This window comes from Lithobates pipiens, unplaced genomic scaffold (assembly GCF_037356315.1).
Source record: "Lithobates pipiens isolate NorthernLeopardFrog02 unplaced genomic scaffold, aLitPip1_a1.2 Scaffold_23, whole genome shotgun sequence".
In the NCBI taxonomy this organism is placed as follows: domain Eukaryota; kingdom Metazoa; phylum Chordata; class Amphibia; order Anura; family Ranidae; genus Lithobates; species Lithobates pipiens.
In genome coordinates this window covers 275,346,057-275,418,145 of record NW_027507785.1, presented here as the reverse complement: position 1 = coordinate 275,418,145, position 72,089 = coordinate 275,346,057, and the positions used below count along the sequence as shown (strand labels likewise).

Here is a 72,089-nt window from a genome sequence, read left to right as displayed (position 1 = left end):
TTGAAGCAGCATGTTGTGCCTCTTTCACCTATGTAGGTGTAATAGGGCCTCTTGGGACCTCAACTGTGGCGAGTTTGGCCCATGTGTGTGGGGAACTTGATGCTTATATTGCTCCAGTTCTTTTAACACAAACTTGTGGGGTTCTGGCTGCAACACTATTGGTCATACCTGCTAGTGGTAGAAAGGGAAGCTGCATATTTCAATTTGAAGCTCTAGCAGACCCTCTGCTATGGCTGCATGAGCTCTATGGCCCTACTACTCCTGCTCAAGTTTCCTCCCAGTCTCCACTGTGTGTGCCCTTTTCACATACATGCACAGACCTTAATGCCACAACAGTTTGACTGGGCTCCCTGCTTCCTTATAGTGACTTGGTCTCAGATGGCAAAAAAATCCTTTCTGCTTGAGTGTCGGTTTGTGAGTACCCCTTGTGGGTGATTCCTCACTTGTATACCTAGATTGACAAGCTGAAATTTCAGTCTCTGCCTCCACCCTGCTTTGTTGTCAAACTTGACAGCATCCCCTCAAAGTTTGTTGTAACAGTTTCGCCGATTTTCAGACAGAACTGCAATATATTATATGCTGGGCATACAAAAACAATGTCTTCCTTCAAAAAAAATTTCCATTTGTTAGTGGGGTCAAATCAACGTTCTTTTTTGACCACAGTGATGGGAAAATTAGGAGGAGCAGAATAGGAAACTTCTTGGTCAAAGGAATTTTCAGACCGTGTATGTGGTTTTCGTTCAGAAGTTACATTCATTTTAAAACTGAATGTTAAAAAGCAAGTGACATTTTAAATGACATAATTTCCTTCATCGAATGTACAAAGATTTTTCATATGAATATTCTCGTCTGAAAATCAATAAGTGTATGGCCAGCATAAGGCGCGGTTCAAACCTATGCAGTCTGCAGATTTTCCTGCAATTTGCATTCTTTGTTTGTTGGGCAGATTAAAAAGCGCTAATTGCTGCAAAAAACACACTACATGCTTTTCTGCGGCTTCTCCATTGAAGTCTATTGAACTAAAAAAAAAGCACAGTTTTGCATTGAAAGTCCTTGACCTTTCCCAAATACGCATGTTAAATTAACTGTAGTGTGTTTCTGCAAAAAGCACCAAAAAATGCTTAGGTGTGAACCAGGCCTAAGATGTTTAGTAGCAGCAGCATGCTTTTTCGTATCACCTGTTAAACTAAAATTAGCCCCTTTATAGTACAAAAAGAGCAGATAATTGCTACTATAAGGGGTTCATTTATACTGTGAAACAGTGAAGGTATATAGGTGTGTGTGTGTGTGTGTATATGTGTGTATGTGTGTGTATATATATATATATATATATATATATATATATATATATATATATATATATATATATATATATAATGAGAGAGAGAGAGAGAGAGATTAATAAATACACCCAGAAGTAGGATAAATGGGCATTTTAACTAGCAGTCAGATGTGAAGCTATATGAAGGGTGGGAGTGAAATATAAGTCTTTAATATTAAAGTAGTACTAAAAGCTGAGAATTTTATTTTAATTTTATGGATATAATAATTTTAAATCTAATGCACAATACTGGTAAACTTTTACTTTAAATGTAACTGTAATGCCTTATATTACCTCCAGTCTGTCAGCCTCCACCTTCTCTGGGTTCAGATGCTGATCTTACCTGCACACAGTTGTTTGTTTTTAAACAACAAACATGTTATATATGCCTGCTCTGTGTAATGGTTTTGCACAGAGCAGCCCTGATTCATTTCTTCTGGGATCTCCCACTGACGCCTCTTGGCTTCTCCTGACTTCAAAGTGCCCCAATAGCATCTGCAGTAGTATAGTATAGCATGCCTCTATAGCAAGGTAAAAAAAAACTTCTGACTTTAGAACCACTCATTTCCTGCCCAGGACTACATGTCCCATGAGGCATTGCTCCTCACACATTCACAAGTTCTCAGGAACTTACTGACATGTATTGATGGTGTACTGAGCTGTATGTGTGCTGCACTGTATTTCCTGATATGTAAACAAATAATGCATTCTGTCTGCTTGTCGATTAATTAACTATTTTCATAATCGATTAGTTGTCGATTAATCAATTAGTTGTTTATAGGCTTGTGCAATTCGTTTCGTAACGAATCGAAATTCGGCCCAATTTTGCATCTTTCGGACATTCGGATGCATCCGAATAAAAAAATAACAAATTACAACGAATACGAAAGAAATATAACGAATGAATTCGACATGATTCGAAATTATTTCAACTGCATTCGACATTATTTCAACCACATTCGAAAATATTTTGTGACCCGAATTTAGGGCCATGTATCTCGGGGTCACTTGGTGCTAGACACTTTAAATTTGGATATGTTGTAGTGCTAGTATTATTGTGTTTGCATACCAAATTTGGGGTTTCTAGCTATAAGTGACCCCGAGATATGTGGCCCCAAAATTGGGTCGCAAAATGTTATTAGAGCAGAGAATGACATTTAGCGACCCGAATTTGGGGCCACATATCTCGGGGTCACTTATAGCTAAAAACCCCAAATTTGGTATGCAAACACAATAGTACTAGCACTACAACATATTCAACTTTGGAGTTTCTAGCACCAAGTGACCCCGAGATACAGGGCCCTAAAGTCGGGTCACAAAATATTTTCGAATGTGGTTGAAATAATGTTGAATCATGTTGAAATCATTTAGAATCCGGTAGAAATATTTTCGAATTTGGTTGAAATATTTTCGAATGTGGCCGATTTTTCGAATTCGATAGAAAACTAAACGAAATCCGAAAACGAATTTAAGGAAGTTAACGAATATAACTAAACGAAATTAATGAATTAACGAATTTAAAAAAACGAAACTAAACAAATTTTTTCCTTTTGCACATGTCTAGTTGTTTCGGCCCTAGAAAGATCTTATCAAGATAACTGGGTGGACCACTTGGTGTTTTCCTGTTGTTGCTCTTCTATGTTTCTGTATAACTTGTCATTTTTTTTCCACACAATTTCGGTACAAAGCTGAATGAGAAGTCTCAACTCTGCTATTACATATTTTTATCATGCAAGGTTCACTTTAATAGGAATTAATGCTATTAGAACAGCCGATCATGCTGCTATCTTACTGTCTTCTTGATTTTTGACTCTCACCAGCTTCTCTTCTCTTAGATATGTATTTTCTACCAGTATTGATGTTGTCCCTGGTGGGTTTGTCTGCCTCCCACACCCAATATCCAGACATCTGTATTGCCAAACCCAAAGACATCCCTTTGAATCCTATGTGCATCTATCGGAAGGAAGTGTCAGAAGGAGAGGAGATGCAGAAGGAGACCTCTCCTCCAGAGAAGATTCCAGAAGGTACCAATCCTCGAGTCTGGGAGCTTTCCAAGGCAAACTCCAGGTTTGCCATAGATTTTTTTAAAGTCCTGGCGGACTCCAAGTCCAACTCTGAGAACCTGTTTATATCACCTCTTAGTATCTCTCAGGCTTTCACCATGGCCAAGCTTGGGGCTTGTGACAACACATTAAAGGAGCTTATGCAGGTGAGTGAAAAATATGTTGCAGTGCACCATCTTAGTATAATGCGTGGAACAGTGTCCAGCTTGTATTCAGAGCTTATAAAGGGTTTGTTCACCTTTGCCAAAAAACTGCAAAAAGAGGGGTCTGTAGATAAAATACAAACTGAAGCTTTGACCAGAAGTTGGATATTTTCTTGCTGAAGGTGCAGGCAATTTATGTACCTCCCGAAGCCTGGCTGAAAAACTTCCAGAGATTGCATTCCCCCTGTCCTATGCTGTTGCAAGGGCATTGTAAAGATTATTCCTGCTTTTTACTGCTCATCCCCACCATTACAGAAACAAGTTCTTTCTCCGAATCGCCACCACTCACACGTGCTTTCTCTCCCCCATCACAGTTAGAATTTAGCTCTAGTGATGTGTGGAGAAAAGCATGAACCACCCACGTGCCATGAAATGCGTTGGGGTTTTAGGATGCATTCTCATGTCCACTGATAGGAACCTACTTAGACTCATTATCTATAATCAAATGATTATACTGTGTTTCTTACCATTGATTACACTGCATAGTGCCATTTATCTGATGTATACATATATGAATTTGCAATAATTCATTTTATCCACATTAAATCTCTTGTCAATTTTATATGCCATCCCTTTATGTATATGTAATGTATTCATGAGGTCAACACCATATGTGTGTATACACATTAAACCTTTTCTACTATGTGCATTATTGTTATGTTTTGTCAGACTCAATATGCCAATTAAATATATTTTCTAATTATCTTGCCCCCACAAATCAATAGCCTCATTTAAAGTCCCACCTTTCCGTTTTCTCATACCTAAACCAGGGATCGAGGCACACACCATGTACTTCATTTAAAGTCCCAAACTCCCCCCCCCCCCCCCATTATTCTACCAACGTGCAGGGGTTTGAGAGCTTGCTGATGATGTGGGTGAGCAGTAACAATGTCCTCACAACAGGCCTTAACCTCTCCTCAGCAGTGATTGACAATGAGATTCTGAATAATAAAAAAAATCTGGACTATAATTTTTAGTTCTGGCATTTTCCTCTTTGCATAGCTATGTAAACATTATTGACGATTATTTTATGTATGCCCTGTTTAGGATCTTATATTGGACATGAACATGAGACTGAACTGATTTTGGCAACCTACTGCTAGGAAATGGAATTTTATTTTTAAAATGAGCATGTTGGTGAGGGCTAAATGTTTTAACTGAAAATGACAAATTCATCCAACAAATGAATATAATGGAATGGATGAATTTGGCTTCTTTTGCAGTAATGCCTGCTATCACAGGTATTTCACAAATACATTGTATTTATTTTTTGGACCAATGGAGGTGCTGAAGTATAGAAGACTATGGCTTGTACCTTCTAATCTTTGTCACTTCTGTTATATTGTACTGTTAATGTATACATTAGACAAAGTGTTCAAAAGATTGTAATAAATATGTATTTAAGAAGTTCCAAGCCATTTTACCAAGGACCTGACATTAAGCCTAAATTCTCTCACCTTGACCCATTATCCACAAAAGTCAGAATTCATTACGCAATATTACATTTTGGTTGTATGTTGTGGTATGGCCTGTTTTTTTTTTTTTTTTTTTATATATATTTTTTTTAATCAAGTAATTTCCTAGAATAGTGTTAAGTCAGCAAATACTATTTTTTATGAAGAAAAGATTGTTTTATACATAGCCAGTTAGCATCCACATGACGACCTCTCTCTGTTGAAGGTCTTCCACTTTGACCAAGTTTCTACCAAGGCATCTGATCAAATCCATTTCTTCTTTGCAAAACTGAATTGTCGATTGTATAGGAAAGCTAACAAATCATCAGAACTGACCTCAACTAACCGTCTCTTTGGAGAGAAGTCACTGATCTTTAATGAAACCTATCAAGAGATTAGTGAGGCAGTATATGGAGCTAAACTGTGGCCTCTAAACTTCAAGGTGAGTTTGTATTCATCTCTTAGAATGTGTTAAATATTTTGGTCTGGGAGACTTATTCCATTCTCACATATTGCTGCATACACCTAAAACACAACTATGGGCTAATGTTACACCACTAAGTAGGAAAGGGACGCTTTCTTAAAAGTTAAGTCTAGTGTATGCATAACACATTCAATGCAAAAGGTTATTTTTTTTTTTTTTTTTTTTTTTTTTTTTACAAATGTAGGAAAATTAGTTGTATGCTTACACTTTGTCCTATCCTGCCCCCGTTTATGCCACATTTACAAGTTTTGTTTCGATTACATCCTGCTACCAATCTGTCCTTTCCTTAGTGAGGTCTCATGTATACGTTGGTTTTAGGCTGTGTGCTAGGGTATTGTATTGTGAGGACTATCTCAACACAAAAGAAGATATAGCATGGTTCTTAGAGGAAGAAATAGGCTTTTGAGTACAAAATAAAGTTATTTAGACACTTATCCTTTAGTATTTATACCAGACAAAGAGAAAGCTAACATAAAAAAAGCTTCTTAATAAGAAGATAAGGTTGCAAGATTAAATTAGTATAAAAATTCCTGGTCCTTGGCATTACACTACCCCATTTTTGTACTAGCTTGGGCCTACTATATATGCCATCATGGTAGTTGAAAAAGGAAAACCGAAACAGGTTAAAAGTATCCAGTTAGATAAAAGTGTTATTGTCAGGGCATGTGTGAAAAGAAAGAAAAAGGTCAGTTATGCCACGTACACATGAGCGGAATGTCCGATAGAAAAAGTCAGACGGAAGCGTTTCATCGTATAGTCCAATCGTGTGTATGCTCATCAGACATTTTTTTTTTTTTAATTCTGACAGACCTAGAAATAGAACATGTTCTAAATATTTCCGACGGAACCAATTGATATTGGAAAAACTGCTCGTCTGTATGCTGTTCCGACGGACCAAAAAGATGCATGCTCTGAAAAAAAGTACAAGACGGAAGCTATTGGCTACTGGCTATTGAACTTCCTTTTTCTAGTCTCATCGTACGTGTTGTGCGTCGCTGCGTTCTTGACGATCGGACTTTGATGTGATCGTCTGTACGCAAGACCGTTTAAGCGTACAGACGCATTATAAGGTGAGACCAGGGCCATGTAGCAGATGGTCCAGTGTAGATTTAGAATGTACTAAGAAGGTAATTTATAAAAAAAGGGCAGAGTAGGTGGAGAAAGTGGAAACACTGTAGATATGTGTGGGAGGAGAGCAGGTGCTAGGGGGTCAGGGCAGTAGTTTAAGAATAAGGAACAGTGTAGGCTAGGGATGGAAGCAGGACCAAGTTAGGAGGTTATGTAGAGGTCTTGGAATCCTCTACAGCTGCCATTTACTACCTTCCTAAACCTGCCTTCTTTTCGGCTGTAACCTAAGCTGTTTGTTCTTACAGAGTCAGAATAGTAGAAGGGAGAGCCAGGGTAGGTGTAGGAAGTAGGAGCACAGCACTATAGGAGAAAGAGACAGAGCAGCCAAAGAATATGGTTAACAGGCCAGGAATGATTGAGTTAGTGTAAAAGGGTTGGAGCATATTACTGTGGACAGAAGAACTCTGTAAAACAAGCTTGGAAAACTAGGTAATATGAAAATGGATACAAAGGATGGTTTGGCCACAAAAACACTATTTGACCACGTCCACTGTCAATGCTATATAAGTTCGGCAATGACAGAAGGCCCTTCTGAAAGAAATATATGTCCTTATGTCACTCCTCAGTTCATAAGAGGCCAAAGCCGTAGCCCAAATAACATATAGACAAAAGAGATTTTTTTCTCCTACTGTTGCACCCCACTAATAAAAGTAGCGCACCAACACCAGGGAAAAGAGAAAGTAGCTACCTATGGCATCGGCGGACACATAAGACATATAACTTATATCAAAAATATTTATTTCTCTCAAAAAATGCATAAAATAGTTGACCCAAATTAAATTATATTACAAAAATCGATCCTAGATGCTTCCACAAAAAGATCCAATATAACAAAGGATCGTCCCTATTTACATAAATAGTACACCCTGACAACAACAAACATAAAAGACACATACATACATGTAACAATAAACGGATGAGGCGCCTCTGTGGCCATACACGTGACGATGTACTGAATAAAGTTTAATTGTAACAAATCATACTTCAAAAATAAAATAAACAGAAAATCGGCATGTGTATGGTCACCTAAGTAGCAGTAATCAACGATGGGGGTAGTTATTTCAAGATGTACAATCTTTATTACTCGTTCACTCCCCTATATAATATGCATAGCTGGCCTCTCTGGATAGAACGGAGATCGTTAAGATACGGCAGGTTTACAACAGATCATGCTCCATTAAAGTCTATCTGGTGAATTCAATTAGTTATTTTTGGTTGTGAATCCCATCCCACATGATCACTTTAAATACGATGTAGGAAATCCCAACAGGATATTTAATCATACAGAGTCCTTTCTTCCTTCTTTGACCTTTTACACAAAGAGAACCGCCTGGCAATCAATGCTGATAATACATCAGTTAGTAGCGATTAATTGATTCATTCCGACCTCAGTCATTCATTCCTTTAGAATACGCTACAACAGTTCAAGCTGATTTTTTCAGCACATATCAAACATTCCAATGGTATAACTGTTGCCAGAGATCTTATATGTTCATAACCTCTGCAAATATTTTACAGTAAAACAGTTTAAAATGAACTACTTTACCATGCCTTAGGATTTTCAAACAGATTTTTTGTGTGTGTATAAAGGTCCCAGGCGGCCGATGATCCGACAGGCAGACTGGATATATATGCAATCCTTCACGGCCAGCGATCCAAATCGGCTGAAAATCCTATAAGCAGATTAGACATATGTGGGATCCTTCACCACTTATACTTTAACATCCGAGCCATACCATTCCTGTCGTATTGGATTCACCCCGGGGTCTTTTCCCTTTGGCTGTGTAAATGCCTTTAACCGGATATTTGTTCAGTCACTCTGTATTTCATACCAGAACTGCCAGCACATTGATTAGTGCCTAAAGAGGGCCTGCTGTCCTCATATACGTCATGGTTTGGCCAGCCTTGTTTAGTCATTTTGCATGGACTTATGTTGGAATATAATATACATGGAGTATTTTTACTGTTAAATGATCCATCCTTCATTCTTGTGTTCTCATTCTTACATATGTCTTCAGGAGAAAGCTGAACAATCCCGGGAAATCATCAATAACTGGGTTTCCAATAAAACAGAGAAGCGAATCACTGATGTAATCCCAGAAGGAGCCATTACAGCAGATACAACCCTAGTGCTGGTGAATGCCATCTATTTCAAAGTGAGAAGATATTATATGGGTTCTAAGGAAGAGGGTAGTTTAGTGTTTTGATTACCTTGCCTAAAAGTTTAGGTTAGGAAAGACCTATTGTTTAATAAAAGAGTTTAAGTCCTACTGAAAAACATAGTATGCTTGTAGGTAACACACTTTTGGGAGAAACAGGGCAAGGTTCTATTAGATCATGACTGCTAAGGTTTTCTTTTCTGAATCCAAATTGCTTAGCTACGACTTGATGAGCAGGAGTAGTGTTCTCTTTTGTAATCCCAGAGGAGCACGGTGCAAGGTTGATAACTTCTTGGTATTTTAGTGCAACAGAAGTAGAATGCAAAGGATGTTAGGTTTTTTAAATTCTGGCAGGATCAATGGACACTATTGTGTACTTGCAGCATTTTTAAAGGGAGAAACACGAGGAATGTGTATGTCTTGCAAAAACATGCTAAAATGTGTTTATTTATTTTTATTTTTTGCCCATAGTTTATAATACAATTCCTGTGTTTTTCAATGTTACATTGATATTTAGCTATTGATAGCAAATTAACTTAAATTGGTAAATAAATGTTCTAGTTAATATTTTAACCCCTTCATGCCGACGTAAATCAAACATGAATTTCCACTTGCAATTTTGCTATTGCCTCCACAGACTCAGAAGACTTTTTATGCACTTTGCTTTTATGCACTTTATTGTATGGACTGGATATTTATACACAGTTGAAAGTATCCATTTTTCACAGGTTTATTAATATTAGCACTTTTTTATTCTGTATGTTTATATATTTTTCTGGTTTTCATTTTGATACAGAGCTTCACTGTATTGCACTTTATTTGTAATTGATGTGATGTGACAACTTTAGTAACTGCTCTTGCATTCATTCAACTGCAATGGGATTATTTTATTTTATTCATATACTGAAAGCTTCAGCTAACCAATCTGATGACCTACAGGGATTGTGGAAGTCAAAGTTTAATTCATTGAGTACGATCATGGAAGAATTTCATGTACCAGAAAGTACAAAGTCCTGTGAAGTCCCAATGATGTATCAAGATGATAAGTTCCGCTATGGTTCCTATGTAAAGGATTCTGTTGAGGTCCTTGAAATGCCCTATAAAGGTGATGACATCACAATGGTGTTAGTGCTGCCCTCAGAAGGAACTCTTCTAGAAACCGTAGAACAAAGTCTTTCCCTGGAGAAGCTAACACAGTGGCTGAACAACATGCGTGAATCTCAATTGAATGTCTATGTTCCCAGATTCCGAATCGAAGATTCAATCAGTTTAAAACAAAATCTGGAAAAAATGGGCCTAAAAGACTTGTTTAACCCACATACTGCAAGGCTTACAGGTTAGTCTTTCTTCATTTTCACTTGTAGCATACAGAAATTAAGACAACAGTTTTGTTAGCTCAGCCATTATTCATGAAGAAAGAGCATACTAAGAACAAGTCATATTATTGTGTCAAACCGTTTGGGGTTGATTTGTGACAACTGATATTAGTACTTAAGTTACAAGTTTTTTTTTACCTTAACCACTTCCCGACCAGCGCACGATGATGTACGTCGACAGAATGGCACGGGCAGGCATATTGGCGTACAGGTACGTCCAATGCTCAATGCCGCCCTGCCATCGGGAGCGCGCCGGCGGCGGCGCGCTCCCGCGCTGGTCGGGACCCCACGTGAGTCCAGCCGCGGGACCCGCGGACTCGATCGCCGCGGGCATCCCCGCGATCGGCTCACGGAGCGGCCGAATGGAGGAAATGCTGTGTAAACAACATTTCTCCATTCTGCCTAGCAACTAGTGACGCTGATCTCTGCTCCATGTGATTGGAGCAGAGATCAGTGTTCACTAAATGAAAGCCCAACCCCCCCACAGTTAGTAACACACCCCTAGGAACACTTAACCCCTACACTGCCACCCACTGGTTAACCCTTTCACTGCCAGTGTCATTTACACAGGAATCACTGCATTTATATAGCAGTGATTGCTGTATAAATGACAATGGTCCCAAAAATGTGTCAAAAATGTCCGATGGGTCCCCCACAATGTCGCAGTCACAATAAAAATCGCTGATCCGCCGCCATTACTAGTAAAAATAAAAATATAATAAAAAATTATTAATAAAAATGCTATAAAACTATCCCTATTTTGTAAACGCTATAACTTTTGCGCAAACCAATCAATAATCGCTTATTGCGGTTTTTTTTTTACCAAAAATATGTAGAAGAATAGGTATCGGCCTAAACTGAGGGAAAAATATGTTTTTTTTATATATTTTTGGGGGATATTTATTATAACAAAAAGTAAAAAATAATGTGTTTTTTTAAAAATTGTCGCTCTATTTTTGTTTATAGCGCAAAAAATAAAAACTGCAGGGGTGATCAAATACCACCAAAAGAAAGCTCTATTTGTGGGAAAAAAAAGGACGTCAATTTTGTTTGGGAGCCACGTTGCACGACCGCGCAATTGTCAGTTAAAGCGACGCAGTGCCGAATCGCAAAAAGTGGTCTGGTCTTTGACCAGCAAAATGGTCCGGTCTGCAAGTGGTTAACCACTTGCCGACCATCTCCTTTAGCTTTACTGCTACAGGACAGATTGGCTGTGCAGAATCACATAAATATACATGATTTTCATTTCTAGGAAGGGGGCGCACGCTCCCACCCGCCCTGACTGTACTGTCATTTGCTATAACACAAGCCAATCAACGGGTTTTGGCCAAAGATTTATAGCTGGAATATGCTGATCAGCTAAGCAAATGAGAGAACACAGCCCTGTGTTGGTAAAATCCAGTGAGGAGGGAGCGGAAAGGCATGCCAGAGCCAAAATGTGTGTGTCTATAGACGTACACAGCTCAGCTCTGAAGTGCCGAACATAAACTTGAAGGTGAAAAACAGCCAAGCAGAGGAAGTGTCTGGGTGCCATGACTGGAATAAGGTTGAGAAACCCTTCCCTACAGTAACCAAAAACTGTTGCCATTGACTTTAACAACAGAGACAATAAATGGACTTGACCTAATCAATGGCAGATCACCTAGCTATCAAATTAAAAAATAAGTCGGTTGCATACATTTGCAAATAAATGTGAAGCCATTCCTTTGTAGTGTGGTCCTGAACTAGGATATACAGTGGGTATGGAAAATAATCACCCCCTCCCTTTAAAATCACATTTTGTTGCTTTGCAGCCTAAAATGAAGTTGGACACAGTTTTTGTTTTATCCAGCTGTATTTACATAAATAGTGCAACTTATAAAATCGAAGTGAAAGATAGAACAGAGTTGGAAAAGGATCACCCACCTCCTAAAAAATGACTTGTAAACTCCAATTAGGTGTAGCTAATCACCTTCCTTAAAAGAGCTTTCCCGGAGTATTTCAGTCCCTAGTAGTGCAGCTGAAGCAATCGACTATGGGTGGCAAGGCACTGTCAAAAGATGTCCAGGAAAAAGTTGTGGACAGGCAAAGGTCAGGAGATGGATAAATAACATTTACAAAGGCTTTATTAATGCCTAGAAGCACAGTAAAGTTTATTACTAAGAAGTGGAAGGTGTTTGGTACAATATAAACATTCCCTGGATCAGGACGTTGCTCCAAACTGGATGAAAGAGCCATGAGTAAACTGGTCATAGAGGCTACCAAGAGGCCTACAACAACTATGAATTTTTGACAGAGTGCTCATTTTGAGCATGTAACAACATCACAAATTCTCCACATATGTGGCTTGTATGGGAGGGTTGCAAGAAAAAAGCCACTCCTCAAGAAAGGCCACATGCAGTCACGACTTAGCTTTGCCAAAATACACCTTGACGATTCTGAGGCCACATAGAAAAAGGCGTTATGGTCAGATGAGACTAAAATTTAACTATTTGGCCTCAACACCAAATGATATGTCTGGCAAAAATCCAATACAGCTCACCATCCAAATAACACCATTCCTACAGTAAAGTATGGAGGTGGTCATATCCTGTTATGGGGGATTTTCTTTGCAGCAGGGACTGGAGCACTTGTCAGGATAGAAGGAAGAATGAATGGGGTAAAATATCATCAGAGTTCATGAGAAAAATCTGCTGCCCTCTGCCAAAAAGTTGTCAATGGAAAGAAGGTTTACCCTCCAAAATGACAATGACCCAGCGCATACAGCAAGAATGACCACACAATGGTTGAGGGAGAAAAAGATGAATGTCCTTGCTTGACCTAGTCAGAGCCCAGACTTAAACCCCATAGAAAATCTGTGGAATGACCTGAAGACTGCAGTCCACAAACAGTCACCATCAAATTTAACTGAACTTGAGCAGTTCTGCAAAGAGTGGGCAAATGTTGCAAAGTCTAGATGTACAAAGTTAGTAGAGACATAGCCCAACATAATGAAAGCTATAATTAAAGCAAAAGGTGGTTCAGCAAAATGCTAACAACAAGGGGGTGATCCTTTTTCCAACTCAGTGATTCTGTTTTTTTCTGACATGTTGGTGTTAATTCTTTCACTTGAATGTTATAAGTTGCACTGAGTAAATACAGCTGGATAAACAAAAAAACATGTCTGAATTTCAGGCTGCAAAGCAACAAAATTTGATTATTTGGGGGTGGGGGGAATGGGGTGTCATTCTTTTCTATACCTACTGTATAGTGACAAATCGCCCCAGAGAGCCCATAGTTGGTCAGGGACAACATGTACTTTTTTTTTTTTTTTTTTATCTTTTAAGTCTCGCCCCCCCAATGGAGCCGCTGATGTTTGGATTCCCCATGTTAAAGGATAAGCTCAATATTTGTAACATGTTCCAGCAGCTACAACCTCTCCCCATCTTCCCATGTTCTTGGACCGCCTGCTATCACTATGACTGGGAAACTACAAGTCCCAACAGGCTGTGCAGCTGTTGGCCTTTTCGTTTCAATCAATGGCACTGTTGAGCACTCTAGTAGTTCATTAATTATTTTTGTCAGTGTGCATCTTCCTGGCTGTACGAGGTATGTGCAGACAGATACACTGAGAAGCCTGCAATGCTTTGCAGGCTCCAAGTTGGAAAAAAAACTTACATAAATGTGCATTTATTTTTTTATTTTTTTTAAAAAGGTAAATTTCTCCTTTAATGACTTGCTAGGCAGTACTGCACTCTGACACACCAAGACTAAAAGAATTGTATTTTTTTGAGGCAACACACCCAGTGGAGTAGGGCAACATCATCTCCAATAGACAGTGGCAATAAACCATGCATACAATAAAACAACTTACAATTGAGAGACTATCACATTGACATGTAATAGGTAACCAACAACCTGGTTCAAGGGCATAGTTTAGACCACCTAGAACCTGACCTATAGGGGGAAATCTAAACCTCTCTGAATGGCCTCCCCCTCCTGTCTTCTTCACCGCCATCCTAAATTCCAGCATGTGCGCATATACACTGCCATGGTCTTCTAGATCTCCATCTAGGACCTGGCAGGGACCGATGGTGGGATTTCTGCGCATGTGCACAATTTCTGCCAGAGTCTAGCAGATTTCCACTATACCGCTCGCTGCGTATACCCTGCACAGTTTCTGCTTGGTAACACAATGGGGTTGATTTACGAAAGGCCAGTTGTCTGCACTACAATTGACTGTAATTGTACCCCAAGTGCAGCTGCCCTAGATCTGAGGGGAAGCTCTGAAATTAGTGAAAACTCAGCTGATTTCTATCATCCAATTATGTGCAAGCAAAAATGCTGTTTTTTTTTCTCCCTTGTTCCCCTCTGATCTAGAGCAACTGCAATTGCAGCGGTGCACAGGCTATTTGCCTTTAATAAATCAACCCCACTGCCTCCTGGTATAGCTGTAATGTAGCTATCCCAGGAAGCTGTGTTCCGGTGTCCTGTCAAGAAAGGTCCATGTTGGATAGTGTCCGCCCTGTACTGCGCAGCACTTTCGCAGTATGGAGGACAAAGGAGATGCCGAAAGTCTCTGAACATGAACAGCTGCTCATCAGCTGTACACAGCGCTTGCGCAATTAAGACTATATTGTGCCACACGCTCCCGATGCTCGTGCAACTCTGCAAGGGGCAGGTGTAGGGGCGGATGTCTACAGAAGAGGCCGTATTTTACAATGATGGGCAGAGCTGATAAGTTGGGGCTGGTTTTCGGGGTGGTTTTATCAATAAACTACACGTCTTTGCGGGGCGTGTTTACACAACTGAAGGGTGTGTTTTTTAAACATGTATTACCTCTTCTGTGTGCATCTGCCACTTGCAGAGTTGCACGAGCGCCGGGAGCGTGTGGCACACTGTAGTCTTAATTGCGCAGGCACGGTGTAGAGCTCATGAACTGCTGTTCATGTTTGGAGACTTTCAGCATCTCCTTTGTCCTCCGTACTGCACAAGTGCTGCGCCTGCGCATACAGGGCGGACACTATCTGACGGGGGTCCTCTCTCGGCAGAACACCGGCAGCAGTATGGCTGATTCTTACCCATCTGCTGCTGGAATAAGAGTCGGGCGGAGAGCTTCTCCACCTTTCAGAAGAAGCCTTGGTTTTTGTAAATGAATACAAGTTTTACAATGATTGGCCGAGGTGGAAGTTGTGACATTATTCGGTCACCTCTTCTCTCAGAGGAACCCTTGTATTTCCTGCCCATGTTGTTGCCGGAACACAGCGCTGGTTACTGTATGCTGCTAATGCTACTACAATATATTACAGCACATACAGCGGCTGCATCATTTAGTGAAGGAAATAATTAGTTTGGGCCAGCTTGGCCGAAACAAACTTTTTAAAGCGCATTAAAACCCGCAATTTTGCTTTAATCTTTCTAACCCAGATTGCACAATCTCAATTTACTGTGTAGTTAATGGTGGTGGGATTGATATTGCCATTGACTTTTTCACAGCATTTGAGTAACAAGGATTCGGATTATACGGTTTGATATGGAACCAGGTGTGCTCTGTATTTGATAGCTCTGTATGAAATATAAAAAAAATCTGAGTTTTTAGCAGGAATAATGCCCCGTACACACGAGCGGACTTTTCAACATCCAAAGTCCGTCAGACCGAGTCCGTCAGACTATCCGATCGTGTGTGGGCTGCAACGGACTTTAGCTTCGCAAAAGTCTGACGGACTTTAGAAATGAAGCATGCTTCAAATTTTCCCGACGGAACTCCGCCGGACCCGGTCCCCTTCGAAAACTCCGCTCGTGTGTATGCTACTCCGACAGACTAAAACCGACGCTAGGGCAGCTATTGGCTACTGGCTATGAACTTCCTTATTCGAGTCGGGTCGTACGTCATCACGTTCGAATCCGTCGGAGTTTAGTGTGATCGTGTGTGGCCAAGTCCGTTCGGCCGAAAAGTCTGTCAGAACTCCGTCGGAACTCCGGCGGAACTCCTTTGGAAGTCTGTCGGACATAAGTCCTCTCGTGTGTACGGGGCATAATTGTTAAATTTGTTAGAATGATGGGATTATAAAATGTTCTTTTTATTTTACTCTGGCAGGAATTATTGCTGGTGGAAGATCAGATTTATATGTATCAGATGCATATCATAAAGCATTTCTTGAGGTAAGCTCTTAATACTTAAGACACACAACCTTATGCGAACCCTTTGGGCATTTCCTGTCATACTACGAAATGACATGTTCTGTTTATTTGAAAATGTTAGTTTTTAATTAAATTCAGTCCCTTAAACCTCCTATAAATTAAATTTTTTCATGTTACACATTCTGCAGAAAATGGTTAATAAATGCACCCACATTTATGGGAAAAGTGCATTTATTACATTACTGTGCAAAAGTTTTAGGCAGGTGTGAAGAAATACTTTAAAGTAAGAATGGTTTCAAAAACATAGGTTTTAAATCTAAATCAAATTAATATTTGGTGTGACTACTCTTTGGGTTTAAACCATTATGAAGGGGTTCCTGGGTCTGTACACATAATGTGCCTGTTATGAGGGGTTCCCACCATCCCTGTACTGGTTTCAAACAAGGAAGACGCTGCTCTGGCTCGCAGTCACTACAGTCCGAATGTGCTGGGTGCAAGCCACTGCTCGCCACGATGATCGATAGGAAGAAAAGAATGGCTGCGACCTAGGTTTGAAGAAGCACTGAGGTCAGTGTCAAACGCACCCGCCACCTCCTGGGTTCAGACACTCTGTCTTTGTTGGCTGTCATTTGCTATTTTTGGAATAAAATCGTTGGAACCTTCCTGTGGTGTGCAGCAGTTCTTTTCTTCCTGTACTGGGTTCCTGGGTCTGTACACCTGCTGTGTCCATTATGAGGGGTTCCCACCACCCCTGTGCTGAGTCTATGGGTCTGTATACCTAATGTTCCTGTCATAAGGGGCTCCCACCATCCATGTGCTGAGTTCCCAGGTCTATACACCTGCTGGGCCCATTATGAGGGATTCCCACCATCTCTGTACTGGGTTCCCGGGTCTGTACGCCTGCTGTGCCCATTATGAGGGTTTTCCACCACCCCTATGCGGGTTTTTCTTTACAAGTGTGGTCCCACATCTGGTGATAAATCTCTAGGGTCCAATCGCTGACTGTCTGCCTGACACCCTTTCCATCCCACATTACTTTTTATCTCTTCCAAACTGTTCAGAAGCTCAGTACATTCTCTGGACTCATTTAAGGTGGTCACAGAATAGATGATTTATTTTTAAATGGGAGTTCTGCTTAAAAAAAAAAAAAAAAAAAAAAAAAAAAAAGTCGGCTACAAATACTGCAGCTGCTTACTTTTAATAATCAGACACTTTCCTGTCCCAGCGTCCAGCTTGTCTCCCCCTCCTCTTGGTGGAACTGTGGGCGCCTGGCACACAGCTGGGCACCCACAACGCATGTGCGAGGTACACTGTGACTGGCCAGGCAATCATCTGGGACCTGTGATATGTCCCAGATGATTGCCAAGAGGGAGGGGGGAGAAGTGATCTCCCTTCCGGTGCCGCGGTGCACCAGGAGTAAGTGGCAGCTGGGACCCTCTGAAAAGAAAAAATTACATGCCAAATGTGGCATGCCAGGGGGTCACTTCCCTTAAAGCGGACGTTCCATTTTTGTGTGGAACTCCGCTTTAATTATATTCCTACTATGGCCACCTTAAATGAGTGTAGAGAATGTACTGAGCTGCTGAATAGTTTGGTAGCGATAAAAAGCAAAGGGGGAGTTTTGGTGTGATTGGGAACATGTAGAGACTTGCATTACATGCAGAGAGGGGAAGTAAAGCTGAAGGTGAAAGGTTCTGCTGTAGTGAGGACACAGTAAAAAAAAAAAACAAATAGCATGGCGGGTACCCCCTTCTGCCCCACCCCCCTCCAGTCCTGGCCCTGCAGCATGTACTGTACCTGGAGATTGCTGTGTGATCCCTCTGTGTGCACTGCTGGTTGCCAAGTTTGTGTCACAGGGAGATGGATGGACTGCTGCCTTTGCCCTCTGCCTGCTGCACAGACCTATCGCTCCCTGTCTGCCTTGTGCCTGCCACCATTCTTCTGCTGCTGATTCCCTTACTTGCTGAAGGAGACAGGCAGCATGTGAGCCAATGATGCCGCTGGTCTGATAAAAGCGCTGCCTTACGGACCCGCCAATCAAGAACGTCCTAACATTAGTAAACCTAATGTTATAGCTGGAGTGTTCGGGCGCAAATCGCTTAGAACCAAGGACACTGTAAACTATGCCAATAGAGCTTCTTGGCCCCAATTACATGTTTACACACGCGTCATGCCTCCATTAGCACCTGTGTGTTTAGCGCCCTTAACACACACAACTAAAGGGACACATTTTTTAATAAGTAGCTTTGGGGGTGGTGGTGCCCCTGCACCCCCTACTGACTGGCCGCCACTGGTATAGCATGATGGATAAGTATCTGCTTGTATTTCTCGGCGTTGAAGACGCCATTAATCGGGCAACATTGAGGACTGTAGACACAGTGGTCGGCCAAGGAAACGTAATCTAGCGTATGAGACACATCATGAACATCTCCCTTTGACAATGGACAATGTCCAGTAGTTTCATCAGCACAGAACAGGCGGAACCCAGTGGAACCCAGGTACCACCCATCTACTATACAGAGAAGTCTGGCCAGAAAATGTCTTCATTGAAGAAAAAGCCATACACCTGATGTGGAAACCAGGCTGAGGGATTCACCTATGCACGAAAACATAGGAACTGGGGTGTAGAAAATGGCGACAGGTGTTCTGAAAAGATGAGTCTAAATTTTAAAATATTTGGCTGTAGCAGGGTGCAGTTTGTTCACCGAAAGACTGGACAGTGGTACAATGAGTGTCTCTAGGCAACAGTGAAGCATTGTGGCGGTTCCTTGCAAATTTGGGGCTGCATTTCTGCAAATGGATTTGGAGATTTGGTGAGGGATAATGGTGTCTTCAATGCTGAGACATACAGGTAGATACTTATACATCATGCCTCTCTTCAGTGCAAAAAAGAAAAAGGAGTCCCGGAAGCAATCTCAGTATAAATACAGCTGTTCTGTGAAGACCTCAGAGGTTTGTTAAAGAACATTTGTGGAAAAAAAAACGCATCATGAAGGCCAAGGAACACACCAGACAGGTCAGGGATGAAGCTGTGGAAAAGTTTAAAGCTTTGAACATCTCACAGAGCACTGTTCAATCCATCACCCGAAAATGGAAAGACATGGTCGTCCATCTAAACTGACAGGACAGTTAAGGAGAGCATTAATCAGAGAAGCCGCCAAGGGGTACATGGTAACTCTGGAGGAGCTGCAGAGATCCACAGCTCAGGTGGGAGAATCTGTCCACAGGCCTACTATTAGTCGTGCTCTCCACAAATCTGGCCTTTATGGTAGAGTGGCAAGAAGAAATCCATTTTTGAAAGAAAGCCATAAGAAGTTCTGTTTGTAGTTTGCAAGAAGCCATGGGGGATGCAGCAAACATCTGCAAGAAGGTGCTCTGGTCAGATGAGACCAAAAATTTTACCTTTTTGGCCTAAAAGCAAAATGCAATCTGTGGCCAAAAACGAACACTGCACATCACTCTGAACACACCATCCCCACCATGAAATGAAATATGGGGGGGCAGCATCATGTTGTGGGGATGCTTTTCTTCAGCAGGGACAGGGAAGCTGGTCAGAGTTGATGATGGATGGAGCCAAATACAGGCCAATTTTAGAAGAAAACCTGTTAAGAGTCTGTAAAAGACTTGAGACTGGAGTGGAGGTATCCTTGCAGCAGGTCAACGATGCTAAACATACAGCCAGAACTACAATGGAATGGTTTAGATCAAATTATATTCATGTGTTATAATGGCTCAGTCAAAGTCCAGACCTAAATCTAATTTAGAATCTGTGGCAAGACTGCTGCTCACAGACATTCTCCATCCAATCTGACAGAGCTTGAGCTATTTTGCAAAGAAAAATGGGCAAAAATTTCACTCTCTAGATGTGCAAATCTGGTAGAGACATCCCCAAAAAGACTTGCAGCTATAATTGCAGGGAAAGGTGGTTCTACAAAGTATTGACTCGGGGGCTGAATACAAATGCACCCCACACTTTTTACATACAGTGCCTTGCGAAAGTATTCGGCCCCCTTGAACTTTTCAACCTTTTGCCACATTTCAGGCTTCAAACATAAAGATATAAAAGTGGGGAGTGCAAAATTATTCTGCCCCCTTGCGTTAATACTTTGTAAAGCCCCCTTTTGCTGCGATTACAGCTGCAAGTCGCTTGGGGTATGTCTCTATCAGTTTTGCACATCAAGAGACTGAAATTCTTGCCCGTTCTTCCTTGCAAAACAGCTCGAGCTCAGTGAGGTTGGATGGAGAGCGTTTGTGAACAGCAGTTTTCAGCTCTTTCCACAGATTCTCGATTGGATTCAGGTCTGGACTTTGACTTGGCCATTCTAACACCTGGATACGTTTATTTGTGAACCATTCCTTTGTAGATTTTGCTGTATGTTTGGGATCATTGTCTTGTTGGAAGATAAATCTCCGTCCCAGTTTCAGGTCTTTTGCAGACTCCAACAGGTTTTCATCCAGAATGGTCCTGTATTTGGCTGCATCCATCTTCCCCTGAATTTTAACCATCTTCCCTGTCCCTGCTGAAGAAAAGCAGGCCCAAACCATGATGCTGCCACCACCATGTTTGACAGTGGGGATGGTGTGTTGAGGGTGATGAGCTATGTTGCTTTTACGCCAAACATATGGTTTTGCATTGTGGGCAAAAAGTTTGATTTTGGTTTCATCTGGCCAGAGCACCTTCTTCCACATGTTTGGTGTGTCTCCCAGGTAGCTTGTGGCAAACTTTAGACGAGACGTTTTATGGATATCTTTGAGAAATGGCTTTCTTCTTGCCACTCTTCCATAAAGGCCAGATTTGTGCAGTGTACGACGATTGTTGTCCTATGGACAGACTCTCCCACCTCAGCTGTAGTTCTCTGCAGTTCATCCAGAGTGATCATGGGCCTCTTGGCTGCATCTCTGATCAGTCTTCTCCTTATCTGAGCTGAAAGTTTAGAGGGACGGCCAGGTCTTGGTAGATTTGCAGTGGTCTGATACTCTTTCCATTTCAAAATGATCGCTTGCACAGTGCTCATTGGGATGTTTAAAGCTTGGGAAATCTTTTTGTATCCAAATCCGGCTTTAAACTTCTCCACAACAGTATTACGGACCTGCCTGGTTTGTTCCTTGGTCTTCGTGATGCTCTCTGTGCTTTCAACAGAACCCTGAGACTATCACAGAGCAGGTGCATTTATAGAGACTTGATTACACACAGGTGGATTCTATTTATCACCATCAGTCATTTAGGACAACATTGGATCATTCAGAGATCCTCGCTGAACTTCTGGAGTGAGTTTGCTGCACTGAAAGTAAAGGGGCCGAATAATTTTGCACGCACCACTTTTCATTTTTTTATTTGATAAAAAAGTTTAAATTATCCAATAGATTTCGTTCCACTTCACAATTGTGTCTCACTTGTTGGTGATTCTTCACAAAAAATTAAAATTTTATATCTTTATGTTTGAAGCCTGAAATGTGGCAAAAGGTTGAAAAGTTCAAAGAGGCCGAATACTTTCGCAAGGCACTGTATTTATTTGTAAAAAATTTGAAAACCATTTATCATTTTTCTTCCACTTCATAATTATGTGCCACTTTGTGTTGGTCTATCACATAAAATCCCAATAAAATACATTTACGTTTTTGGTTGTAACGTGGAAAATTTCAAGGGGTATTAATACTTCTTCAAGGCTCTGTAAAATAAACCATTAACACTTCTATTTCTGAAAGCATTCTTAATATACAGTATTTTTTCACATCTACCCAAAACGTTTGCACTACAGCCTGCAAAGCATTGCAACCGCAATCAGCGCATCACAGGGGAGATACAAAGGCTCTTGTATTGTTTATATCCTAGTTCTAGGTTCATACAGAGGTATGGGTTTTTTTTTTTTTTTTGGAGCTAGAGGAAGTAAGCAATGGACTACAATTTTGATGTTATCGCCACAATTGTGTGCCGATGCTGTGAGTCCTACTGCAGTGCCAGATGGGACTTGTAATCTTCCCATTCACAGATCCCTGTAAATGGATGCCATGGCTTTGCAGGCACAGTCACACTAAATTTAAACAATAGCGGGATGCTCCATCTCCTTGCAATCCAGTTGTGGGTGGGGGGGCAGAGCAGCACTGAAATGCAAAAAGAATCTAAAAAGTAAAAAAAAGCAGGTCAGTTTATGATACTGTGTTTTTGCAAACTAAATGTCATTGAGGTAGGATTTATATCTACTTTAAAGTCTAGCTCCAGCTAAATTTGTTTTTATTGTATAGAGCGGGGAAGGGTTTGACTATCTGTCATTATTAACCCTGGCTCACAAAAGAACAGATTTCACTTCTCTGACAAATATAACCTGAAAAGGAAGTGAGGTTAAATCTCCTTCATGGGCTCCCAGACCACAATAAATTGATGACAGGGGTTCCTAAACCTTCCCCACTCTACTAGAAATTACCTGTGCCCCCTTATATTCTAGTTGACAATAATATGAATATAATGACATAATATGAAGAGAAATCTTCCAAATAGGCAGCATTAAAAAAAGGTAAATTCCCTCTCCCCCTTTCTCTTAATGACACGCATAGATCTCTCCAGTGAACAAAGCTCATGGTCTCTGACTGAGCACCTTCCTGTTTAACCATGAGACATACAGAAAGCTGATCTAATTTCCTTGATACCATTTTGGCAGGTGAAGGGGATGTCCAATGTTTTACCTCACTTGCATATTACTGGCTATAAGGAGTTCAGACATATAAACCTTTACTCTATACATAGATATTTATACTTAAATAAATGTGACAAAAAGTTGGGGGGGGGAAGCACAACAACCATAGTGTATAATGTAAAGTGTAATTTTAATAGAAAATATACAAAAGCACTCACAAAGATAAAATCAAGCTCAGCATAACAGGTAGCCTCTGGGACAGAGATCAAACACGCAACCAGGATGACTTGCCTTGGCCAGCGGCAAAGAAGGGGAGGTGGATTGGAAGCAAGGAACTGCTGTCGCTGCAAAGCCAAAGCCATGGATAGAATAAAGGGCCTAGCCCTAGGGTATGAAGCCACCTCATATAGTAAGTAAATGCAGGAGCTGGAACGCATTTTAATGCAACCTTGCTTCTTCTTCGGCCGGTCTAAAAATGGGCATTAATGCTGGTGGGTAGCCCATTTTTAGACAGGCTCAAGAAGAAGCCAGGTTGCTTTGAAACGTGTTCCAGCTGCAGCATTTTCCTACTACATAAGGTGGCTTCATACCCCAAGTCCTGTGTTGCATCCATGACTTTGGCTTTCCAGTGACAGCAGTTCCCTGTTTCCAAATTCACCCCCACTCCCCTGCCAGTGGCCAAGGCAAGGCATCCTGGTTAGGTGTCTGATCTCTGTCCCAGAGGCTACCCGATTGTCATGCTGAGCTCTAGTTTATCTTTGTGAGTGTTTTTTTTTATATTACAATTACACTTTAAATGCTACACTATGGTTGTTGCGCTTCTCTCCCTCTTCCAACTTTTAGTCTCCTACAGCCACAGAGCATACCATGCTGGAATGAAGCAGCACTTCCAGAATTAGCTCAGTAGTATGTTGTATAGCACTCTGGGCTACCTGCAGCATCTAGCTTACATAAGTGTCATCTGTCATTTGTTTTGTATTGTATCCTATTGTTTTATATTGTTTTACATAACTTCACACTGTAAACTCACGTCTAGCTCATCAGGGCACCGATTTCTGACCAGCGCATCTGTGTGTATGGGGTTGGTGCGCTGTGATTATTTTAGGTGTTCCCACCTTTGATCCTTTCCATTAAATAAATGTCGGGGGGGTAAATACTCTTGTCGCATTAGAGCCCGTTTGCTGCTTATGTCCCACACTGTCTGCTGTATTGTAAAATCTTATGTTAGGCCCATTCCATGTTTCTTCCATAATTTCAGGCTTCTCTTTTACTTATGTAGCTATATTTACAAAGATGTATCTTTTTATTATCCAGGTCAATGAGGAAGGCAGTGAAGCAGCAGCCTCGTCAGCTGTGGTTGTAACAGGCCGCTCGTTCCCACTAAAACGTATCGTTTTTAAAGCCAACAGGCCTTTCTTGGTGCTCATTCGAGAAGTCGCAATCAACGCTATTATATTCATGGGCCGCTTATCCAATCCTGACTGTTAATGATGCTGCATTACAATCATCATTGGATGCATTTGGAAATTCTGCTCTGTCTTTAAGGCACACTATTCATGTATTGGATTCATGATTTGTATTAAAGAAAATCTGTCATGAAAGGATATATAAAAGTTGTAATTACTGAGCTTTACATTTGTAACTGTTTGGTTGTCATGCTGGCCTTCTAGTTTCACTACTCAGTCATTGACCAAGAAGAATAAGGCAGCCAACAAAGTAATGCTGTCTGATCTGTATACTTGTTTGGCTTCAACTCAGAAACTAGATGATCAGGTACAAAGCCAGACAAATAGCATTTTCGTGAGGTCAGTAATGACATTTCCACACTTTTCTTCCCTTAAAGAGGAACTCCAGCAAATTGCTTCCCCTAATTTCACATGGAATGGGCATAAGTTTAATCCTTTCTTTTTATTGCTGTCAGAGTCCCAGTTGCTAAAATTTACCTTCACTTTTTATTAACAGGTAGTGAGGAACATGTTTCCACTAGAGACAGCACTTGTTTTTACACCCTGTTCCAAATTATTATGCCAACGATATTTTTCTAATTTACCTAAATTGATGTAAACAGCAGTCAGCATAATTTTCATGTTATTAAGAGTACAATTCAAATTTTATTTAACAAACCTCCTAATAATGAGTTTTTTTTTTTTCAAAATAAAAAAAATTACAATGTTCCAAATTATTATGCACAGTAAGTTTAAAAACACTTTATAGGTTGTAAAGAACTGGAAATTGTCATTTGTTGTGTTTGCAGCATATTTACTGAAATCGAAAGCTATTTCAATCAAACTTTGAACAACATTTTAACTTTAACATTTTAACAGGTCACATTATATTTTAACATAGGCCCCCTTATTTTATAGCAGCTTCACAAGTCTTGCATCCATTGAACCTGTGAGTTTTTCGACAGTTTCTGCTTGCATTTGTTTGCAAGATGTCACAATAGCCTCCCAGATCTGCTGTTTGGATGTAAACTGCCTCCCATCCTCATAGATCTTTTGCTTGAGGATGCTCCAAAGGTTCTCAATAGGATTTAGGTCAGGGGAGGATGAAGGCCACATGGCTTTCTTTCCTTTTATCCTCATAACAGCCATTGATGCAGAGGTATTCTTTGCAGCATGAGATGGCGCATTGTCATGCATGAAGTTGATTTTATAACGGAAAGCATAGTTCTTCCTTCTGTACCAGGGAAGGAAGTGGTCAGTCAGGAACTCCACATACTCTGCAGGGGTCATCTTTACACCTTCTGGGACCCTAAAGGGGCTGACCAGCTCTCTTCCCATGATTCCGGCCCAAAACATGACTCCACCACCACCTTGCTGACATCGCAGCCTTGTTGGAAGAACAGGGTGGCCGTCCACCAACCATCCACTACTCTATCCATCTGGACCATTCAGGGTTGCACGGCACTCATCAGCGAACAGGACTGTTTGAAAATTAGTCTTCGTGTATTTTTCTGCCCAATGCAGCCATTTCTGCTTGTGAGTTGGTTGCATTGGTTAGTGGTGGCCGAATGGAACGTTTATGCACAGTTGCAAGACTCTGGAGGACACTACAAATTGATGTCCGTGGGACTGCAGAGGCACCAGCAGCCTCAAATATCTGTTTGCTGCTATGTAATGGTGTTTTAGCAACTGCTCTCTTGATCCGATTCATGGATCTGGCAGAAAAAATCTTCCTCAATGTGCCTTTATCTGCACGAAACCTGTCTGTGCTCTGAATCAGCCACTAATCTCTTAATATTGCGATGATCATGCTTCATTTTTCGTGAAATATCTGTTTTCATACCTCGTCCAAGGCATTGGACTATTTCACACTCTTCGGCAGCAGAGAGATCCTTTTTCTTCCTCATATTGCTTGAAAATGGTGCTCTGCTAAATAATGTGGAACACCCTCCTTTAGTAGTTTTTCTTTTAATTGTGGTCACCTGGCAATCCAATTGTCACAGGTGTCCGAGATTGTTTTCAGTGATCAAGAGTCCTGAGACACAATGCCATCCAGAAGTTAAACTGAAAAACTAAATATTTAATCTTTGTGACGCTGAAATAGAATTTGCATAATAATTTGGAACAGGGTACAGTAACGCAACTAATGGTGCTTTTCTTTTCTTTTTTTTCTTTATTGGGATGGTGGTGCACTGGACCCAAAGCTTGCTGGAAGTTTTGACTAACTTGAATGATTGTATAATAGTGTGGCAGCTGTCTATTTCCCAATGGAGCCCCATCAGGGCTCCTGGGAGAGTCAACTTGTATACAAAGACAGGATGAGGATGCCATTGGTCCCAGATAGGGTTTTTTATTTGTCTTGATTAAATAATCTATTAACAATTGACAGCCAACATGTTTGGCAGTCCTAAACAATCACTATTTTCCATGGGATAGATTTATTGTGCAGGAGCAATCTATACAGTTAGTTACAGTTAATCCTGGATTTTAAATCCTTTATAGATTGTAATTTTAAAATTTCCCAATAAGGCTGTAACTTTTGTTTTGAGCTTTATATTATAATGCTGCACAATAAACTTAAAGCGACATTATAGTGTTACGAAACCAACAACCGTAAAATCAGTCTGTATATGTGGTAAAGCATGCTTGTTATACTCACTGTGGAACCTAAGTGGTTAATCCTCTGCATTGTGTATAAAGGCTGTTTGATCCTGTCTTCTCTGATCCTCCTCTTCTTTCACTGTCTCCAAAAAAATAACCTTACATTTTTAGAGCCAGGGGATGGGCTGCACATGCTCAGTTTGATGTGTATCACTAGAGAGTTTTTTTTCAAGTCACAAGGCTGCTATTACTGCTGATGAGAAAAGGTATTTATCTGTTTCTATTTACTAAAATAATTGCATGTCCATGTTCTGTGTACTTTGAGAGACCAGATATAGTGAATGCAGGTTCTGGGTTTAGTAACACTTTAAAGTGCTGGTTTTGTTTTAATCCAAAGAACAAACATGTCATACTTACCTGCTCTGTGCAATGGTTTTACACAGAACAGCTCTGATCATCTTCTTCTGGGGTCTTGCCGGCGCTACACGCTTATCCTCTTTGACAAGAGCCCCCATAGAAAGCCTCCCGAGCCACCTTGTATGCAACTATTGACGCAGAGCGGGCGGCACAGCCCTGCTCGCTTGGCACAGCATTTGATTGGCTCCTGCTGATATAAATCTGCCCAGGTAGGTGGGAGACAGCTGTGAGAGCGCTGCTCTCGTGCACATGCCTGGATTTGACTCTAAGTATAAGGAGGAGTTTGGGAGAGTTTTTCAGCACAGAAGGTTTTTCCCCTTAGCGCATATAATGCATCAAAGATGAAAACCCTTAAGGCTTTAGAACCACTTTAAGTCCAGATTTGTGTATGTCTGAATTGATCCTGACGGCTCGGCGCTCTCATCCTTTCTCTCCATACATGTTTTTATTGCTGACCACTTCCCCAATATGTTTTGGCTGGGGCTCCAGTGTTCTCAGATGGTAATGGTTCTCCCAATGCACTCACCATTCCATTATTGTGTTCTTCATGAAATCTCTCAATCCTAATGAAAATGTAATTATTCAAAGCAAGATGCAGTTTGTACAGGTAAGCAGAAATGAGTCGAGTCTAATGTGCTTAGAACAGTTTGTTTAATCTAGGGGCTCTTTGTAAGGGTAATTTATAAAGTGGTACCTGTATTTTATAATTCCAAGATCAGAGTTGCAACTCCTGGTCTGAAATCTAAATCCAGGGGTCTGACGCAGGGCTTGGCGGGGATCACAACTGTACACTAGGTGCACGATCTGTGTTCCTTTAGCTAAAGTGGAGGGCAGGGAAGACAGGAGTCTAACAGACCCCGGATATCTCAAAGAGACACTGTTATTATAGTGCTGTCATATATAAGGCTATTGTCCCACTATGTAATTGCAATAGAGTTAAGTATATATATATATAAAAAAAAAAAATGGAAAAACAAATGTTTAAGTCCCTTGCCCCCATGTACACCCACATAAGAACATAAATGCATAGCGTGGGATCGCCTACGTATAAAAAAACTATTGCACCACACATGAGGTGAACAAGAGAAAGAAAAACGCTGCTCCTGGCCCACCAACCACACACTGCTGTGATAGCACTGAAGTTGTGCCGGCCAAAATCACAGCTGATGATGTAGGAAAAGAAGTCCGGACGGCTGCACTACTGTTGAAATCACATTAATTTGTAAAGTCACAGCCCTGCTCGCTTGGCACAGCATTTGATTGGCTCCCGCTGATATTAATCTGCCCAGGTAGGTGGGAAACAGCGGTGAGAGCCACTGCTCTCATGCACATCCCTGGATTTGACTCGGTAAGTATAAGGAGGAGCTTGGGAGAGTTTTTCAGCACAGAAGGTTTTTCCCCTTAACGCATATAATGCATCAAGATGAAAACCTTTAAGGCTTTAGAACCATTTGACCCACCAGCCACACACTGCTGTGATAGCACTGAAGTTGTGTCAGCCAAAATCACAGCTGATGATGTAGGAAAAGAAGTCCGGATGGCTGCACTACTGTTGAAATCACATTAATTTGTAAAGTCGCCAAACGGGGTAAAAACATCAAGGAAATAGCAGAGAAGGAACAAGGTCACCACTACTGTTTCTTGGTGCTTTTCTAAATAACTGTGATTTCTATGGTAGTGCTGCCATTCCAGATTTCCTTTTTCCTCCATGCATGTGAGCTATCGCTATAAATGTCAGAGTGACTGGAATCCTTTTAAAGCCGTAATTCGCTGTTCTCTACTAAACTTGATAAAGTGTAAAGGCTTTCATCATTCATGCACAATTGTAAGGTTGGTTATCTTTGAGATCTACTCATTGCAACCTCATCTTTTATATTTAAAAGCATATCTCTAGGGTCTTTGCTTTCAGAAAATATATAATGTTTGAAGAGGTTAACTATACTTTAGGCCTAAACTGTACATTTGAACATGTTCAAAACCTAAAAAAATGGCCCAGGCAACGAAGTGGTTAATCTGTGTGTGGTGTTATGGAAAAGTACGACCCTTCACGGACAGCATCGGCGATATCGTATTCTGACATCACATATTTTGGGTATGTAATTGTTTTTTTTAAATATAGCTGGTCTTAAAGTGGTTAAAGCCAGAAGGTTTTTCTATCTTGCATTAACATAAAAAAACCTTCTGTGTACAGCAGCTCCCTCAGCCCCCCTAATACTTACCTGAGCCAATCTCTAGCCAGAGATGTTGCAGAAGAGACTCCGCTGCCCGGGACTCTCCCTCATTGGCTGAGACAGCAGCAGAGCGCCATTGGCTCCCGCTGCTTTCAAAGTCAGTGAGCCAATGAGGAGTGAGAGGGGGCAGGGCACAGCCAAGGCTCCATGTCTGAATGGAACGACAGAGCTGCAGCTTGGCTCCAGTGCCCCCATATCAAGCTTCTTGCTGTGGGGGCAGTCGACAGGAGGGAGGAGCCAGGGGCACCAAAGGAGGACCCTAGAAGAGGAGGATCTGGGTTGCCCTGGCAAAACTGTTTCACAGAGCAGGTATAACCTGTTTGTTATTTTTAAGCAAAAACTTTAGTATCACTTTAAATACAACAGCAGCACCCTAATCTGATTAATTTCAACTTGGAAAAAAAAAGGTAGCTTTGGCAGCAGCACCTGATTTTCTTTTCAAGTAGTAACAGGTCTGAATTGATGGTGGACATATATAAGCCACAACAGATCTAAGAGCTATAGAAAATTAAAGAAAAAAATAAAGCTAAAGCCCTCAACTTCCTCCAAATTGGTCAGTAGCACAACTCGGAGATCCAGCAGTCTGTTTTTTAGGACCTTTTGTGTGTGTCATCAACAAGTGTTATACAGTAACAACACATGCAGGAGGTAGTGAAGTGGCTGACAAAGCCAATAGCGAGTTGTTTGCAAGTGCTGATAATGCGTTCTTTTCTATTCATATATTGAGGATGGCAAAGAAGGCACCATGACCACAGAGGGAGAGAGGGGAGTTCACTCACATAGCCGTCAGTGGACATCAGGCAGGGAGCAGCAGGAGGAAGTGATGTTTCAGTAGCAGGATCATACTGCCAAGTGTGCTCCAGTGATGGGGCAGGGGGGATGTATGATGAGGTGGCCATGGGGGCCATTGACTGGAGAGGAAGAAATTTCTCTGAGAGAGGCAGAACAGCAAGCTAGAATTTTGTCCAAGGCAGTTTGCAGAGGACCGTTTAGCCATTCTCATCTTCTGATGGCACAGGTACGGCCACTGATTTCCCCAGGTCCAGTTTAGAGAGCTCTGCAGTGTTGTTTTTTGCTGCTGGAGAAGAAGAAACAAATGTCCTTAAACCACTACTGTCACTTAATGTTAGCTTGGCAGTTGCTTTCATTCAGGGGCGGACTGACCAGTCGGTCACTCGGGCGCCGCCCGGGGGCCCGGACTCGGCTATATGAGAGGCCACTTGCAGCGGCTGAATTACATGCCGCGATGCAGATGCTAACTGTGCACTGATCCCCGCCGGCCCCTCTTTCCCCCCGTCCATCCCAGGCCAGGTGCTTGTACTGTATGCATCGTGACATCACCTGACCTGGGACCGACGAGAAGAGTGGAGGGGCCGGCGGGGAGCAGCGCGCTGTTAGAAGTGTCTCAGGCTCAGCATCCAGTGACTGGGTGAGTGAAGCCGAGACACCAGGGCCGCCACACGCGATGGGGGGGGGGGGGCGCGGTACAGACAGATGCATGGGCCCCGGGTCCCTCCATCCCACAGTGTCCTCCTGTGCTGTGTGCATGTCCACCTGTGTGCATGTCCCCCTGTGTGCATGTCCTGTGTGCATGTCCCCCTGTGCTGTGTGCATGTCCTGTGTGCATGTCCCCCTGTGCTGTGTGCATGTCCCCCTGTGTGCTGTGTGCATGTCCCCGTGTGCATGTCCGCCAGTGTGCTGTGTAAGTGTCCTGTGTGCATGTCCTGTGCAAGTATGTGTCCTGTGTGCATGTTCTCCCGTGTGCATGTCCTCCCGTGTGCATGTCCTCCTGTGCTGTGTGCGTGTCCCCCTGTGTGCTCTGTAAGTGTCCTGTGTGCATGTCCTGTGCTGTGTAAGTGTGTGTCCTGTGTGCATGTCCTCCTGTGTGCGTGTCCCCCTGTGCTGTGTGCATGTCCTGTGTGCATGTCCCCCTGTGCTGTGCGCATGTCCTGTGTGCATGTCCCCCTGTGCTGTGCGCATGTCCTGTGTGCGTGCCCCCCCCGTGTGCGTGCCCCCCGTGTGCGTGCCCCCCCCGTGTGCGTGCCCCCCGTGTGCGTGTCCCCCCGTGTACGTGTCCCCCTGTGTGCTGTGTAAGTGTCCTGTGTGCGTGTCCCCCTGTGTGCATGTCCCCCTGTGTGCACATACTCCCTCCAGTGTCCCCATGTGTGTGTGCATTCTCCCTCCAGTGTCCCCCTGTGCGTGCATTCTCCCTCCAGTGTCCCCCTGTGTGCGTGCATTCTCCCTCCAGTGTCCCCCTGTGTGCGTGCCTTCTCCCTCCAGTGTCCCCCTGTGTGCGTGCCTTCTCCCTCCAGTGTCCCCCTGTGTGCGTGCCTTCTCCCTCCAGTGTCCCCCTGTGTGCGTGCATTCTCCCTCCAGTGTCCCCCTGTGTGCGTGCCTTCTCCCTCCAGTGTCCCCCTGTGTGTGTGCCTTCTCCCTCCAGTGTCCCCCTGTGTGCGTGCCTTCTCCCTCCAGTGTCCCCCTGTGTGCGTGTTCTCCCTCTGGTGTCCCCCCCCCCCCCCTGTGTGTGTGTGCGCATTCTCCCTCTAGTGTCTCCCTGTGCAGGTTTGGCTTGAGCGTGGAGACCAAGGGGGCCCCATGAGTTGTCAGTCCGCCCCTGCTTTCATTACGGCTTGCGGAATTGGCCCCTTCCATGAGCTTATGGTCTATGCTGTGCCACATGGGCAGGAGCGCAGCATAGCACACTGAGTCATTCTCCTAGTGACTAAGAAAGCAGGACCAGGCACAACAATGGGGCTGGTAGTGCCATCAATCTTGTCTACAAATATCGCCCAAATCGTCCCCTCTGTTCTTCTCAAGACCTCCTACTCTCAAGCTCTCTCATCTCCTCCTCCCACACTCGTCTCCAGGATTTCTCCAGAGCCTCTCCAATCCTCTGGAACTCTCTACCTCCACTGGTCCGGCTATCCCCTACTCTTGCTACCTTCAGGCAATCCCTGAAAACTCATCTATTCAGGGAAGCCTATCACGTCTCAAACTAATCTCCTACCACTTCCATCAGCTCATTCCCGACAGTTATAACCTTTTGTACCACCTGCCCCACCCTTTTAGATTGTAAGCTCTTCTGAGCAGGGCCCTCTTAATCCTCTTGTATTTTATTGTATTGTAACTGTATTGTCTCCCTTTTATATTGTAAAGTGCTGCGTAAATTGCTGGCGCTATATAAATCCTGAATAATAATAATGTGTCTTGTCCAAAGGCAACTGTTCAGTAACCTATACCCCCTACTCCTTACTTGTCTCATGCTCCAAGTCCTTAGAAACAAGTCCCACCCTCCCCAAGCAATCAGAGCTTGGGGAGGGTAACATCCAAGCTAAATGTTGCAGGTAGACTCCACGCCATTTTCAGCTAGGCAGTCATATGTGAAAATGGCAATAATGTGCTGGCCAACCTTCACCTGCGAAAAATTACACATGTACCTTGTCTGGCACATGTCCTCCCCTCCCCATCATCCTTTACCTCTTCCTCCCTTTTCCTCTTTCACCTCTTCCTCATTTTGCCTCCTTCAGCTCTTCCTCCTCATGACACGTTTCCTCTGCTTTTTTCTTACCATTGCCAAAAAATGAAATGAATACTGCCCCAGAAGAGAACACTTTGAGCCTTCTGTCTCACTGTCCTGTGTCTGTACATTTAGGCTTGTGCTTGTTGTCTGTAGATTCTGTTCCTCAGGTCTAGGGCAAATTGGCCATTGGCACCACATTTTAAATAGGCTGATGAATACTCGGCAGCTATCTCACAAGAACTGATTGACTTTCCTGCAGAATGACTTCCAGAAGGTGGACCTCGGATTGGGTCCTAAAAAAAATGAAATTGCTAAAAAACAAAAAAAACTGTTATGTGTTTAAATATTTTGGCCTATTTGATCAAGTTTATGTATTGTCCTGACTGTACTTAATTTTTTACAAGTTTTTTTCTATATACTGCATTGTAATTTTTATTGTAGAAAATGTTTGCCTTGGGCAACACATATTTTTGGCTCTTCTACCTCCATACGTTAAAAACCAAGTTCAGCATTTACAGTCACTGTCTCATACAAACAAGGGGCTTCAGTCGTTTAGAACACACTGTGCTGTTTGTAAAATTTCCAGGACGTGGGCTAAAACAGAATGGACCCTGAGCCATCTTGTTGGAAGACAACTAAAGTGATCAAATTAGTGGCCATGTTGCAGCCTAAGGCCTCATGCACACGGACGTTTTACAGCCGCTTTTTTTGCAGCTTAAAAACGGCTGTCCATGTTAGTCTATGGCTTCATGCCCACCTAGGCGTTTTTGAGCTGCAAATGGCATAGGCGTTTTTAAGCTGTAAAAAAAACCCAGGACCAGTGCGTTCCGTGGCGTGGAGCTAGAGCTGTAAAAACGCAAAAACGCGCATAAACGCGCAACATATTTTCTTTGTTTTCGGAGTGCTATAGCCAAGAGATGTGTTTCTTAAAAAACGCTACTTAACGCTAATGCTAAAAAACACGCAAAAACGCCAATGCAAAACGTGGTAAAAATTGCGTTTTTAACGAAGATTTTTCCAGGCGTCGGAGCTAGCTTTGCAGCCAGTTTTTTAAAACGTCCATGTGCATGAGCACTAACGTATGAGATAGAAAGGGGCTTACAGCATTGTGAGCCTACTAGTAGGGATGTGTGCCTGGTGAGTCTTTGCTGAGATGAGAGAAATAGCACTGTGTATGCCCAGTTTTTGAATCGGGAAGCTCCTGTGATGCTGATGGTGAACATCTAACGACTGCTGTGTCCTAGAAATAAGCCAGGGTGCTGGTCAATTTTTCCTGAAGTGTCTCTGGTACAGTATGTATACAAAACGCCTACCTTGTATTTATGCCTTTTCCCTCTTCAATCTGCACAAAATTGCCGTGTATTTCCAAATTTGAGAAAGCAACACAATATATTTTGATGTGTTCTCATTCACATAGCAGGCCTAAAAAAAAAAATTCTTACCTTTTTAGATGTGGCCTCATGGCTGATGGCAAGTCTTTATGAAAAAGTTAATTGAGTCTGTCTCAGTGCAAAGGCTTAGGACAGGTTAATATTTCTCGATAACATACAAGCCCTGCTTCTAGTTTAAAACTGATACTAAGATCTGCCAGCACAGTGCAGATAGGATTAATTATGGTAAACACAGCTCGCCAGTCCCCTAATGACGAGAATTAAAGTGTTTGTTACCCCAACACTTCATGTTCCTGATATGTGCCTGCTGTACTATATAGTGTATGAGAATCCTGTTCTCTTTGATTGTTCTCTTTCTGTGAAATCCCTGGTGTTTCTGTCAGTCCCTCTGCTCTCCTATCAAAAACTGGCCATACTAAGCAGGAAAGCACACCGTGGTCAATTCTATAGCTGTACTGGGAACTCAGTGTGCTCTCCTCCAATGAGAAGACTTGTCCTGACACACACCCACTGCACAGCCATTGACTGGGAAGCTAAGTTTTCTGCTACTTCACCTCCCCCTAGCTCTTATGCAGCTGAGAATAGAGGGAATGTGATCACTTATTAAAAAAATAAATAAAAAAAAAAAAAAAAAAAGGGAAAAGGGTATTTATATATAATTTTTTTTATATCTATACAAAAATGTTATCCTTTCATTTTAATTTATTTTTACAAGGTGATCTTTTACCATCACTTTAATTAGATTTTTCAGTGCTGGAATCGTCAGAAAAGAGCTTTTAAAACGGTGAGCATCAGTTTAAAATAGAAGTTATGCAATGTGAATGAGACTAATGTAACAAATATTAAGTAGGTTCTATACCAATTTGGTTTCAAAAGTGTAAATGCACTTGAAGCGGTGTATTTATAAAAAAAAAAAAATGCATAGAAAATCTGCATAACCATTCTGAGAGAATGGGGCAATAACAAATGTTCTTTAGGCTACCTTCTCTTATACATTTTCTTTAACCATTTGCCCACTGGGCACCTAAACCCCCTTCCCAACCAGGCCAATTTTCAGCTTTCAGCGCTCTCACATTTTAAATGACAATTACTCAGGCATGCAACACTGTACCCATATGAAAATGTTGTCCTTTTTTTCACACAAATAGAGATTTCTATTGGTGGTATTTATTCACTGCTGGGTTTTTTATTTTTTTGCGCTATAAATGAAAAAAGACTGAAAATTTTGTAAACAAAAAGCATTTTTCTTAATTTATAAAACTTTGCGAATTTGTAATTTTTCTTCATACGTTTTGGCCAAAATTTATACTGCTACATATCTTTGGTATAAATAACCCAAATAAGTGCATATTATTTGGTCTTTGTGAAAGTTAGACTCAGTTCACACTGGGGCAACTTGTCAGGTTACTTAGCCACCTGACAAGTTGCACTCCATTCTTTACAATGGAACCATTCTAATAGGAGCGACACAAGTCGCTCCGACTTAGAAAAAGGTTCCTGTACTACTTTTGGGGCGACTTCAGGCGACTTGCATTGACTTCTATACAGAAGTCATTTTGCAAGCTGAAGTCTGATACAGGTCGTCTGAGGCAGTCGCGCTGCAAGTCGTGCTACCTCAGTGTGGACCGACCCTTAGGGTCGGTTCACAATTGTGCAATGCAAGAACCCTGCGAATCAACTGCGGGTTCTCGCATCGCACCCGGCAGGCACGGCAGTTCACACTGCCATATGCAAACTGCTGGGGAGTGACATATGTTAACGACACCCCCATTTCAGCTCACATATCGCACTGCGAACTGACAGATTGGACATGAATTGGATCGCATATGTCTGAACACACATGCGATACGATTCTGGTCCGACCTGAAAAAAGGGTCCCGTGTGTGTTTGCACCGAATGTGGTGCAATATCAGCCATACTATCTGTATGGCTGACCTCGCACCCGCACAGACATTGCCTGTAATGTGAACAGCAGTGCGTTGTCCATTAAATGCGATGTCTGCCATCGCAATAGTGTGAGCGTCTACAAGCTATAGTGCCAATCATTAAAAATTGATCACACCTGATGTACTAAAGGCCTATCTCATTTCTTGAGACCTTATCAAGCCAGGGAAGTACAAATTACACCTTTTTAGAAAGTAGACAGGCCAAGGTATTTAGTAAGAGGCATGGTGAGTATTCTGAAGTTGTGATTTTTTTTCCCCCCCCCCACAGTTCTTTGCAAAATGTTGTTTTTTTTTCACAAAATTTTCGTAATAAGTTATTTCGCACACACAGCATAAGCATACCACAAATAACACCCTAAAATATATTCTGCTACTTTTGCTGAGTATAGCGATACCACATGTGTGAGACTTTTACACACACATTTGCCACATACAAAGGCCCAACATGCAGGGAGCAACATCAGGCGTCCTAGGGACATAAATTACACATCTAATTTCTAGACCTCTTACATTTTGAAGGCTCAGGAGCATCAGGACAATGAAAACGTCCACAAAATGACCACATTTTGGAAAGTAAACACCCCAACGTATATTCTATGAGGCATGAGTCTTTTGAACATGTCGTTTATTTTATTTTTTTTCCACAAGTTTTTGAAAAATGTCTAAAGAAAATAAATGCCTTTTTTTTTTTTTTTTTAACTCAAAGTTGTCCATTTATGAGATATTTCTAACACAAAAATTACACCCAAAATATATTCTGCTACTTTACCACATTAGTGAGAGTTTTACACAGCCTGGCCACAAACGGAGGCCCAGCATGCAGGGATCACCGTTAGATGATATAGGGACATACATTTCAAATCTAATTTGACTACCTATTACACTTTTGAGAGGCACTGATGGGCACTGTAGTGGCACTGATGAGAACTGAGCCAGGGATGGAGCATGAATGAGGATGGATGAGCCAGGGTTGGAGCATGAATGAGGATGGATGAGCCAGGGATTGAACATGAATGAGGATGGATGAGCTAGGGATGGAGCATGGATAAGCATGAATGTGGATGGATGAGCCAGGGATGGCGCATGAATATGGATGGATGAGCCAGGGATGGAGCATGAAGCATGGATGAGCGTGAATGTGGATGGTTGAGCCAGGGATGGAGCATGAATGTGGATGGATGAGCGTGAATGTGGATGGATGAGCCAGGGATGGATGAGCAGGGATGGAGCATGGCTGACCATAAAGGATGGATGGGATGAACCATGGATGGGCACAGATCAGCATTGTGGGCTCCTTCAGCGTTGCTGCAAAGGCTCCATCTCCTCGCACACTGTACTGATCGGTGAAAGGAGAGGGGAGGAGCCGAACCAGACATTGGACGGAGTGATCATTGGCCCTTTCCCCAGATCTGTGAGCCAGGGATGGAGCATGAGTGAGGATGGATGAGCCAGGGATGGAGCATGGATAAGCATGAATGTGGATGGATGAGCCAGGGATGGAGCATGAATGTGGATGGATGAGCATGAAGATGGATGATCCAGGGATGAAGCATGGATGAGCATGAATGTGGATGGACGAGCCAGGGATGGAGCATAAATGTGGATGGATGAATCAGGGATGGAGTATGGATGAGCATGAATGTGTATGGATGAGCCAGGGATTGAGCATGAATGAGGATGGATGAGCCAGGGATTGAGCATGAATGAGGATGGATGAGCCAGGGATTGAGCATTAATGAGGATGGATGAGCCAGGGATTGAGCATGGATGGAGCATGGATAATCTTGAATGAGGACTGTATGATCCGAGGATTGAGCATGAATGTGGATGTATGAGCCAAGGATGGAGCATGAATGTGGATGGATGAGCCAGGGATGGAGCATGGCTGAGCATAAGGATGGATGGATGAGCCAGGGATGTGCACAGATCAGCGTTGTGGGCACATCAGATCATGCCCACAGCGCTGCTGCATCAGCTCCTTCCTCTCCTCACAAGCTATACTGATCGGTGAAAGGAGACGGGAGGAGCCGAACCGAACAATGGACGGAGTGATCGCGTGTTAAAGGACTGCTGTCATTGGCCCTTTCCCCACATCTGTGACAAGCCAGGTCTGGGAGATCCGATGGTCATGGACATTCCCAGGTGCCTGCCCCAGGCTGTAAAGAGGTAACTCCCCCACCCAAAAATTCTCTAAGATAAACAGCATTTTGTTACCTACAATCGGTATAGAATATATGTACTGCCCTTTTTAAAATAATCACTTTTTTTGCTTTGCAGCTCTAAATGAAGACAGATACCGTTTTTGTTCTATCCAGCTGTATTTACAGCATCCAACACCAACATGTCAGAATTACTGAGTTGGAAAAAGTATCACTGCCTGTGTTGATATTTTGTTGAACCACCTTTTGCTTTGATTCCAGCCTGTAGTCGGTTGGGATATGTTTCTACTAACGTTGCACACCTAGACTCAGGGGCGGACTGACCATTTGGCCACGCGGGCAGTGCCCGAGGGCCCCCGGGCCACTAGGGGGCCCCATCAGGGTTGCCAGCCTCAGTAAATCAAGGGGCAGTATGTAAAAATCTGTGGTTTTTTTTTACATCTGTCTCTGAAATGTCCATTACCGACATCCTTTTGGTCTAAAAATCCTGAGATTATAGCTGCACCACCACTCCAGTACCTTCTCAGCCAATAGAAACACGTCTGTGTATACTGTGTGTACATGTATGTGTATACTGTGTGGCCCGATAATTTCTGATTGCCTGGGGGCCCCATAATCTGCTATTGCCTGGGGGCCCCATGAGTTGTCAGTCCGCCCCTGCCTAGACTGCAATATTTGCCCACTCTTCTTTGCAGAACTGCTCAAGTTCAGTTAAATTTGACGGTGACCATTTGTGGGCTGCAGTCTTCAAGTCCTGCCATAGATTTTCAATGGGGTTTAAGTCTGGGCTCTGACTTGGCCATGCAAGGACATTCACTCTTTTCTCTTTCAACCACTGTGGGGTCATTTTTAGTGTGTGTTTTGGGTCATTGTCATGTTGGAAGGTAAACCTTCTTCTGTAGGACTATAAGCATTTTGACCAGGCTTCATGGATAACAGAAAAGGCCTACAAGTATGGCATTTGAATTAAAAAAAAATATATTTTTACAAAACAGTACAGTGTATGTTAAATCAGTTGGGCTTCTTGTCTGCATCAGCCAAGTTTTGTAAAAAAGAGAGCGTAACTTTTAACCGTATCAATACTGGGCACTTTCGCCCCCTTCCTTCCCAGACCATTTTTCAGCTTTCAGCGCTCTCACACTTTCAATGACAATTGCGCGGTCATGCTACGCTGTACTGAAATTTGATTTTTTATGATTTTGTACACACAAATAGAGATTTATTTTGGTGGTATTTATTCACGACTCCGTTATTTATTTTTTGCGATACAAGCGGAAAAAGAGTGGAAATTTGGAAAAAAATAAAACAATATTTTCTTCTTTCTATTCTAAAAGAAATCCAATAAAATCGAATTTTGTCAAACATTTAAGCCCAAATGTATTCTGCTACATGTTTTTGGTAAAATAAATTCCGTTAAGTGTATAATAATTGGTTCATGTGATCACGGACATATGTACGCAAATGACCATGTACAGATAATCATTGGGACATGTGATTTTAGTGGGACATATGTGGGGGGACATGTGTGTTTACACTGTGTTTTACACTAGGTTGGTGATCGGTGAGTAAAAAGCTGTAAAAAAACAGCTCATACTCGCTGATCACCAGCCGGCTGCAGCGATCTGCTCTCCTCTCCTCAGCGTCAACTTCCGTGTGAGGAGAGGAGAGGAGAGCCGATTGCCTAGCAACAGGCTCTGTGTTTACATCACATGATGGCTGTGATTGGACACGGCCATCATGTGATCAGGAGGGCCAATCACAGAGCCCTCCTGCTGTTTGGAGATGCGCCTGGCACACGCGTGCGATCCCCCTCCTTCTGAAGGACGTTCCTGAACTTCCATTTGGAAGGAGAGAGTGCCCACTTGGCCGTATGTGTACATTGGCCGGGTGGGAAGTAGTTAAACTACCACCTTGCTGCTGGTCAATTTTTCCTGAAGGGTCTCTTGGACAGTATGTATACAAAACACCTATCTTGTATTTATGCATTTTCCCTCTTCAATCTGCACAAAATTGCCTTGTAATTCCAAATGTGAGAAAACCCCACAATATATTTTGATGTGTTCTCATTCACACAGCAGGTCTAAAAAAATAAAAATAAAAACTTTCTGGCAGAGGACAGCAGGTTTTCCTCCAGAATTTGATATTTTGCCCCATCCATTATTCCTTGTATCCTGACAGGTGCTCCAGTCCCTGCTGCAAAAAAAAACACCCCCATAACAAGATATTACCACCTCCATGCTTTACTGTAGTTTGGATGGTGAGCTGTATTGGATTGAGCCAAATAATTAAATTTTAGTCTCCCCTGACCATAACGCCTTTTTCCATGTGGCCTCAGATTCTTCAAGGTGCATTTTGGCAAAGTTCAGATGTGAATGCATGTGGCCTTTCTCCAGGAGTGGCTTTTTTCTTGCAACCCTCCCATACAAGCCACATATGTGAAGTATGGCTTGTGAAGTGTTGTCACATGCACACAATGGCCACTCTTTGTCATAAGTTGCTGTAGGCCTCTTGGTAGCCTCTATGACCAGTTTACTCATGGCTCTTTCATCCAGTTTGGTACAGTACAGACCCTCCCTGGATCGGGATTTCGCTCCCATAACCTTCCACTTCTTAATAGACTGCACTGTGCTTCTAGGCATTAATAAAGCCTTTGACATTTTGTTGTATCCATCTCCTGACTTGTCTGTCCGCAACTTTATCCTGGAGATCTTTAGACAGTGCCTTGCCACCTATAGTTAGTTGTTTGCTTCAGTTGCACTGCCAGGGGCTGAAACACTCCAGAAAAGCTCTTTTCATGCTGAGCTAATCAAAATGACCTCAGCCAATCACAGTTAAAAGTCAAATGTCTTTGTGTGCCCTTGAGAAGGTGAATTAGCTACACCTGATTGAGTTTACAAGCCATTTTTAGAAAGGGGGGGGGGGGTGGTGATCCCTTTTCCACCTCAGTGATTCTGTTTTTGAATATTTTTTTTCCCACATGTTGGTACTATATCTTTCACTTGGATGTTATATATATATATATATATATATATAAAATATAGTAAATACAGCTGGATAAAACAAAAACTGTGTCTGTCTTAATTTCAAACTGCAAAGCAACAAAATGTGATTATTATTTGATTATTACTACAGTCATTTTTTTCATCTTTCCATCTATTAAATCTTCTGCCCTTGTTGTTTTAACTTTGGATAGTAAAACTTTTTTTTTATGCCAGTAAATACCTTATACAGCCCACGTCCTGTTTCTTGTCTGGTAAAAAGCCTAGGATTATGATATACACTGCTCTTTCTCACTCTAGTAAGAGTTTGCCAGGAATGGGGGGGGGGGGGGGGGGGTTAGGGGGTGTGAGTCATAAGAGGGCCAATCGGAGCTGGAGGTGTGTAAATCCAGGAAGTGAACATGCAGCAGCTTCAGCTGCCCACAGTTAAAATGGCTGCAGCCAGACTTGGTGGAGGGAGATTTCTGCAGCATATTTGGCAAGGACAGAATCACGGTATATATAAAATATTATGCAAAATGGTTGGAGGGAAGCTTCAGAATGGCAAATAATTTTTAATAAAAACATATGTGAGCAGACTGCAGTTCCTCTTTAAAGACTGCCCGCCGTGAAACAACGTACCCGTACATCGTTTCATGTAATAGATACTGTGAGCATGCGCAGGCCCACTGCATGTGACCAGCAGCCGCGTTATCCGCTGGCCACCTGCAATCTCTCCACAGAGAAGCAGAACGGGGATCTGCTAAACAAGGCAGATCCCCGTTCTGACAGTGGAATACAGAGATTATCTGTTCCTAGTAATCAGGAACAGCGATCTCTGTTTAGTCCTTGTCAGTCCATCCCCCACACAGTTAGTACCTCCCTAGGACACAGTTAACCCTTTGATCGCCCCTGGTGTTAACCCCTTCCCTGCCAGTGTAATTTATACAGTAATGTGTTCCTTTTTTTTTTTTTTTTTAGCACTGTTGACTGTATTTGTGTCACTTGGGGTCAGACTTGTCCGCCGCAATGTCGCAGTCCCGCTAAAAATCGCTGATCGCCACCATTGCCAGTAAAAACTATAAAAAAAAAATTAAAAGTCCATAAATCTATCCCCTATTTTGTAGACGCTATAAGGTTTGCGCAAACCAATCAATATATGCTTTGGAATTTTTTTTTTTTACCAAAAATATGTAGCAGAATACATATTGGCCTAAACTGATGAAGAAATTTTGTATTTTTTTTATTTTATTTTTTTTGGATATGTATTATAGCAATGTATATGGATATGTATTTTTTTTTTCAAAAAATAATCAAAAAATTATTATTTTTATTAAAAAATAAAAACCGCAGAGGTGATCAAATACCACCAAAAGAAAGCTCTATTGGTGGGAAAAAAAGGACATCAATTTTATTTGGGCACAGCGATGCATGCCTGCGCAATTGTGGGTTAAAGTAACGCTGTGCTGCATTGCAAAAAATGGTCTCATTAGGGGGTAAATCCTTCCAATCCATAAGTGGTTAAAGGGATGATTCATTTCTATACCCACTGTAGATGACATTTAATCTTTTTCTCTATACAGTTTGTCAGCACCACTCCCTATCTAAGATAAATCACATTGTCAATATGGCTGCTGTGACTTCACCCTTTTATAGGAAGGGGTCTGGAATATACAAATGCAGTAATGGATCTTCTAAGCCAACTGACCCAAGTTCAAAAGCCAGGTAGTGCAATATGATTACTATAGGAAATTCCTGAATTATGTTGCTGAGTCCATGAGCCTCAAATATGAAAGATCTACCACTAACCCTCGGAAGCGGTAAACCGGAACCTCATCCCTATTCTCTGATATGTTTAACAGGAAGTATGCACTATTCAGTAAGGGAGACTGCTGTGGTGCCAGAGAGACTACCTTGTTAAAGGCACAGTCATACTGTTTAACCTGGTAAGTGGTATAATGGATGACCAAAAACCTTCCTCGGTATTGCTAACAAGGTTGGTGTGTGCTAGTGCTGGACTAATGAGGGTCAGACTTTTATATATAGGTGTGTCAGGAGCGTGTAACGCTTCTGTTCTAGGAGAGCCGCTGGTCTCATTCCAGCATCCCAGTTTTGACTAAGCAGCATTCCCTGTCTGATTGTCCACCTGCAGGGCGATTGATGGAGACAGCATCTGGGTGGAGACGAAACCTGTTTTAAGCCAGCCAAGCTCTTAGTCTCTTGCTTGTGATGGGGAGCTTGAAGCACATGTTAAAAACACTGTTTGCCTGCCTTGTTCCCATGCCTAGACATGCATCTTTAACCTTCCCTGCCAGCTTGCTTGGATTCCCTTGTTGATGAACTCGAATCAGATTTTGAGTACCCTCAAAACTTTGCCTGCCTTTTAACCATGGATAGACTGTGACTACTCTTTGGTACTCTGCCTGCTCTGAGCCCCAACTAACTGGACCACTCTGCCTGTCTAGCACAAGTACCTGTTCACTGTGCTTAGTTCATTCTTGCCCCAGGGTGGTAGCCACTGTAGCATTGTGTATAAAAACTGGGGGCAAACGAGTATTGGTAGACTTGCTTGGCTTATGGAAACGGGGCTGCTAAAGGTGCAGAACACGGCAGTCAGCTATAGTGCCTGACCACCTACGCTAGGGGTGACAAGGTGGTTCTCCTTGTTGGAGGTTAACCTGTACTGAAAAGAACATTGTTTAGGGTCCTAGTTTTGGCCCAAGGCTGCTACCTCTCTTGATCAGTGGCTCCTCATATCCAAAAGTACAAGATATTTCTCTTGCTCCAGGTGGTCTACAAAATGTGACAGGGCAAGTAAGAGGAAGCTGAATATTGCAGTAGAGGACATACTTAAAGAATATGCTAACCCAACATTTCATATTACTGATATTTTTCTGCTATACTGTGTACATGTATGAAAAAGCAGGGCAGTATTCCAACATAACGACCCCAAACACCTCTAAGTGACCACTGCCTTGCTAAAGAAGGCGAGGATAAAGGTGATGGACTGGCCAAGCATGTCTCTAGACCTAAACCCTATTGAGCATCTGTGAGGAATCCTCAAACGGAAAGTGGAGGAGCGCAAGGTATTTAACATCCACCAGTTCCTTGATGTCGTCATTGAAGAGTGGAGAGGACTCCAGTAGCAACCTGTGAAGCTGGTGCACTTCATGACCAAGAGCATTAGGGCAGTGCTGGAAGATAATGGTGGCCACACAAAATATTTGGGTCCAATTTGGACATTTTCACTTAGGGGTTTACCCACTTTTGTTGCCAGCAGTTTAGACATTAATGGCTGTGTGTTGAGTTATTTTGAGGGGACAGAAAATGTACATTGTTATGCAAGCTGTACACTCACTACTTTACATTGTAACAAAGTGTCATTTCCTCAGTGTTGTCACATGAAAAGATATAATAAAATATTTACAAAAATGTGAGGGGTGTACTCACTTTTATGAGATCCTGTATTCACAAATGTTTTGCCTTTAATCTCTATTTTAAACTGAGTTATTTTACAAGGTGAGGGTTTATAAGTGAATTTGTTGCTTTGACCTGCATGCTAAAACACAGGTTTATTTGACATTTCCCATCAGGGCCTCTATACTTGTGTGATACTCAATGTATAGCGCAGTGATGGCGAACCTTGGCACCCCAGATGTTTTGGAACTACATTTCCCATGATGCCTCTGCTCTTTGCAGTATAGTTGAGCATCATGGGAAATGTAGTTCCGAAACATCTGGGGTGCCAAGGTTCGCCATCACTGTTATAGCGTTACCATTTACAAGAGTTTTATATAATGTAAAAACCAAACACAGCAGAGAATCTTGCACTCACATATTTTTTTTTATTAATCTTCTTGTGCCAATTTCACCCCTGTGAGACAACTGGATACAAAGTTCCAAAATAAATGATAAAGATATTAAAGATATAGTCTTCTCCTGGTCTAAATGGATACTGAACTCAAGAAAAAAAAAAAAAAAAAATCTCCCCCTTAAACTTGCTCAGTATCCATGATGCGTGGAGTTAACGTCTTTCAAACAGGATTACATGAAAGCATAATACATTTCACAGTTGTATAGGATTTCAGGAGTCCGATAAAAACCGTGTTCATTATAAATAAGTGATAATGTGGATGAAAGGATTCTTATAAAACATTCTCTTTTACTCAAACACAAAAGCTTCAGTCAGGCAAATAAAATATAATTTAAGCATTCTTATGCGGAGATATATATGACGTCCTGAATAAATTATTTGCATTGTCCAGACTTCCTTAGCATGCAATGTCAATATAAAGGAACAGAAAAGTTTTTCACTATACCCTGGTGTAGGGTGACGCACTGGTATTGGAGGCTGTACATCAGAAAGCACAGAATACAGTATGAATTCAGAGCGACTGATTGTGAAGATGTCACATAGCGCCAAACTCACAAATTGGAGGATTGGGAATATGAACCGTGTAGTAGTGCCATACTGGTCGTAGATTTGGGTATCAAACTGTTATGTACTTTAAGTGTAGGATGCATCACAATGGTGGTAGATATGGGAAAAAAATAAAAAATACCTTCCAGAGTACATGTATTGTTTTACAGCTGAACTCTGGTCAGCTTATATAAAATAACATGTGGCTGACTGCTTCCCCTGGAGCCTAGGGGTTCTAATGCTCATTTAATGGGGGGGGGGTGTATACTTATACTTACCTGCTCTGTGCAGTGGTTTTGCACAGAGCAGCCCTGATCCTCCTCTTCTTGGGCTCTCTTAGCCCCTCCCTCCTGCCCCCACAGCAAGCAGTTTGCTATGGGGGCACCCAAGCTGAGTCGTTGCTCTGTGTGTCCATTCAGACACAGAGCTGTGGCTTGGCCCCACCTCCTCTATCTCCTCATTGGCTCACTGACACCAATGGGAGCCAATGGTGTGTCTCAGCCAATCCAGGCGGGAGATTCCAGGACAGCCGAGTCTCTTGTGCAACATTGCTGGATTGAGATGGGGCTCAGGTAAGTATTGGGGGCTGTTTCACACAGAAGGTTTTTCATCCTAATGCATAGAATGCAATAAGATAAAAAAAAATTCTGCCTTTAAAACCACTTTAATCTTCGGTCCTGCGGCAGCCGGCACTCTTTTTGGCTCTCACCTCAGAATGTGGGTGGCCCCTTGATGATACCAATACAATGCAACACAAGCTACATGATGAAGTCTACAAGAGGGGTGGCCACACGACCAGAGAAGAGCAGCAGCTTCACACTCACAGTCAATACTGAAGCCAGCAGAAAAGAGGCCTACGGGACCAAGGAATAAGGTAAGTAATACCCCCTTGTATCAAAAAAAAAAAAAAGCAAATGTGGGGAGGGAGCTGTGTAATCTTTTATAAACCAATTTAATCAATAAAGTAGATCTCACCCAATCAGAAAAGTCCCAAACATTAAGCTTTAATATGTAATTAATTCCAAAAACTATTTTCCACTCTGCAACTTTTCTTAAAGCATCAGATCACTTTTGGAACACATTACATGATCCAGCATCTGCAGCCCTCTCCCCGCACCCGTTGTCACTATATGAAAACAGCACGCCCGTGTGGGGCTCCGCCCACATAGTTGCGTCAGTCATTCATAGTTTCCTGTGAATAAATGGCTGCAAGTACCTCCAGCCGCAATGGCCAGCTTAAATGTTATACAGTTAAGCTAGCCATAGATCATTTTTTTCCATTCAGACAAAAGTAACTGATTACTCCATCCACAAAAGCTAGGTGGACAGATCCCCCCCATCCCCTGACATTGTTTTCTGACAGGAGAACTCTCTACCATCAGAAGCCTCTGATTGGGTCATTTTTCCAACCAGGAGTGGCCACACATACATCGAAATTCAGCCAGGCCCTGTTGAACTGGACGAATTTCAATCAATCATTGTATGGCTGGCTTTAGGGTTTCAATCTACTTTATGGCCCTCCACCAGTCAGATCATACACCAATCACATGCAGCCATTTGTGGTCCAGAAGACGGTATGATCGATTCATCAATCAGCATTATACTGTATTCAATGCTAGCCCATTGGCCAGTCCAATTACTTGATAAGCCCTTCTTAGTCAAACCACTAGGGTACAATCTTTCACCCCATCACCAGGAAAAGAAGAAACGCAATGTAAGAGCTCTGCAATTAATATAAACTGTCCCTTAAATAAAAAAAATAAAAATAAAAAAACCACACCAGTGAGAGTCGGCAAGCTTGCCACATTTTGCGTTTGGTAATGGCACACATACAGTATATGACCAGTTTAGGGATTTTGCATACCTTATAGTCAGGGAAATAAAATAAAATGAGTAAAGGTTGAAAGCTGTTAAAAGAAGTGTTATACGAGTATTGCCATACGGATCTATGGCTCATTCTCATGTTGATCCTCATCCATTCTATTCTCCCAGACAGACAGTTATAAAATTTCACATCTTTACTGTAAAGGATATCACTGGGGTGCCGGCTCTAAACTCAGTGTTTGTAAAATGCTTAAACCTGAACTATATTGTGAGGAGAGGTAAGAACTGATCCAGTGTATTCTGGCACATGGAGTGGACTTTTCTTCCACTCCACAATGAAATGTATCTGGATTATCACATGTCACAGTGGCTAAATTCACAGACTTCAAATGCTACAAGTTTTGATAGATGAAAAGAAACCAAGACACCCCAAGAATCCCCATAAAGTCTTCTGCTATGCCTTTACCTTCATCCCTATCAGTACTTTATTACAATGCAGGAAAGATCAAATCAGATTGTATCAGATGGGAATGTCTCCACTCCCTAGTACTTCTAGGTTATCTCTGCAATCAGGTGCAAGCTCTTAAGCCCCATACACACTATTAGATTTTCTGCAGATTTTTGTTTTCAGATTTACCAAAACCATATAATATGAGGTCATACCTTAAGAGTTTCAATTTGGATGCAATCAGGCAGGCCCTTGCACTACATGGTTTTGGTAAATCTGAAGACAAAAATCTGCAGAAAATCGAATAGTGTGTAAGGGGTTTTAACCCAATGCAGGCCATACACCCTGCAACTCAATGTGCAATTTCTGATCACCTTTAGAAACTATGAGGAGGCCCTACTTGAACAATTCACTCATTTTGCATGTAGTAGATCTAAAGATTGTTTAATCACATTGGATGGTGTAAGGCCTGTTTCACACGGGCTTCAGCAGCGTGAACAGCAAGCTTTGACAAAGCATTAACAGAGCTTTCAGCAAGCTGCTTTGAAGCTTTTAAAGTAGCAATCAGCTCCGGATTGTAAATGTTGATCACAGATCCTAATCGGAGTGTTGACTGCCACTTTATGCAAGCTGCTAGCGGGCTTCAGAACTTTTTGAGGCTGGGTTCACACTGATACAAATTGGATGCGGATTTCTCCACATCCAATTCGCATGACAAGAGAGTGTGACTGGCTTGCAATGGAGCCGGTTCACACAGCGCCAGGGTGGCCGCAGTCCGGAATGCAGACGGGTCCTGCTCAGGCTTTGGCTCAGTTTCAGGTGCAAATTCAGACCTGATTCACACCTGAATCGGTGAACAGACATACACCAGACCCCCTGCTGTGAGCCGCAGACGCAGTAAGTGTGAACCCAACCTAGAGCTTGTGGGAAGCCTGCTAGCAGCTTGCTTAAAGTGACAATCAACACTCCTATTAGGATTTGTGTTGAACATTTACAAACTAGAGTTGAATGGTACTTTAAAAGCTTCAACAAAGATTGCTGTTATATATACTCAAGTCCATGTGGAACAGGCCTAAAGTCAACTATCTTCTCTCCTCGCTGTAATAAGATTGTCATATCCTTACTAAAAACCAATCACAAGACTGCCACAGACAATTCTAATGGCTAATGTCCATGGAAGACCTTTGCCAGTTTTATTAAATAACTTTGATGGAAGCAAGTGACATCTGCAGATGGGTAGAGAAATAATATATAATGAAGAAAGCTGCCTTCTTTAGCACAAACACATGTTTGAATTAAAGTAGAATCCTACTAGAACATGAAGGAAAATGGCCAGACTTTTTAAACATTTTATAAGTAAAGTTTCAGCTAAAAGCAGGAACCATTACACAGTACCTGGTATAACTTCTGTTAGCTGACAAAACGCTCTTCTGTGTGCCTATGGTTCTGTATTCCCTTTTCTAATGAATTAATTTCCCCAACTTTGGCGATAGGCCCCAATTATTCCTGCCTGTCCAATAAGAGGACCTCAGGGGTGCTCGGTGGAGAAAAGGAAATAAAAATGGTTGTTTTTGGCTTAAAACTGAACTTTACCCATGTCAACTTGATAAAAATGCTCTTTAGTAAGGAACATACATTCCACATTAACCACTTGGTGCTGGCCGCTCGCAAATATGTGGCCTCTTGGCGGGTGGGCCTTGGCGCTGAGCAGCCGCATATTTCGCGTGAATTAGTGTAAATACAGCTGTGCCAAGAGTGCGCTCCCCGCACAGCTACTGGCAGGAAAATCATGACGATCATAAACCCTGCTGCGCCACCCGGCATCCTAAACCCCTTGAAGGGCTGGGAGGCGCCGGTGCCAAGAGGTTAATAGTTATGCTACCAACATCAGTGTGCGTGGTAAATTGCCTCTAGCATTGCTCCTGATTCTTTTTGCTGGAGGCTGCCATTTTGCTGAAGCCCAGAGCCCCTGAACAGCAGTAAATCTTTAGGCAGGTCAACCTCTACAAATTTGCCACAGTGGCAAAAAATAGAGAGCAACTGAGCATGTGCAGAGCAGTGTGAGGCACTTATGTTAACTGCAAAAGGGACCAGCCTAAAGTGATTGAGCAGGATAGTTTTCTGATCTAAAGTTCCACTTTAAAATATGCTTTAATATGTCTGGTAAGTTCACTTTAAGACCCCTTTCACACCAGGGCGTTTTGTGGGCGCTATAGCATTAGAAATAGTGCCTGCAATCCGCCCTAAAGAAGCTGCACCATTGTATATAGTGTGAAAGGCCGAGGGCTTTCACACTACAGCGGTGCGCTGGCAGGACATCAGGGAAAAGTCCTGCCAGCAGCTTCTTTGGAGCGGTGTGTTTACCGCTCCTCCACATTGAAATCAATGGGGCAGCGCTGTAATACCGCCGGCAAAACGCCGCTATTGCGTTTACAGTCGGTGCAATATTGGCAGTTCAATCAGATTGCAGTCACTGTTTGGGTATTCAAGCAGCCGTGGGTCCTTGAGGCTGTTTGAAAACAAACGCCGGCAGTGTAGATTCCTCCATCCAAGCTGCTTAGTGTGGATGGAGGAATCAACTCATTTTACTGATGTGAATCATGCCGGATTCTAAACCTGCAAACCATTCCTTCACTTTGACTGAAGTTTTGCTACAATGTGCGCTGCTCCGTACATTTCCACATCCATCCTTCTAACAAACTGACTTAAAGTGGTCCACTTTTTGTATAAAAAAAATAAATAAATCCAGCAACATTGATCTAATGGTCAATATGTATTTACTAACTCTTTGCTAGGAAGCCTGTGGAGCACTCCATGGTGGAATGTGCAGGCTCTTGTACTGTTTTCTCCCAGCCCCACCTTCACCACCCATAGAGGAACAGACCTGGAGGAGGAAGTGAGGCTGGACTATACAGGGATGAGAGAGGAGGGGATCACTGGTGCGGCTCCACACAGACCTTCTGCCGCGGTGGAATATGGGACATGTAGTAATTTACTGGGAGTGATACCAGTGAATGTAAGACGTGGCTCCGCCTGGATATAATAAAAAATATGTTTTATAAAAATGAATGCAATGCAGCAATAAGGGGGAGGGATTATGTATGCAGCCATGCTTCACGTTACACCCTAAATATGTGAGAAGCATGGAACTAGGTCTGAGACCTGGACTTAGCCTTTAGGGCCACCCTCTTCAAAAACAGCGACACCAATGTAGCTACAGGTTACATAAGTAATCTGGTTGAAAAAAGACAGAAGTCCATCCAGCTCAACCAACAGAGAAAAAAAAAGTCACTGATTAAAAAAAAAAACGAAAAAAAAAAACGGGCAACTAGCTTTCCCGGAGGGTTAGCAATAGCAGCTTCTGTATTTCCCCCATGATAGGTTACTTTTAAAGGTGCTTGTATGATTTTCACCCAATGAGCCATACCCATCAAGTGATATCAAAGGTTACAATAAACAGCCCTGATCCTCCTTTTCTCGGGTAACCTGCAGGTGCTCCTGTCTCCACCTCTTCGAGTACCCACCTCACAAGTCTCTTGCTATGGGGCACTCGTGCATGTGCGCTCCTGAGCCCAACTCTGTGTGCCCATAAGACACACAGAACGGGGCTTAGCCCCGCCCCCTTCACTGGCAGTGATTGACAGAAGTGTGAGCTAGCAGGATCGGCTGCTGTCTTTCAGCCAATGAGGAGGCAGAGCAGCAAATCTCATGCTGAATCACAACTGGGCTCAGGTATATATTTTGGGGGGGACGGGACGGACGGGACTGCTGCATACTGAAGGTTTTTTTTACCTTCGTGCATAAGTAAAAAAAACTTCAACCATTAGAACCAATTTAATCTGTGTGGCTGAGTAGGTGGCTAAAAAAAAGCCACAATCGATTATAAGGGACTGACAACAGGGTAGCACGTGTTTACAGTTCTTCGGGAAAATGTGTGATTAATCACGTATGAGCTACTTTGTCACCGGTCCTAATTCTTTAAGGGCCAATTCACACCAGTGCATTGATCTTCGTTTTGGCCCAGCTGTAAAACGCAGATCAACAGAAGGACGTGTGAAAAACAATCATTTCCAATGTGTCCTATTTACAGCATAACGCTGCGCATGCAGGTCAGTGGACATCAAAATGTATGTCAACAGCCGTCGATATGCGTTAAAACATGGAAATTTACATGCATTTTCAATACCTTTTAGCGCAAGTCAGTGTGAATTGGCCTTTAGTGTCAGTGATAGGTGATTTTCAGTTGTGTAGTAACCCAATCCTCTATCCTAATTCAGTCCATTAAGTGTAAGACTTAACTAAACTTCTCTTAACCTTTCAGAATAAATCAAGCAAATCTTTCTCAAGCGTTCACCGATAAAGCTCAGGCAAAATGTATGCGGTATACTGATTAAAATGATCTATAGCAGTGATGGCGAACCTTGGCACCCCAGATGTTTTGGAACTACATTTCCCATGATGCTCAACTACACTGCAGAGTGCGTGAGCATCATGGAAAGGTAGGTCCAAAACATCTGGGGTGCCAAGGTTCACTGATCTAGGTATGCATGTAGATGTGATCCTCTCCAAGGCTGTCCTCAATCTTCAAGACCTCTTTTACTGATTTCCTCAGTCTTGAAGATTGAGGACATACTGAGAATGCAGAGCATTTTGTTGTCACAGTTAAGGGAGCTCAGTCCGGGCACCATTTATGGAACACCTTGCATTTTTCTCAGTGAATGCAAAACTTTCTCTGATTGGACAAGGTAGAGAGGAAGGGCCATTATGCTACAAGCTCCACCCAGTCCGATCTGAGAACGCCTTAAATGTATAGAAAAAATGCAAGGCTTTCTGTAAATGGTACCTGTGCCAAGCAAGCGACCCACCGTGGTTACTTTTCAGCATGGCAGCCACTCGGAGACTCGGAAGATAGTGACAATCACTGTGTAGTAGTGGCATCTACTACAGAGATCCTCCGCTTCAACAGCAGCCCCGCAGGTTTGTAATATTTATACTTCCAATGTTCCAAGCTGGACCAATGTAACTATGCAATGTATGCAAATCCATCTCTGGAATTTAGCTTATATTTTGGGCGGGGGGGGGGGGTTTAGATGCAATTTAAATGTCATTGGACCACTACAGCAATTATAAACTCCAAAAAGACATTTAAAATCACGGCAGTGGTAATGTTACATTACTGCAGTCTTCCAGCACCTGTACAGAATAACTCTTCTTAAAAGGGAAAGTACCGAGTAATTCTAATAAGCAAATATTTTAATTATTATTGCACTGTTTACTTGATTGTCATTTTAATCCAATATTTAAGTTTTAAATTCTTGCTCTTACATATGTTTTTATTAACTCCATGATAAAACCTAGTCTAAAAAACCGAACTAATCGCTACATTTAAAAAAAACAAAAAAACAGCCTTATCTAAAAGCACTTTCTACTTTCTATTGGTAGCCACAGCCATGTGATGATCTGGCCCCAAGTCTTTTCCACGTCTCTTTATTTCCTAGTTTGGGTCTTTTTTGAGTGTCCACATCAGTGCCTGCTTAACATGGAGACTACTAATTGGATGGGCTGCAGTGGGCTTCTCTCAGGATTCAGAATTGAAAAAGGACATTAGAGGATGGCGGCAGAGGACTAGCAATGTCGCAGGGCTGGATCAACAAACAAAAAAACCTGACAGCTCAGGAGGAGTCGCTGTACTAACTATCCAATGTTAGTACAGCCCTCTCTCCTGTTGTTCTATTGTGTTCTGACAGGGGGACGGCCATTGACTGAGACCTTTTTCCTTCAATAGAAGCCAGACGAACGTCTGGATGCCACCAGACCGACTGCAATACACACGGGCCGATTGTTGGCTGGCTTCTATTGAACTGGCTGATGCCGTCCGACTTTAAGCCCGTGTGTACTAGGCTTAAAGAGGAAGTAAACCCTTCCAAACAACTTGGACCTACAGGTAAGCCTAGATTAAGGCTTACCTGTAGGTCCAAGCAATATCTCCTAAACCTATATGGTTTAGGAGATATTTGCCCGAAAATGGGCACCGCTGTCTACGGCGCATGCGCCGTAGACAGCGGCGCACAGGCGCACTAAATGCGGCAAATCCATGAATGGATTTGCCAAATTTGTCGACTCCCGTGCGCATGCGCGGGAGTGACGTCATCGCGGCTTCGCCGAGTGGCAGCGGCGGAGCTGCGAGACGCGACTCCCGTGCGCATGCGCGGGAGTGACGTCATCGCGGCTTCGCCGCTGTGATTCGTCGGAGCTGCGAGACGCCACCAGCAACATGGATGCGGCGGACTACAGGGATCAGCGGCGACTTCGCTGGCTCCTGTGTCAGGTAAGTGACACATAATGAGCTACTATGCGATGCATAGTAGTCCATTATGCTTTACCTTTGCAGGGAAAAAAAGAGGAAGTAAACCCATCAGGGTTTACTTCCTCTTTAAGAAGGGAAAGAAGCCTATCAGCATGGGTTAAAGGGAAGTGTGGGAGGGCAGGCTAGGATAAAAAATTATTTAAAGCCCCATTCTGGGCAAAAACTGAGATTTATGAATTAACCACAAGAGGGAGCTCTATATTTGACTCAGGCTCATTCAACCTTCTCGGTAAACCAGCACTGAGAAAACCTCCGCTACATTGGGGAGTGTGTTGTTTTCAATCAGACAGCCAACTCATAGCCTTGCATTGTGAGAGGGATTAGTAGAGCATAACCATTATGAAGTGCTAAAAGAAAGGTCTGTGTAATATGCCTGCCGCCGTGTACATATATATTTAAAAACTGTACACAGAAACAGCTTTTTTTTTCCCCATTAAAACACATTAGTCGCATTATTTACACAAAACTGGTCTTTTTTACACCTATATCTAGAAAAAAAAAAAAAAAGCATTTCCTTAAAGAAGACCAGCTTGATTTAAAGTGCTACTAAGTAAAAAATGGTTATTTCTGCTTTAAAAAACAACATTGTTGTGAGATATATATATATATATATATATATATATAAGGTAATTTTCAAAATGGCTAAGGTGGAAAAGTCCTGTGCTTTCCATACTCTGCATGAAAGGTGAAAATCCCTTGAATTATGCACAGCGGTAAGCCTTGCCCTTCACCCGTCACCAATAAGTTGGCTCACAGCAGCTCTGAAGTAAATTAAACTAAATTCTTCCCACGCTGGACCTTTATTCCTATGAAAAACACCAAGCAGCTCAAAGTGCTTTACTACTTCAGATCTTCTGTTGAGCAAATGTTTGGCTGGTGTTTGGTCAGGAAGGGGCTTCCCACTTCATAGAGCAGAGTTTCTTGTTTGGGATCAGTTTGTAGCACCAGTGCCTATTCTACCTGATCTCCTCTGAGCATTGCAAGTCATAAATTGAACTTGGTGCAAACAAGACGAAAGCCTCGTACACACGATCGTAATTCAGAGACTGACAAAATCCGACCGTTCGTACGCTCCATCAGACAATTGTTGTCCAGCTTTCCGCCAACAAATGCTGGATGGCAGGCTAGTACATTTTCGGCGGACAATGGTTTGTTGTCAGATTTTCCTATCGCGTGTACACAAGTCCGTCACACAAAACTCCAAAGTACAAACACGCACGCTTGGAATCAATGCTCACCAAACATGACATTAGCAGAAGGTGCCCAAAGGGTGGCGTTCAAGAGCTGAAATTCCTTGTAGTACGTCACTACATTCGTGTTTGTTGGCCGCCAATTGTGTACCGTTTGTATGCTGGACAAGTTCATGGCACACGTTCTTTCGGACAAAAGTCTGGTGCTTTGTCTACAGAAAATGTGATTGTGTGTACGAGGCTTAAAGCAGAGTATACACTACATTAGAGAAATTGATGTTGCACTGTTCCAAAGGAAATATTTTCCACTTATTCCTTTTGAACAGCGCAACATCAATTTCTATAATGTAGTGTACATTCAGTGGATATGGCTTGATCCACATAGGTGTTTGTGGCAGTCCCCCCCCCCTTTTTTTTTCTTTTATTATTTCCATTTTGCACACGGTAGCACGAGAATAATTTCTTATTTTACGAGTATACTACATTTTTTTTTTCGTGCAATGCGGAAAAAAAAACTGACAGCTCTGGTCGGAGACGCTGTACTAACCATGCAAGGTTGGTTTAGCGATCTCCCCTCTGAGCTGTTGTGTTCTGACGGGGATGCCCCCCTCCTGTCAGAACACTCCGATCAGCACTCTGTGCCATTGGCTGAGAACGCTAATCGGGAGTTGGTCGGCTGCTGGTTTTCCAGCATACATGTCCGACAGACACACAGCCGTTTTTTTTTTAACCAGCTGTTGTTTCAAACATTTGGCCTGTGTGTATGGGGCTTAAAGCTGGCCATAGAAGGTTCACATTTTAAACAGTGGGTGGCCCTGCAAGCACCACCTGACTTGACAAAAGTCAACTTAAAAATTCGACTGAGCCCGATGGAAAATTGTGGGCTGTACATGGCTGCCGAATACAATAGCCAGCAGTGGAAATTTCTTTATCCATGCTGTTAGCACAAATAGGGGAATTGATTGATTTTCCTTTGCTTTGTGTATGGCTAGCTTAAGACATCTCCAAAATCACACTATCAGAAGTATTCTCAGCAAATGCCATCATCGACCTACAAAGGCCAAGAATTCCCCCAGCAATCTAAACATACCTACATGCTCTTAGGCCCTGCAATGGGTGGATATGCTTTGCAGGTGAAGAAACTGGAAGACACACACAGACTTCATAAATACCCCTCACCCCAAGCACCTCTTTTACAAGTCACTCATTCCACAAAAACAAAACCTAGGTAAGTCATGAATCATTAAAGGATCACTAAAGGCATTTTTTTTTTAAAATAACAAACATGTTATACTTACCTCCACTGTGCAGCTCGTTTTGCACAGAGTGGCCCCGAACCTGCTCTTCTGGGGCCCTTGGAGGCTGTCTCGGCTCTCTCCCGCAAGGACTCAACAACTTCATGCGAACTCCCTCGCATGATGTGGAGTGCTTGCGCCCGTGATACAGCTGCATTCTACAGCATAGAATGCATTAAGGTGAAAAAACTTTTACCTTTACAAACACTTTAAAGTTGGATTCCATACTAATGTAAAAGTGCTTGTAAACCCCCTCCTATACCCAGTGAAGTGAACAGCCTCATATGATACACAGAAATGAAACAAATCTCCCTACATAAGTTCTACATGTATATCTGCTGTGTTCCCCTTTCTACGCCCTTTGGAAAGTGCAGATCATGTTAAAAATCTTGATTCCTCATTCAGCAGTGGGTGGAGAGTCTGGGCTTACACTGTGTGAGCTGATTGGAGGAAAAGCTCACTCCTCCACTCCACATAGGCAGAGGTAGCAAGCAGCAAGCAGAGCTGTATTATGAATAGACCGGCTCTCTGCTTATCTCTTAGCTCCCTCCCCACCAAAATGTTCAGCTGCTTATATCTCATGTGTTGAAGAACTTGTCAAAAGTTATGATGATAACAGAAGGGAGCAGCAGAAAGACATGAGACTTGGGGCTTTAGAGAGAGATAAGAAAATATTATAGATATATGTGCCTAGGTCAAATTTCATGAATGGAGTTTACAACCACTTTAATTATGCTTAAAAATGCCCCCCCCCCCCCCCCCCACATGCAACCTATCCTGCCTAAACTGTTTAAAAAATATCTGTATACTTACCTTTATTTAGTCTGGTCCAAATCACGTGATCCCCTATATCAGTGACCACTGGCTGCATGGGAGACAATGACTGGGAATTCACGGGAGCAGTGACATCACTTATATTCCAGCAGTTGTAGGCGCTTCTCCTCTTCCATGCAGCCAGCACTCCTGAAACAAGGGAGCTGGAGATGCAGAATCAAATGACTGGAACGCACTAAAAATATGTAAGTGCACAGGTTAGGCAGGATAGGTAGATTTGGGGGGGGGGGGGGGGGGTAATTTTTAAGCATAGTTAGTATTAGGCTGGAATTCTAATTTAACCCTATGTTGTAGTAAAACTAGGGTCTTTCTTTATCACTTGCCAATATTATCTATCCACATACTAATTATAACAACATTATATCCACGCTTTGCTTTTTAAACTTTGTAAGCATCAAGCAGGCACAAAAACGAGATGGCATGCCTTAACGTGGAGGAAAACAAGAGCTTCATGGTAGTTTTCTTTAAAAGAGAAAAGTTGCTTATAGTAGAAGTCCAGTAAAATACTCAACCCACTCCCACCTCCATTCTAAGCCCTTTTCCAACTACCCTGCAAAGGAAAGATGTCTATACTTACCTATTCTGAGGGCACTCCAGTCCGCTCAGATGATCGGCTCTCAGCACCTGAGGGACAGCCGACAGCGCAAGCCTATGGGTGATGTCACTACATAGGCAGCCATTGTCTGCAATCTCTCCTTTTTGCTGATGCTGGCTGCTGGGAAGATCATGTGACCAGACTGGAGCACCTTCAGAATAGATAAGGATAAGCATCTTTCCTTTACAAAGTAGTTAGAATAAGGGTGGGAGCAGGTTTAAGCTCAGATAGAATTTGACTAGACATCAACTTTAAGTAGATAAATAATATTGTACAGAACTCAGGAGTGTCTGTTGCCTAAACCCAACAGACACCGCCACGATAGCACAGCTTGTTTAAAGGTTTTCTGCTCCATCTGCAGATCTGCCTTGCTTCCTGTCTCTTGAAAGAAGGCTAAGTCCTCTCTTATCAACCACGTTCATGATAATATTGCACTCAGTTTCCTTTGCCACAGGGTGACCACAGCCAAGCTGTAATGCTGGATAGGGGTAGTGAAGCTATGGGGAGCAGCTCTGATTAATCTCCCTTTAGATGCACCCCCTGAAGACTTCACTGAACCTAAAAGAGCAGCTATGGGTGTGTATTAAAGCCCAACTCCAGGCACAAAAATAGAGTACTGCAAAGGTATATGTCTATGTTGTGCCATAGATGGGCTTCAAAGCAATACTGTCGTCGGGTGTAAGAATATAGAGCAGCAGTCCCCTGTAAAAGAATATTTATATGTATTTTTCTAGCATTCTCTTGAAGAGCTCAGGGGGCCCCTTCCACCAAAGCAGGGGCACGTAATCCAACAAATTTTGAATTTTATATCCTTTTTCTGCATATTCTTAAACCTGGTCACAGGGTTGCTTTAAGGCAAAGGAGGGGTTTTGACAACTACTGTCAGGGGATGATATCTATTACAATAGACAACTTGCTGACAAAACTAACCTAGATATGAAGGGCAGAACCCTTTAACCGAGCAACAGAAATATGTTTAGCAGTTATACAAAAAAAATGCTGAAACTGCATAATGAATATTTAAAGTGTTACTAAACCCAGGACCCTGCATTCACTATATCTGGTCTCCCACAGTACACGGAAATGCAATTATTTTAGTAAATATAAACTGCTAAATACCTTTTCTCATCAGTAGTATATAGCAGTCTTATGACTTCTATCAGTGTCTAGTTAAAGCTTGTAGGAAGAGTTTTCATTTTCGTTTGACTGTCCTATGAAGCTTCATTACTCCTGACTCTCCATCTAGACCATTCTTATTGGCCCTGTGCTGATCACATGCACAATACACACCAAACCGAGCATGTGCAGAGTGTCCCCAAGGCTCTGTTCTATCACCAGATTGATTGGGGACTGTGGAAGAAGGGGAGATCAGAGAAGACAGGATCAAACGGTCTTTTTAGACAATGCAAAGGATTAACCCCTTAGGTTACACAACGATTATAACAAGCATACTTTACTGCATATACAGACTAATCTTTCTGTTGTGGGTTTAGTAACACTTTAAGTTAACCAAAATTTTATTTGATAAGTGTAAACAGTTAACCCCCAAGGAAACCATTTTAATGACAATAAAAGCTCAAGCGAAAAGTCCTTCAAAATAATTTTAATACAGGGGTGCTCAACCATTTGAAGAGTGAGAGCCACTTAAGTGATTTGGTAACCAGTCACGGGCCATAATAAACTATGGGATTTTACCACCCCCAAATGTAAACGAGCCCTTACTGTCCTAAGCCCTGTATAAGGCTGCTTTAACACTGATGCTCTGCAGTTTTCCCGCACCGCGGGTGCAGCTGCGACTTTCCTGCAGGTTAGCTGCGCTTTCACATAGACATCTATTACATCTTGCAGGTGTACTTCACCAAACCCACAGGATATAAGAGAAGTCTATGGCTCAGTACATCTAACCCCTAGGAAAGTCTGCACCTGCAGATCCGTGTGAAAGCAGCCTAATAACCCTTTTGCTGTGCTAATATGGCCATTGCAAAAGTGCAGTGTATGTGACGTTTAATACACTGACCTTTTCCTCTTCCAGTTTCTGCTGGCATCGCTCTTCAGGCAGCTAGAAAGGTCCCAGGCGAAGTGCACTTGATATAACTCCACCTGGGACAGGATCTGGCGCTACAGAGGAAGCATTGGCTTATGTGGCTCCTGCTCCCTCTGTAGCCGCTTGCTTCCTCTGCTGTCGGCACTGGCTCCATGCACTCTGATGGCTGGTCGGCATACTGTTAATACCAATCTGGGCTTGCCGACCTGCCATCCCAGAGCATGAGGTCTCGGGCCACATCAGAGGACTCAGCAGCCCACGGGTTGAGCACCCATGTTTTAGTATTTTAAAGAACCGCTTGAGGATTGTATCTGTGGAGTGGGTATAAGCGTAAAGTGTAAATTGCACCTACCTCCATGTCATTGTAATAAAGGTTTGATAGTCTGCATCTCCTTGGACGAGGTGCTGGCACATTGGAAACCTATAGGGCAACCAACTGAACCTAGTTAATTTGAGGTGGCGGTCCCGTTATTTTTTTTTTATTTTTTTAGGTCTTTCAAACATCAAATTGGTCATAATGGTGTGAAAATGTCATTTACATTTCACATCCAACATTCCCAGCACCATCATTACAGATGTAGTGGACAGCCTTTTAAGTTCCGTCAAAGGGCTGACACATTTTTCATATACTGTATAAAGTAAATATTAAAAGCCCTTTAGAATACAAAACCAACTCCCATTTTCATTCCTCTGAAAAACAAATAGTAATAAAATGAAACAAAACGGCGCTCTATAACATATGGAAAACTAAAAAAAAAAAAAAAAAAAAAAGAATAATAATAAATAAATATATGAAATACTGTTGCATGGCCCTCATATGCCAGGAAACCTCCTGCATGTGCCCCTGGCATATAAGAAGCTCACGGAAAATAACGTATACTCAACTTCAGGTGTGTTAAAGCATATTCACTAGTCAGTTTGCAAACTTGTGTTGCCATCAGGTAGATAAAGTGAAGTAGATCTCCCTTGTTCATAAAACAAAAGGTGCGGAAGAAGCAAAGAGGAGAATTTTAGCTATAGTCTCTTATAAATAACAATTAATAAAAAATAAAAAATCAGGCTATTTAAACACGAGAATAATACAAGGATCCGTCTCGTGCTCCTGGGAAAGCCTCTGATGCATGTATAAGAGCTAGCTTAGTACATCCTAACTTATAGCAAGCAACTCTCTCTTTAGAAATTCACAAAGCAGGCAGCTGGCAAACAACACCAAGAAAAAAATAACTTTCTTATGTAAGAAATACGCACATACTGTATGTACGGTACGGAGGAATCTTCAAGGAAAATTTAGCCTAAAATCATTTCTTTAGTTTTAGGTGAACTCCTGCAAGTTTCATCATCCTGCTGTGTTACAATGCCTGGGGTCCCTGGGAGGAAGAAAAACCCAGGACTGCGATTACCATGGCAATAGGGTGGAACTACAACCTTAGGAGTTGGTGTCAAAAGAGTTTTAAGCAGCAGCAACTCTATTCCAACATAAAAATTCGTGAATTTCTAATGCTAAAAGTGAAAAAATAAAAAATAAAAACCTCAGAAAGCCATTTTAATTTATCATCAATCTGAGTTGCTTGTGGCCAGATTAAGCATGATTTTCACACTGCGTTTAATTGGGACCACAGTCTTCTAGTCACATGACTCTGAGTTTGTGCATCCTCACTCTCATGCTCCAATATGTGGGTTCAAATTGAAAGCAGTGCAGGAACAGCAAAACACAAACCTACATTTTCTTAGGCCAGGGCTCAACAAATCCAAAGCACAAGGTCACCATGGCGACTAGAAATTGCGACCTAGCACCTGGGCTTTTGTCAGTGGTTGCACTGTGTGCGCTCTCTGCCTTCTTCCCCACGCTGGGAGCCTCAGGGCGGCTTTCATTGCTGTCATTGGTTACTAGGACTGCTGATGTCCTAGCAACCAATGCCACTTTAGCTGCTGTGTGTGCACACATGGAATTCCCATTGGCTGTGGCACAGCCGTGCATTTTCTTTGGGTATTCTGCGTGCCGAATACAGATTGGTCCTCCGTTCGTCACCGCTTTGCTCTTTCATTGGCTATAGAGGGTGGGCTGCACATTGACTGGCTAGGGAACGATTCACGCGTTGAGTGGCTGAAGGAGCGGTGCCACGCTGTGTGTTTTAGAGAATGTGTGGCTTTACTCAGTGACTGAGAGAGAGCGGAGAGGAAGGCAAGCCCACCGCCACCCGGACAGCCGCCAACATGATTTCTTTCCCCAACACCCCGAGCACAACACTGGCATCACCCCGGGGGATATATATTGTATGTTACCGAATATCACACAGGCAAAGGCTGAAAGACACCCTGATATAGATGAGGTAATATATATATATCTATATATATATATATATATATATATATATAGATAGATAGATAAATATATATAGAGATATATCTACCTATATATAGATATATATATATCTCATATATATATATATATATATATATATATATATATATATATTATAGATATAGTGTATCACTGACAGCCCATCACCCACATGTCATATGTATACAAAGGAAAAAAAATGGCTCCTAACTTTTTTAGCTGGCTCCTAGATTCAAAGAAAATTTGTTGAGCCCTCAGAAAATCGTACGATTGTTTGTCCTCTGAAATTTTTTGGCCAATTTTCTTATCAGATTCAAGGCCATTAGGAAAATAAGTATATTGCCAACCATGAAGATTTAGTTAAAATGGCCACAAGCAGCAGAAGACTCCAGGTTGAATATTAGTTACAATCTGCATGAACACTGTGTCCCGTGTCTGTTTTTAGGTTTCAAAGGAGTGTACCTTTAAGAAGCAAGAAAGGACTGGAAGATTTTCTGTGATGATTTGACTTGCTGCATCTGAGAAGCTTTGCCGTAATAAAATAATAAAAAAAAAAAATAAACAGGAAAAGGTGATCAAACCGTGCCAAGTCCACCTAAAACTCTGTAATAAATCACAAAAAGAGTTGTTGTTTTCAGCCTCAAAGATGCCCCCATTTCACTGCTAGACCAATGACGGGAACAACTGTGATGTCTAAAAGGTTACTTATTGCAGTGCCGCCCCATTCAATCAAATAAAAAAATTTAAAATATACCTTTCATACAGGTATGGAAGAGACCCTGACTCTGCTACAGAAGTATTTTTGAGCACCCTATTAACACACCTATGACAGCACCATCAAACTTCTATGCAGGCCGAGATCAAAAATACACTGTCTGCCAAAAACATTTCAAAAGAAAGTTTCAAAGATTCTACAACACCTATGGCAGCTCTTGGAGAACCCCCTTGCATTGTATCTGAATGCGCAGCTTTCTGTTTCACTGTATATGCTTAGAGGTTCATCAGATTCCAAGTGTACTTGAAAAAAGATTAAAAGGATATATTCACTTAAAAAACAAAAAAACAAAAAAAAAAAACAGTAGCTCTTTTTCTTCATACAGTTGCTGTTGCTTTTTGAAGTCAAGAGAAAAGATGAACATAGGAAGCTAACACATGGTTACTTTTCTGGATTTTGGCAATAAAATTCTCAAACTTCCCATCATTCCATTTGCTCTGATTCGGCATTTTAAGAGCCCAACCTTGACATGGAGAGGAGCAGAAGGGAAGGAAAACATTGTTAAAATCTGTTGAGGTAAAAGGGGAGGATATTAGTCTCTTTGTGTCCTCCTGTAATATATATTTTCTTGTGTTTTAGTCTGGCCCAGTGGTGGATACTGAACCATGAGCCGTTTCCCCGCCGTACGTCATGTCAGATGTTGCCGAGGGCCCTACTGCACCGGCATCTTCGTGAGGAGGCGATTCTTCACCAGCTGGGCCTCGCGAAGTGACTACAGTGGTGGTCTCAGGAGAAATACTGTGAGGACCCTCCAGAGGAATACAGCCAGGGTGGTTCTTCCGAAAGTGCTGATTGAGGATGGCCTGGAAAGGGAAACTTTTCCCACACACATGGCAGTGGAAGGGCTTGTTGCCTGTATGTTTGCGGATATGGTACTCCAGCTGATCCTTGCGGGTATACTTCTTCCCGCACATCCGACACACAAATGGAGTGATTCCCATGTGAAGCCGCATGTGCCGATCAAGGCTGCCCTTTTGATTGAAAGATTTGGCGCAGTAGATGCAGGTTAGCCGTGGGTTATAGCGGAACCATCGCTCTGACACCTCCTGTTCACGGAGATATTCTACGTAACCACTCACCCCAATAACTCCTGTTTCTTCCCCCTTAATTAAAAAAAAAAAAAAAGATACGTTTAAAACACTACTTGCAAGAACTTACAAACATGATCCTGTGAATACATTTGAGCTTCATAGATAACAAATTGCAAAGATCAGTGTTGCACATACAAATCTAAAGCTGGTCATAAGCGGTTTGAATCTCAGCAAGGATTGGCTGAGATCTGAACCACTTATGGATAGATTAACTTGGGTACAGCCAACCCATTGGATGTTTCATGTGATTATTGCTAGCGGATATAGTCGCTAGCAATAGTCCCTGTGCATTCTCCTGTTAGGGATGGCTCTCTATATCCCCCCAGTGGGGGAACACAATAGCATCATGGGAGGAATTCCCCCATCAACACTGACTGTGTTAATGGGAAATTCCTGTGATTTTCTTTCCTGCAACTTATTATTGCAGGAAAGAAAATCATACCATCTAAAGTCTAAATAAAATTGAAAAAGTTTCACCCTGCAAGGCAGTATCATAATGTGCTAGTGTGCACTGCATACTAGCACATTATGAAAGACTGAAGTGGAACTTCAGTAATTTTTTCAACTTTCCATCTATTAAATCTTCTGCCCTTGTTGTTTTAACTTTGGATAGTAAAACATTTTTTTCAGCAGCCCACTTTCTGTTTCTTGTCTGGTAAAAAGCCTAGGCTTCTTACATCAAGCACAGCTCTCTCTCTCTTACTCTTGTGAGAGTTTGCCAAGAAGGGAGGGGGAATGAGTTATAAGAGGGCCAATCTGAGCTGCAGGGCTTCAGAGCTGGAGGTGTGCCTCTGTGTGTGTCTCTGTAAATCCAGGAAGTTAACAGGCAGCAGCTTCAGCTGCCCACAGTTAAAATGGATGCAGCCAGACTCAGCGGTGGGAGATTTCTGCAGCATATTTGGCAAGTACAGAATCACAGTGTATATAAAATAATATGCAATATGAAAAACTTAGTTATACAAATGTTTATGTATATTTCAATTCTTGACAGAAATTAAAATAAATGATCAGAGAGGTGCCACTGCTTTGCTTCTGTTTCTACCTTAATCCTTTTCAGCTTTGGAAGATTTAGGAAAGATGGTTAAAAAGCTGGGACAAGAATAAAAACAAACAATCTATCTGGCTTTATATAACCTTTTATGCATGACAGATCCTGGGAGGAATGCAGTGAGGGTGGGGTGTAAATGTGAAACAAAAGAAAATTTGATTTTAGCATGATTTATATCCAATCACTGACCTGGGAGCTGTGCTGCTTTGGTTCCTCCAACCGCCGAGGAGACTCACTCTTTGCTCTGTGCCTCTCTGGCATGGCACTCACGCTGCCAGATGGGCTGAATCTTGGGGGGAAAAGGGAAATCAACATTGTTAGATAGGTAGGCTCCTGATTGGCTAACTGACTTTGATTGACAGCAGCGGGAGCCTATCAGGAGCAGCGTCCCAGATGGCCAAGGGACTCCTGGACATCGCTGGACAGAGAAGGGGCTTGGGTAAGTATTGGGGAGATTGAGGTTGCTGCACACAGAAGTTTTTTTATCTTGATGCATATGCATTAACCACTTAAGAACTGGAAGATTTTCCCCCTTAATGACCAAGCCATTTTTTGCAATACGGCACTGCATCGCTTTAACTGACAATTGCGCGGTCATGCGACGCTGTACCCAAACAAAATTGATGTTCTTTTTTCTCCCACAAATAGAGCTTTCTTTTGGTGGTATTTGATCAGCTTTGCCCTTTTAATTTTTTTCACTATAAACAAAAAAAGAGTGACAATTTTGAAAAAAAGCAACAATTTTTACTTTTTGCTATAATAAATATCCACCAAAAAATATAAAAAAATTGATTTCTTCCTCAGTTTAGGCCGATATATATTCTTCTACATATTTCTGGTGAAACAAAAATCACAATAAGCGTATATTGATTGGAAAAGATTTATGACATTTTTATTATTATTATTATTTTTTTTTTTTACTAGAAATGGCTGTGATCTGCAATTTTTAGCGGGACTGTGACATTGCGGCTGACATATCGGACACCTAACATTTTTGACACTTTTTTGGGAACCAGTGACATTATTACAGTAATCAGTGTTAAAAATATGCACTGTTATGCCGCGTACACACAATCGCACATTCCGACAACAAAATCCGTGGGTTTTTGTTCCGACAGATGTTGGCTCAAACTTGTCTTGCATACACATGGTCACACAATGTTGTGACGTACAACAGATTTTTTTCCGACAACGGATTTTGTTGTCAGAAAATTTGAGATCCAGATCTCAAATTTTGTGTGTCGGAAATTCAGATGGAATATGTCCAATGGAGCCTACACACAGTCGGAATTTCTGACAAAAAGCTCCCATCAAACATTTTCTGTTGGAAAATCCAACCGCATTTGCGCCATTATTGTACTAATGACACTGACAGGGAAGGGGTTAACATCTAGGGCGATCAAGGGGTTAAATGTGTTCTCTGCGGGTATGTTCTAACTTTATGGGTTCACAGCCTTGTGAACAAGCACAAATTGATCGCGTAAAACGCGTCAACAAGCTGTGTTCCTGTGATTCATCTGCATGGTGACAATAAAAGAATAATTGAGCATTATCCATCTCATTGTAGTGTGCAGCCATCTTTCTTTTCCTTACATAAGAAAACTTCTCAGAAGTGACTCATGCTGATAGCACAGGAACGAAGCAGCAGAAAAAAGTGACACTCAGTGCTCTTAATTGAGACAAGTACACACTATAGAGGGATTTGCTTTGTTCAAATTTCATGCCTGAGGTTTACAACCACTTTAAGCAACTTCAACTGGATTTGTTCTGCAATGTTAACCGCTTGCCGACCAGCCGCCGCAGTTTTACTGCGGCAACATAGCTCGGCTGTGCGAATCGCCGCCATGTTACGTTGCTTCTTTTTGTGGCCACTAGGGGCGCCCGCTGCGCGCCCCCGGAGCTGATGGGAGTGCCAGGCGGGCTCCCATGATCGCCCGCGATACGGCGAGAACCGGAATCTCTGTATGTAAACACAGAGATCCCAGTTCTCTGAGGGGAGAAGAGGCACATTGTGTGTTCATACAAAGTATGAACACCGATATATATCTCTTCCCCTAGCAAGTCCCATCCCCCCTTCAGTTAGAACACGTAGCAGGGAACACAGTTAACTCCTTCCCTGCCAGTGACATTTTTACAGTAATCAATGCATTTTTATAGCACTGATCGCTGTATAAATGCTAATGGTTCCAATAATGTGTCAAAATTGTCCGATGTGTCCGCCATAATGTTGCAGTAACAATAAAAATCGCAGATTGCCGCCATTACTAGTAAAAAAAAATAATAATAAAAATGCTATAAATCTATCCCTTATTTTGAAAACACTATAACTTTTGCGCAAACCAATCAATATATGCTTATTGCGATTTTTAGTACCAAAAATATGAAGAATACATATCGGCCTAAACGGAGAAAAAATTTGCTTTAAAAAAAAAAAAAAGTGGGGGTATTTATTATAGCAAAAAGTACATAATATTGTGTTTTTTTTCAAAATTGTCACTCATTTTTTGTTTATAGCGCAAAAATAAAAACCGCAGAGATGATCAAATACCACCAAAAGAAAGCTCTATTTGTTTGGGGAAAAGAGATTTTGTTTGGGCACAACGTCACACGACCGCGCAATTGTCAGTTAAAGCGATGCAGTGCCGAATAGTAAAAAATGGCCTGGTCATTCAGCAGTCAAATCTTCTGGGGCTGAAGCGGTTAAAGATGGTTTGCAGCTTATCAAAACCATTTCTTTAGATTTAATGAGTGTCAGCAAGTGTGTTACTGTCGATAGGATCACCAGCTGAAAATAAAGGGAAAAAAAAAAAACCCTAAAAAAGAAAACAAATGCAGCCACCACATTTAAAGACTGATAAGCTGCAATATATAAAATTATTTTTGGGGTTTAATACTGCTTTAAAATGACTGTGCTGACGGTGGGGATATAAATGTTGGGGTATCTTCCTGATACTGTCATTAGAACTGATGGAATGGTTTGGATTAGTGTTTTATGTTAGCATTTTACTTTCTTTACAATAAATGAGATCCTTGCCTATTTAAGCAGTGTGTTAAAGAGGATGATGGGTTTACTTCCTCTTTGATTCCTTGCAAAGGTAAAGCATAATGGACTACTATGCATCGTTGTTCTCTTGTGTACGGAGCCTCCATCTTCTCGGTGGATCTCGCTGCTCCGGCGCTGTCATTCGACGATGCCGCCATGACGTCACTCCCGCGCATGCGCACGGAAGCCGCCACTCACGGCATATCGCCGTTGACAGCCGCGCGCTCAGTGCGCCTGCTCGCCGCTGTCTACGGCGCATGTGCCATAGACAGCGGTGCCTGTCTTTCGGCAAATATCTCCTAAACCGTATAGGTTTAGGAGATATTTCTTGGACCTACATGTAAGCCTTAATCTAGGCTTACCTGTAGGTCAAAGTGTTTTGTAAGGGTTTACAACCACTTTAATTGTTATAGCTAACCTTGTTAGTATACCATCATCATTAACTTTATCAGAGCTTTGATAGACTAGCTAACTATAGGAATAGACAAGTTAATCCATATTTATAATAAATAGGGGGAACCCAGAACCACCCAATATTTATTTCAGCTGTTAAACATTTTAATATTAGAGAACAGGTTCAGCGGAATGTGACTAACCACTGCTAGCTATACAAACACAGTAGATATATTCGCCTACTTTAAAGCTTTAGTGCTTTGAGGTGAACTGATCATCACTTACCTGTCTATTTCACTGCTGGTTGGCCTTGATAGTTTGGAACCAGAGGACGCCAAACTGAAGCTCTCCTGTCCAGCAGCGCTGTGCCCTGTTGTATCGATGACCATCGCAGTCACTTCCTCCGCGCTGCTTCCATCCTCGCCCGATGGGTGGTTCTCTGGACCCAACCACTCATCCAAATTCTCCGTCTTGATACGAAGGGCCCCCATCACCCTGACATCATCATCGCTCCGTTCTCCTCGGTCTGCTGACCCCGTTTCCACATACCATTGTCCTGCTCTGTTAATTCGAAGAATGGGCTCCCTGCTCTCCACATCTGATCCTTGCTCCACCATCTGAGGACTTGTGGACTCCTCAGCTGGGCTCAGCTCTCTAATGTCTAGTACAGTGCTTACCTGGCCCCTCCGGTTCCCTGAGGACCTTGGAGTGCTGTGCCGTGGACTCAAGCATCTAGTCAAACTCTGGCTGACACGGTGGGAATCTTGAACCCTCTCTTGATGTTTAGGCCTGGTTTGACTTAGTTCTTCTTCTGATTCCGGTGAACTGATCTTTAAGTGGATGCCTTCGAGGATCTGTGTGCACTTATCGATAATATGCTGCATTTGCAAAAAGCTGGCGGCTGTGAGATAGCTTATGATGTCAGCAAGCTGTAGGCAAATACGCCCTGTATAGCAGAAGGAGAGCAGCTGCTCGAAGACCCCGGGATTTTTGATAACTGATAAAGACACCGCGCTCATCTCGTTCAGGGACATGTGATCTCGAAAATAAGGTGAGCTTGCAGCTAGCACCACTTTGTGTGCCCGAAAGGACTGGCCTTGCACATTGACCACAATGTCACACAGGCGGCCTTGCATCCGCAGCTGGTTGAGGTGACTCAAGACAGAGTTGCTGAACTCTGGGATCTCCAGCTGAATGTTACCTCCTTTGTCCATGGCTGCCCCTTGCGTAGACACTCAACCCTGCAAAGAGCAGCAAAACAATTCTTCAATAAAACATCAATTGCCACATTCTAAATTATGTTGTGCGATTTTCACTTCCTCACATAATATTTCATTTCTGATATCTTTACCTAATAGTTACTTGTAATGTTGATACAGGGCTAGTGGCGCTACCTGTGCTAGACTGCTTATTCCCTCTGTCAAATGACCAAATCCTATTTAACAAATACTTATTATAGACGATGGGGTCAATTAGCATGCACGCCACACTGTCAGCCGTGTGGATGCTAATTATTATGAGTAGGATAATAGCCCAAAAGAGGGAAGAAAAAACAAGTAAATAAAAGTGAAGAAAGTAAAACTATACATATACGTGACGTACCCTCCTATACATTGAAAAAACCTGAATGTATTCCTTCATACACAGTTCTATTCTACTGTATATGCAAGGAGGCTTCAGGTCTTAATCTCAATACTACTACTGTAGCCTTAGCAGATATGTGAAAAAATTCAGGAAAAATTCAGGAAAAAAAAACTGGCAGTGTTTATGTCTGCAAGAGGCAGAAGTGACGTCATGACTAGAGGTCGACCAATATGGGTTTTTCTCTGGCCGATGCCGATATTTAGAAATCATGGCGGCCGATAGCCGATATATGATGCCGATTTATTTATTTTTAATCCCCCTTGATCTCATAAAATCTAACACCTTTCCCACTGGGCCATTTTTCAGGCGCTTTTGGGCTAAAAATAGTGCCTGTAAAGTGCCTGCAAAACGGCTCCCCTGCAGTCTGTGTGAAAGACAGAGTGCTTTCACACTGAGTGCCCGTTCACACAGGGGCGACACGACTTGCAGCGCGACTCACAGACGCGACCTGCACACGACTTCAGCAGCGACTTGCAAGACGACTGTATAGAAGTCAATGCAAGTCGCCTGAAGTCGCCCCAAAAATAGTACAGGAACCTTTTTCTAAGTCGGAGCGACTTGAGTCGCTCCTATTAGAACGGTTCCATAGTACAGAATGGAGCGTGACTTGTCTGGCGACTAAGTCGCCTGACAAGTCGCGGTAGTGTGAACGGGCACTAAGGCGATGCGCTGGCAGGATCTTAAAAAATGTCCTGCAAGCAGCACGTTTGGAGTGGTGTATACTGCTCCTCCACCACTCCTGCCCATTGATATGAATGGGCACCACTGTCGAAGCGCATGCAATGCGATTTGGCAGCGGTGATTCACGGGCGCATTTAACCTCTTCCTCGGCCGCTAGCTGGGTTTTATGTGCCCCACTAGCAGCCAAATAGCGCCGCTAAAATGATGGTAAAGAGCCGCTAAAACTTTCAGCGTTTTACCATTAACGCCTGATACAGAAAATTTCTTACATTTAAACATTTATTAAACAAAACAAACCTCCAATCAGTTTACTTGTATGTATGATTTAGATTTAAAAAAAAACCTATATATTAAATAAAAACAGGTAGTCAAAACTTTTGGACGAAAAAAAAAATGGGCTAACTTTACTGTTTTTAAATATTTTTTTTTTAAATAGTGTATTTTTTTCC

At 42.3% G+C, this 72,089-nt stretch overlaps 2 protein-coding genes across 3 annotated transcripts in view; one reads left to right on the top strand and one right to left on the bottom strand.

The window, feature by feature from the left end:
* Positions 1-24,520, top strand: part of SERPINC1 (serpin family C member 1) — a 26,022-nt gene extending 1,502 nt beyond the window's left edge. Inside the window, exons 2-7 of one of the 2 annotated variants that reach the window (XM_077453234.1) lie at positions 3,157-3,530; positions 5,268-5,483; positions 8,672-8,809; positions 9,752-10,148; positions 16,244-16,308; positions 24,234-24,520. In XM_077453234.1, coding sequence (XP_077309360.1) covers positions 3,159-3,530; positions 5,268-5,483; positions 8,672-8,809; positions 9,752-10,148; positions 16,244-16,308; positions 24,234-24,407 — 1,362 coding nt within the window. In that variant the 5' untranslated portion in view covers positions 3,157-3,158 and the 3' untranslated portion in view covers positions 24,408-24,520. Of the gene's footprint in view, positions 1-3,141; positions 3,531-5,267; positions 5,484-8,671; positions 8,810-9,751; positions 10,149-16,243; positions 16,309-24,233 lie in introns of both variants that reach the window. The other variant, XM_077453236.1, reaches the window with a different exon arrangement.
* Positions 24,521-63,120: 38,600 nt separating this feature from the next.
* ZBTB37 (zinc finger and BTB domain containing 37) lies at positions 63,121-70,546 on the bottom strand. Its single transcript, XM_077453233.1, has 3 exons — positions 69,601-70,546; positions 66,069-66,168; positions 63,121-64,843 (listed from the first exon to the last, which is right to left on the bottom strand). Exons 1-3 carry the CDS (start codon positions 70,527-70,529, stop codon positions 64,316-64,318), a joined length of 1,557 nt encoding a protein of 518 aa, XP_077309359.1. The 5' UTR covers positions 70,530-70,546; the 3' UTR covers positions 63,121-64,315.
* Between the last annotated feature and the right edge of the window lie 1,543 nt (positions 70,547-72,089).

What these genes read in the sequence shown, in the direction of transcription:
- ZBTB37 (XM_077453233.1), bottom strand. Translation starts at nt 70,529, where the DNA reads ATGGACAAAGGAGGTAACATTCAGCTGGAGATCCCAGAGTTCAGCAAC. An exon ending in ACCAGCAGTGAAATAGACAG is followed by an intron (nt 66,169 to 69,600) that starts GTAAGTGATGAT and finishes TTTCCCCCCAAG; the next exon opens with ATTCAGCCCATCTGGCAGCG. An exon ending in CAAAGCAGCACAGCTCCCAG is followed by an intron (nt 64,844 to 66,068) that starts GTCAGTGATTGG and finishes TTTTTAATTAAG; the next exon opens with GGGGAAGAAACAGGAGTTAT.